We start from the raw sequence: 71,797 nt of genomic DNA, 5'->3' as shown, positions 1-71,797 counted from the left end.
GGTGTTCAAGATGGAAATGTTCTAGCATCTTGAGTATCTCTCCTTCCTAGAAAATGAAACTTTCCCCCTCCTCATTTCCCCAAATTTCCATTAAATTCTAGCTTTTTCAACTACTTGTGGGTGGAAGCTTTTTTCTGTTCCCCAAACAACTCAGACACCTCTAGAGTGCTCTTCAGGGTAGGTCACCCTGGAAATTGTATCTAAAATTAGCAAGCTGGTAGCAAAAGCTAGGCTTTAATGGGGATAGGGATTGGTCATCAGCCTATTGGTCACCCCAGAGCTAGACCTGGGGGCAGAAGGTCATTTGGCTTAGATTTCTCTCTAACTCAAGAGAGTTAATAAACTTAAAGGAGGAAAGGACCAGAGAGGTCATCCTATTCATGGCGAGTAGCCATTTGCCCATCCGGCCACCCTGGAACTGGACCTGGGGCAGAAGGTGGTTGGGTTTAAATTTCCCTCTTACTTGAATTCTAAAGAACTTCAAGAAAAGAAGGGATCGAGAGGCTATCTTATCCATCTTCTTGTTTCTGGGAAAAACAGATGCTTAATGTATTATTAGTATTTTCTCAGAAATTTTCAAAGAGACCTCAAAAATCCCTTGGGGATTCTAAAACAAAGTTTCTTCTAATATCTAACTTTAATTGCACTTGGTACAATTTTGAATCATATCCTTTCATCCTGTGGAAATGAGTCCCATCTCCGATCCATCCTTTTCAGAGTCTGAGAAGGAGTGGAAACATAATGGTCATCCATGAGCTCTTCCAGAGGAAATTAAAAAAAAAAAGAAGCAGAGAATAATCACATTGACCAATCTTTGTATGGCCATGCATGGTTTACAACATGCTTTCAGGCATGTTCTCTCTTACATGAACTCATTCTAACACTCTGAGGCAGGTGACTGTGTTAGTCCATTTGTACTGCTGTAAAGAAATACCTGAGGCTGGTAAATTTATAAAGAAAAGAGGTTTATTTGGCTCATGGTACTGCAAGCTGTATAAAAAGCATGGTGCCAGCATCTGCTTTTGGTAAGGAACTTCAGGAAGCTTCTACTCATGGTGGAAGCAGAGCGGGGAGCAGGCATGTCACATGGCTAGAGAGGGAGCAAGAGAGAGAGGACGAGATGCCAGGCATTTAAGAATAATCAGGTCTTGGCAGGGCGCGGTGGCTCACGCCTGTAATCCCAGCACTTTGGGAGGCCAAGGTGGGTGGATCACAAGGTCAGGAGATCGAGACCATCCTGGCTAACACAGTGAAACCCCATCTCTACTAAAAATACAAAAAATTAGCCAGGAGTGGTGGCGGGCGCCTGTAGTCCCAGCTACTGGGGAGGCTGAGGCAGGAGAATGGCGTGAGCCCAAGAGGCGGAACTTGCAGTGAGCCGAGATCGCACCACTGCACTCCAGCCTGGGCGACAGAGCAAGACTCAGTCTGAAAAAAAATAAATAAATAAAAATAAATAAATAAATCAGGTATTTTGTGAACTAATAGAGCAAGAACTCACTCATTACTATGAGCATGGCCCAAGCCATTCATGAGAGATCTGCCCCCGTGAGCCAAACACCTCCCACTAGGCCCCACCTCTAACACTGTGGATCACATTTCAACATGAGCTTTGTGGAGGACAAATATGCAAACCATATCAGTGACATTACCCTTATTTTATACATGAGGAACTAAAACTCTGAGATATTTACTAACTTGCCCAAGGTCACTCAGCTATGTATGACCAAACCTGGTATAGAACCCTCAGCCAAGCTAAGACAGCACTCCTAAAGATCTGATTCTGTCTTCTGCCTTTTCTACTGAGGAAAAATGTAAACAGGAAGAAAATACAACAATTGTAATGGTTGTTGCCTTTCAGGGTAGAATGTATGTCTGGCAGACGGTAGGGAGAAAGTCATTTTTCACTCTCCACCGTCTTATGCTTTAAATTTTATTTTTAAAAATGAGTGTTTTATTTCAAAAAAAATGAAGTGAGTTTTTAACAAGAAGCAACGGGAAAATGGAATAGAGCCTGGCCCCAGTCCTGGTTCCATTGTGAACTATGTGATCTTGGGCAAACCAACTAAACTGTCTTAATTGCATACTCAATTTCATCAACTATCTAATGGGAATAAAGAAACAATTGCCCTGCCTACTAAATTCACCTATCGAATTCACCAGACTTTTTGGGAATATTATAGTTCAGTAATTATTAATCTGGAATGGGTAAGGCAATATCAACATCACCTGGTTCAAATTATGCATGCCCCTTCTCCCAGATATTCTGATATCCACTCTCTCTTCCCCCTACACAGAAATCATAAAAACCATAATTCACGGTGCTACCGGCTCTCTGGAATCTCTTTATAAGGGCACTAATCACCTCCCAAAGGCCTCACCTCCTAATACCATTACATTGGGGGTTAGGTTTTAACATGTGAATGCTGGGGGTGCACAATCATTCAGTCTATAGCAATAACTGAAGCGTCCAAACTCAACATCAGTTTTCTTTCTTTCTTACTTTCTTTTTTTTTTTTTTTTTTTTGATGGAGTCTCACTCTGTAGCTCAGGCTGGAGTGCTGTGAAGTCGTCTCGGCTCACTGCAACCTCGACCTCCTGGGTTCAAGCGATTCTCCTGTCTCAGCCTCTTGAGTAGCTGGGATAACAGGCACATGCCACCACGCCAGGCTAATTTTTGTATTTTTAGTAGAGAAGGGGTTTCACCATGTTGACCACGCATGGTCTCGAACTCCTGGCCTCAAGTGATCTGCCCGCCTCAGTTTCCCAAAGTGCTGGGATTACAGTCATGAACCCCCGCGCCCAGCTCCAACCTCAGTTTTCTCATGTCTAAATTGGGCATAGGCCGGGCACGGTAGCTCACGCCTGTAATCCCAGCACTTTGGGAGACAGAGGCAGGAGGATTGCTTGAGCCCAGGAGTTCAAGACCAGCCTGGTCAACATGGCAAGACCTCACCTCTATGAAGAAAAAAATTAGCCAGGCATGGTGGCATGCACCTGTAATTCCAGCTACACAAGAGGCTGAAGCAGGAGAATCACTTGAGCCCAAGAGTTCGAAGCTGTAGTGAGCTATGGTAGCACCACTGCACTCTAGCCTGCATGACAGAGCAAGACCCTGCCTCAAATAAATGAATGAACGAGTGAATGAATGAATGAATAAATAAGTAAATAAATAAATGGGGCATGGCCATATTTATCCTCATACGTTGCTGTGAAGATTAAATGAGTTGTTGTAGATAAAGTACTCAGCATATGTAGCATATACTCAGCAAACTATGAAATTATATAACCCGTAACAAACCATATGTCCCTTTTATTTACAAATAGAAGAGATTGAGAGGATTAATAAATAAATGAATAGGTCATGAACAGTCTAAAAGAGTTAAATACAGCAATATAACATAAGAGGGATTATTCTGAGCAGCCTGTCTCCGAGGCCTGAGGGCAGATCCTGGAGAGAGGATTGGAAAGCAATAGCTCAAGTGTGACCCAAGTGACCATCAACTTCCTCAAAGATCAACTTCTCAGTGAGACCTTCTCCATCCACCACCGTATTTTATAGATGAAATTATACCCCCTAATACTCTCTAGAGTCCTTCTCCATAGCACTTGTCAACATCTAACATACCACATATATGTATTGGGTATTTTTCTGGCTTATTATCTCTCTCTGCCCCTGCCTCCACTAGAATGTAAGCTCTACAAGGCAGATATTTTTATATAATTTGTTGGTTCCAATCTCAGAACCTGGAAGAGTGTCTGTTACATAGTAGATGCTCAACAAATATTTGTTGAATGAATGAGTGGCGTTAGCAGATAAATAGGGGGATCTGGCAAAATACACCTGTGCTCTGGGGCTCTCCCTGCTCCCTCAGAGGCCAGTCAACTGAGGGGGAAGGATGCCACCAGCCCTGGAGCTGGAATCCTTGGCTGCCTCCTCTATTTCTGGGAATGCGCTCAGCAGACAGTCCTTGTCCCACTGCTGCCTGGACTCTGGTCTGCTGCTGTCTCGAGCAGTGAAACACAATGGAACTCACTGGCCATGGGGAACATTTGGGCCGCCAAGCTGCCATTACCTAGAGAAAGGAAATGCTCTGGGACACAGAGCCTGTAGTCCGGAATGAGTAGACAGAGAGATGAGACAATGAGGAGAGGGCAGGCGTGGGAGAAAGGGTGGAGGCAGTGAGGTGCCACATCCCTGTTCCTCTGAGGGGACACCTCACCTTATGAGAATTCTGCCCACACTACCCTGTGGAGAGGCAAGACCCACTGAGGAGGTCACGTCGCCCTCCTGCCCCGGGGCCACTGTTGTTACCGGGGGTCCTTGCTCCCAGAGCTCCCAAGATGGTGGCGGGCGCTTCCAAAGTGGCGGCGGGCTGCTTCCAAGATGGTGGCAAGCCTCGTGTTCTCTGACCTGGGGTTCTTGGCCTCACGGATTCCAAGGAATGGAACCTTGGGCCCTGCAGTGAGTGTTATAGCTCTATTAGAAGCCGTGGGTCACAGAAGAGAACCGTGGAACCCAGTGACTAGTGTTCAGCTCCATTAGGACGAACCTGGGCACTTAGCCATGCGGGAACAAAGGCAAGCCTTTAGCCCAATCAGGAGTGGCAATGGGGGCCTCACTGGATCAGGAGCACAGCAGACAACCTGCTGGATCCAGAAGGATGGAAGTCAGCGGCAGGTCTGCAACGGCGGCAAACAGCAGTGGGGGATGGAAAGCGAAAGATCAGCTCGAGTGGTAACCAACACGGACCAGAAGAGAGTGTCGTTGCAAGATTTAATAGAGTGAAAACAGAGCTCCCATACAAAGGGAGGGGACCCAAAGAGGGTAGCTGTTGCTGGCTCGAATGCCTGGGTTTATACCCCATGGTTGTCCTTCCCGCTGTGCTCTCAGGCAATAGATGATTGGCTATTTCTTTACCTCCTGTTTGTGCCTAATTAGCATTTTAGTGAGCTCTCTTTACTACCTGATTGGTCGGGTGTGAGCTAAGTTGCAAGCCCCGTGTTTAAAGGTGGATGCGGTCACCTTCCCAGCTAGGCTTAGGGATTCTTAGTCAGCCTAGGAAATCCAGCTAGTCTTGTCTCTCACTGTCTCATTCACCTCAGCATTTGTGGGAGGGCAGCCCATTCCCAGCCGAAAGCAAGACCCTCAGCACATCCCAAAGGACACAAGCCTGCCTTGGTGTCCAGGTCCTCCAGAGATAGAGATAGCAGAGAAAACTCCCTCGGGCCTTAAAAATCATCTAGTCCAGCCTCTTCCCAGCACACAAACCTTGATGACATCCCAGCAAATGATCTTTCAGCCTTTGCAGACCTCCAGTGATGAGACCTCTCAGGATAGCCCATTTCATTTTTGGAGAACTCTTTTCTACACTGATCCCCAAAACTGTTTCCCTAAAACTTCCACCCATCCGGTCCTATCCTTTGGGACTAACTTCTTTTTGATGTGAAAGTCCTTACACCATAACACCTTCTCTTCTCTGGGCACAAACCCCTCAATTCTTTCAGCCCCAAGTGTTGGAGCTGGAAGGACTCTGGACAGGGAGGGCAGAGACTCATCTTAGTGTCTGCAGTGCTGGTCCATGTGCTTGGGGCCTCAGAGGTGCTAGTCAGAGCCTGTGGAATGGGTGGATGAGTGAATGAATCTGGTGTAAGCTGCACAATTTATAAGTGAGGAAAGTGAATCTCTGCAGTGATAGGTGACTCGAGCAAGGTCACACAACACCCAACACAGGAACTAGCTCCCAGTTCGGAGGATTTTCGTGAGTCTTGTACCAGAGTGCTTGCAGCCCTCATTTGCTTTGTCTTCTTTTTTCTTTTCAGGTTTGGCCTGGTTAGTTGCACAGAGGCCCTCATAGCTCATCTGGCCCCTGTTACCTCTTTGTCCTCTCCTGATGTGACTTTCTTTCCGCCCCCCCCCCGCCCCCCCACTAGACGAGTCGTCCAGGAGTATCGCCCAGGCTGGAGTGCAGTGGCACTCCAGTGGCACTGGAGGCAGTGACTCACCACAGCCTCCACCTCCTGGGTTCAAGCAATTCTCCCACCTCAGCCTCCCTGGTAGCTGGGATTACAGGTGCCTGCCACCATGCCTGGCTAATTTTTGTATGTGTAATAGAGACAGGGTTTCACCATGTTGGCCAGGATGGTCTCGAACTCCTGACCTCAAGTGATCCACCTGCCTTAGCCTTCCAAAGTGCTGGAATTACAGGCATGAGCCACCACACCCGGCCTGCTGTGACTTTCTCCATCAGTCTGCCCACTCCAACCTCATGGCCTTCCTTCTGTTGCTTGCACAGACCGGGTGTGCTCTGCCTTACAGCCTCTGCCCCAGCTCTCCCCTCTGCCTGGAGCTCCCCCGCTCTGCATGTCCACTTGGCAAATACCCTCTCCTTCAAGTCTACATAAATCTCCCCTGCTCAGTGAGGCCTCCCGTGGCTACTCCATGTAATACCCTCATCTGCCCCATCCCACCCTCTCATGCCTGATCCCTCTTCCCCTGCCCTACTTTTTCTATTTTTCCATAGCCCCATTAGTACCTAACATTCTACACAATTAACTTCTTTTGACTTCAATTGATTCTTTACTGTCTGTCTCTGATGATGGAACTTTAGCACCATGAAGGCAGGGATCTCTGTGTGCTTTGTTCACTGATGTATCTATCCCAAGTGCCTGGAATAGTGCCCGACACATAGTAGGACCTCAATAAATATTTGTTGACTGAATCTCCTCCTCAGAGAATCTGCAGGGCCCCAGGTCTGAATTGCCAGCCACAGGACACGGATGCCGAAATCATGATTGCTAATAGATTGGTTGATTCCATGACATGTCTCTTGGAGTCAACTCATGTAATCATTGGTTGATTACATGACAGTAATCATGACATGATTACTGCTCTGTATCACTGTCTATTGGGCACTGGTGACATGGCTGAAGGGAGACATGTAGACAGGCTGGCTGGGGGTCATCACAGAGGTTCCATACACAGCTAGGCCTGCAGGGTGCTTCCTACCCCAGGGCCAAGTGGAAGATCTATGGATGCAGTTGGGTTCACGGTTGATATAGTATGGATGTTTGTCCCCTCCAAATCTCATGTTTTGAAATGTGATCCCCAAGGTTGGAGGTAAGGCCTAGTGGGAGGAGTTTGTGTCATGGGGGTGGATCCCTCTTGAATGGCTTGGTGCCCTCCCCATGGTGATGAGTGAGTTCTTGCTCGAATTGTTCATACAAGAGCAGGTTGTTGCAGAGCCTAGCTGCCTTGCCCTCTTTCTCTTTCCTCTTCTCTCACCATGTGAAGCCTGCTCCCCTTCACCCTCCACCATCAGTGGAAGTTTCCTGAAGCCCTTACCAGAAGCAGATGCTGGCACTATGCTTCTGGTATAGTCTGCAGAACCGTGAGGCAAACAAACTTTTATTTATAAATTATCCAGCCTTGAGTATTCCTTTAGAGCAATGCAAGATGGCCTAAGACAATTGTTGCCCTTTTGCTATTCAAACCATCTCAAAAGCTTCGTGTGGTATCCTGAATAATGGCCCCAAAGACACCCAGGTCCTAATCTCTGGGACCTATAGCTCTTACCTTAGATGACAAAAGGGAAAATTACAGATGTGATTAAATTAGGGATCTTAAGATGAGAAGTTGTACTGGGTTGCCAGAGTCCGTCCTAAATGTAATGATTTAGTGTCCTTATTAGAGGAAGGCAGAAGGAGATTTGATGATGGAAGAGAAGGCTGTGCATGACAGAAGCAGAAACTGGATTTGAGCCTTGAAGACGGAGGAAGGGGACATGAACTGAAGAATGCCAGTGACCCCTAGAAACTGAAAAAGGCAAGGGCACAGATTCTCCCCTGAGAACCTCCAGAAGGAACCAACTTGGCTGGCAGAATAGGTTTAACCCAGTGAAACTGACTTCGGACTGTTGACCTCCCGATCTGTAAGAGAATAAACTTGTGTTGTTTCAAGCAGCTAAATTTATGGTAATTCTTCACTGTGGCAAAGGAAAACGAACCCATGCCATTCCACAGGCAGTTCTCATTTTGCAATCACCAGCACAAACCCTAGTTTTGTTTTCTTACATCACACAAAACCTCAGACCCTCGGAGGCCAAGGTTGGGGTGGGAGGACCCCGCAATATCCTGAGTGATTTTCAGCCCTTCTGGCCTCCTGTTCCTCCTCTGGAGTGCTCTCAGTTGAGCTACCCTCTTCTTCCTCCTCCTCTGGAGCGTTCCACCTCTGTAAATAGACCCTGAAGTGTCTTGCTGGCCTGGAATAGCTTCCTGGAGAGGACCCTCTCAATCTTCCTGGTTCCAAGCATTTAATTAGTCTTAAATGAAGAGTCCTGGAGAAGCGCTCAGCAGTCTGCATGTATGCTGACATAATCACATTTGCACATTGGCTGTTGCCACTGATTGTCCTCCTGGAAATTTTCCTTTCTCTCTGGGTTCCCTGAAGGTGGTTTCATGCACTCAGAGAACAGCAGCATTTCCCAAACTTGTCCTCTTGTTTCAGAGGACTCTTCTAAATCTCGTATCTTGATTTGTCATTGCACTGAAAAAGGGTCGAACTGAACAGCCCCAGAGTATTCCTGAACTTCACACATGAACATACTAATGGCTATGACTCAGTGTTCCTAGGCTTGAGATTTTTGTATATTGTCTCATTTATTCACCACAACGACCCTACAAGGTAGAGTTACTATTCCCACCTTTCCGATGAGGAAATGGCAGCTCAGTGCACTGAGGGACTCAGTTGAGCTTGGTAATTGGAAACTATGTGGTAACTGTGAGCACTGTGCCTCGAATATTCCAGTTCTCCCCTTTTCTGGGCACTTGTAAGGATTATACTTCCTGGCCTTGTGGTGGTTCGGTGGGTTGCATGACAAGGACAGTAGGACACTGAGTTGTGAGCAGAAAGGACGTGTGTATCTTCTTCTTCTTTTTTTTTTTCTGAGATGGAGGCTCCCTTTGTCTCCCAGGCTAGAGTGCAGTGGTGCAATCTGGGCTCACTGCAACCTCCACCTCCCGGGTTCAAGCGATACTTCTGCCTCAGCCTCCCTAGTAGTTGGGATTACGGGTGCACACCACCATGCCCTGCTAATTTCTGTATTTTTAGTAGAGACGGGTTTCACCATATTGGCCAGGCTGGTCTCAAACTCCTGACCTCATGATCTGCTCACCTCAGCCTCCCAAAGTGCTGGGATTACAGGCATGAGTCACTGTGCATGGCATTCTTTTTTTTTTTTTTTTTTTTTTTTGAGGCAGAGTCACTTGCTCTGTCACCCAAGCTAGAGTGCAGTGGTGTGATCTAGGCTCACTGCAACCCCCACCTCCTGGGTTCAAGTGATTCTCCTACCTCAGCCTCCCAAGTAGCTAGAACTACAGGCACCTGCCACCACACCTGGCTAATTCTTGTATTTTTAGTAGAGATGGGGTTCCACCATGTTGGACAGGCTGGTCTTGAACTCCTGACCTTAAATGATCCACACCTACCTCAGCTTCCCAAAGTACTGAGATTACAGGCGTGAGTCACCACACCCAGCCACATGTGTATCTTTCTGTGCTGTGGTGACTGGTGATGTTCGCAATGGAGGCTGCAGCTGCCTGGGTCTCAGGGCGAGGACATAAGATCAGAGCTGGGGCTGACCTCTGTGGGCACAGAGCTTGCTGTCGTAAGCCACAGAGATTTGGGGATCATGTGTTACCACAGCAATAACCTAGCCTGTCCTAACACCATTCAAATGCCAGCTCTGCCACTTCCTAGCTACATGCCTTGGACAGGTTAGTCAGCCTCTCTGAAGGGAGGATGGATACTGTCACCTACCACAGAGTTTTGGGGAGGACTTAATGAGGTGATCTGAATAAGATTCTTTTTTTTTTTTTGATATGAAGTCTTGCTCTGTCGCCCAGGCTGGAGTGCAGTGGCATGATCGCAGCTCACTGCAATCTCCGCCTCCCAGGTTCAAGTGATTCTCCTGCCTCAGCCTCCTGAGTAGCTGGAATTACAGGTGTTCACCACATGCCCGGCTAATTTTTGTATTTTTAGTAAAGATGGGGTTTCATCGTGTTGGCCAGGCTTGTCTCGAACTCCTGACCTCAAGTAATCCACCTGGCCTCAGTCTCCCAAAGTGCTGGGATTACAGGCATGAGCCACGATGCTGACCTAGCCCAGCCCCATTTCTGACACCTCTCCCTTCCCCACTTCCCTTCCCATTTACATTTCTTTAGCCTGGGCAGGGAGGCCCCCGTGGGGGCCTCAGGATTCTAGCCCAAGGCAATGTGTGCATCTTCTCTTCTGGAGCGGGGGCCTCTTCCCCAGCTGGGTATAACACTGCATGGGGATGATAACCCCTCACCTTTGCAGCTTTCACCCCAGGAGCCTCCATAGCTCCCTGGGGTGGGAGGGGCGTGGGCTCTTACTCTCACCACTTGGCTTTTCAGAGGAAGCTACTAAAGCTGCTTGATGTTCAAGCAAATAATCCTAATACCAAATTCTGCTCTTTCACTCACTTATTGTGTGATGGTAGGCAGGTTTCTTAAACTGGCTGAGCCTTAGTTTCTGTATTTGTAAATGTAACATACCATGGAAGATGGTCATGTGGGCTAAATTAGCTTCACCATGGAAAGTCCTCATACAATGCATGACACATACACGCTTCCCATTTCAGTAGCTATCAGTAATCATTATCATTGTCTTTAGTGTCATCTTGGGTATATTTTTATTTTCTCTCAGCCTCATCTGCAGAATGAGAGCTTTGCATGAGTTGGTCTAGATTCTCCTCCAACTTCAAGTTACTGCCTCAGACACATGTACACACACTCTCTGCTGCCCAAAGAAGCAGAGTAGGGGACCCCAGGCCTATAAAGCCACAGTGACAAGCTTGGGCTCTGCCTAGTGCCCTCTGTGTCAAGCTCAGGATGGCAGGGAGAGGGATGTGGTGGCTGAAGCGCAAGGGGGTAGGGTGTGATGGGAGGACAGGCTGCGTGGCAGAAGAGTCAACAGGCTCAGGGGGACCTAAGCGCCTGGAGTGCAGCCCCAGAGCCATCTCCTGTAGCCTTGGAAGCAATACCCTGTAAAACCTAATGGGTGTTTGAAATATCACCAGAAAGGGAAGATCAGGAAGATGGAGAGAGCTTTCATCCCTCCCAGGGACCAGGGCTGAGACACGGTGGCGGCAGGGAGAACAGGCCACTCGGCAGCCTGGGACCAGAATGAGAAGACAGAGCATCCAGTCTACAAGAGTGATGCCTCCCCCAAGCACTGGCACCTCTGGGAGGAAAGGGAAGGAGCAGTGGCAGCAGCACAGCCTCCCCTGTCACCTGGGATTCTTTCCCCATCACTCTCCACCACCAGGGCTCTGGTAGGAGATGGTGGCCAGGCACTTCCCTCGCTGCAGCCCAGCTGGCTACCTTCCGGGGAAATTGGCATGGATGTTCCTTCAGCCAGAACTCTCCAGGCCTCTGCCCTGTGCCAGCCTTTGTGCTAGAAACTGGAGAAACAGAAGGATGACAACCGCATGGTCCCTCTGGTCTCAGGCCTACCTCCACCTGATGTCTTATGTTTCACGCTCCGGGGAAAGGGAAGCATTTGGATGAACAAAAAGGCGGCATCTGTAGGAGGAGAGTCAGCTAAAGAAAGCTTCTCCCTCAGGAAGAGGGACTCACACAACTAAAGGCACCGGGCAGAGGGTCCCTTAAGGTACCATGACCATAACTCAGCAAGCAGGAGGGCCTGGAGGCTGGCCCAGGGCAGCAAGTGGGCTCTGGGAAACAGGGGGCCACCTGATCGCTGGTGCTGGCAGCCCAGTCTTGTTCTCCAGAAAAGAGGGTGTTCGCTGCAGGGGAAGGGGGCTGTGGAAGAGGCCCTCTTTGCCCTTCACTCACTCTCTCCTTGGACGGCACACGCAGAGCCATCTCTGCCATCTGCCTGCAGCCTATAATTCAGCCGCCCAGCTGTGCTGAGTGCTTGACTGCTCTGATTGTGAGGCGGGGAGATTACCGAGTGCAGCACAGTGATTGGCAGGTGCCCCATGGGCCCAGCTGTCCTGGCAGCAGGGGTGGGCTGCATGTAACGCTGGGCTGCCCCTGAACACCCAGCTCCTCAGGCCTCTCTGAGTCTGCGCTCTCACCTTTTACCTCCATCGTTCTTCCATCCCTGCTTCTCCAAAGACAATGTGCACATCACTCCCCTGAGAGAACACTTGGAAATCAGACTCAGATTCAGGAGGTCTGGGAGGACCTGAAATTCTGCATTTCTAACAAGTCTCCAGGCGATGCTAATGCTGCTGGTCCTGGACCCACACTCTGAGGAGCAAACCCGGCGAGTTTACAAAGCGCTTTCATATGTGATCTCCCTGGGCTCTCATAACAGCCCTGTGGTAAGGTGGTGATGAAGAAGAATTCCTATCCTTTCAATGCCTAAGTGCAAGGCACTGTGCTCAGCACTTAATAAATCTTATCTTTTCTTTTTTTTTAATTATACTTTAAGTTTTAGGGTACATGTGCACAATGTGCAGGTTAGTTACATATGTTTACATGTGCCATGTTGGTGTGCTGCACTCATCATTTAACATTAGGTATGTCTCCTAAAGCTATCCCTCCCCACTCCCCGAGAACTGAACAATAAATCTATCTTATTCCATTCTCTCAATACCTCAGCAAAACACCTCTTTCTAGGCCGGGTGCGGTGGCTCACTCCTGTAATCCCAGCATTTTGGGAGGCCGAGGCGGGCAGATTACTTCAGGTCAGGAGTTTGAGACCAGCCTGACCAATAAGGTGAAATCCTGTCACTACTAAAAATACAAAAATTAGCCGGGCGTGATGGTGGGCACCTGTAATCCCACCTACTCAGCAGGCTGAGGCAGGAGAATCGCTTGGACCCAGGACAAGCAGAGGTTGCAGTGAGCCGAGATCGTGCCACTGCACTCCAGCCTGGGTGACAGAGTGAGACTGTCTCAAACAAACAAACAAACAAACAAACAAAACCCACCTCTTTCTAGAATTTCCAGATGGAAAAGAATGGAGATTCTAAGATAGTGAAGTAACTTGCCCAGAGTCACAAACCTAATGAGTGGTGGGGTTGGAAATGAAATTAATTTATTATAACATGAGCCCCTCCCTCTTACATATAAAGTTGGCAAATATGAGTGGCTTTTAAGAAGTAAAGCTCGGCAAGACGCAATGGCTCACGCCTGTAATTTCAGTACTTTGGGAGGCTGAGGCAGGTGGATCCCTTGAGTCCAGGAGTTCAAGACTAACCTGGGCAACATAGTGAGACCCCCATCTCTACAAAAAATACAAAAATTAGCTGGGCATGGTGTTGCATGCCTGTAGTCCCAGTTACCTGGAAGACTGAGGTGGGAGGATCGCTTGAGCCCAGAAGGTTGAGGTTGCAGTGAGGTGAGATTGTGCCACTGCACTCTAGCCTGGGTGACAGAGTGAGACCCTGTCTCTATTTAAAAGAAAGAGGTGAAGGGAGCATGTCTAGAGTCAGAGTGCACCTGCCCAAGAGCATGGAGTCTGAACCCAGGATGCTTAGATTTGAATCCTAGTTTGGTCACTTTCTAGCTCAGTAATCTTGGGCAATTTACCTAATCTGTCTGTGCCTCAGTCTTTTTTCAACTGTGAAATGGGAATGATAATACTAAGGTTATTATGAGGATTATACATATTATGAGATGTCATTATATATATCTTCATATATATAATTTTCATAACATCCCTAGTATTATCCATAACTCTATCTATCTATCTATATATCTATCTATTTATCTACCTACCTATCTACCTACCTACCTCCCTATCTACCAACCTACCAAGAGAAATTCTAATGGTCTAGAATACTGCCACCCAAAGCATCAGCACAGTGCTTGGCACATGGCAAGCTCTGATTATCCCTCACCTGATGTCACCTGTGGCTGACAGCACTAATTCATTACAGCATGCTTTCCCACAGACCCCACTGGTGGCCCAAAAATCTATCTCCAGACAATACTCCAGGCAGCTTCTGCCAAACCATCAGGTTTGCATTCAGAGGAAATCCATGTCAGCTTTAAGTAACTGTGCTGTGATGGAACTTAAATGCATGTTTCTGACCCCCAAACCTGTATTCTTTTTACTGCACCACTTCTGTTGGATTAAAAGCTCCTTCAAGGCCAGAAACTCTGAGTGTCCTATTCAAGGTGCTATTCTGGCACCTGGCAAGGCCCCTGACACAGAGCTGATGCTCAAACTACTACTACCAAATGAGTGGGTGAGTGGATTAATGCATGAATGAATATGTCTTGCCCAGGTATTGCTTTCCTCAAATAACTTTTCCTGCATGCTTGCCACAATATCCAACATTTTCACCTCTTAAGCCAGTCCTTTGAGTTCTGCTGCCCATTTCTGCTAACCTACCCAGAAAACCAGAAGAAAAGGATACGTCCTGACTGGAATCTCAGAGGGGCTGTATTAACCTTGTCTTTTATTTTTTATATTCTGATGCTTTGACATCTGGGGCCTTGCTGACCCTGGCGAGACTGCCCCTTCCAGGGATAGCCAATTCCTAGAGATAGCAAACAACTCGCCTACAAGCAAACTTTTCAAATACAAACCAATCCAGTGCCCACATCCCCAGTAACCTTTTTTATCAGGTTCTCATACTCCAGGTCACTATCCACATGCCCTAATCATCTCAGAGCTGGATATCAGACAACTAGGGAGAGCCGCCATGCCCCAGAGTCCCCTGAAATGATTCACGCTAGCCCGTCCTAAGCCTGCTTACCCTGCCTTACCTGCTCCTTCCCGCAGAAACAATTAAGGCTCTTCCTCACCGCGCCTCCCCACCCCCTAACCCTGTAATCAACCTGGGTGTTTTCTGCTATGCATGCTCCACTTCCCACAGTGAAGTGTGGCTCATGCTCCCCTGTTGGGAACTGGGAATAATAAACTATCTTTTCCAGCAATTGTCTCCTGATCTGTTGGCCTTGCCAATACTTCAAATTTTGTATTAGTATGATATATTTTAAAGCAAGGGCAGAGCCAAAAAGGATCCCCTTCCATGAAGCCTGAAGTTTTATCTTTAATATGGAATCAACCTAAGTGTCCATCAATAGATGAATGCATAAAGAAAATGTGGTACATACACACAATGAAATATTATTCAGCTATAAAAAAGAATTAAATTGTCATTTGCAGCATGAATGGAACTGGAGGTCATTATGTTAAGTGAAATAAGCCAGGCACAGAAAGACAAGCATTGCATGTTCCCATTTATATGTGGGAGCTAAAAACAAAACAAAACAGTTGAACTCATGGAAATAGCAGAACGATGGTTACCAGAGGCTGGGAAAGGTAGTGGGGAGGGAGGGGGGGTAAAGAGGAAATAGTTAATGGGTACAAAAGTCCAGTTAGATAGAAGGAATGAGATCTAGTGACCGGTAGCACAATAGGACAACTATAGTCAACAATAATTTATTGTACATTTCAAAATAACCAAAGAGTGAGGGCGGGCGCAGTGGCTCATGCCTGTAATCCCAGCGGTTTGGGAGGCTGAGGTGGGTGGATCACTGGATGTCAGGAGCTCGGGACCAGCTTGGCCAACGTGGCGAAACCCTGTCTCTACTAAAAAATACAAAAATTAGCTAGACCTGCTGGTGTGTACCCGTAATCCCAGCTACTCAGGAGGCTGAGGCAGGATAATCGCTGGAACCCAGGAGGCGGAGGTTGCAGTGAGCTGAGATCGTGCCACTGCACTCCAGCCTGGGTGACAGAGCGAGACTCTGTCTCAAAACAAACAAATAAATAAAACCCAAAATAACTAGACAGTGGAGTTGGAATGTTCCTAACACAAAAAAATGATAAATTCTTGAGATGGTGGATATTTCAGTTACCCTGATTTGAGCATTACACATTGTATACTTGTATCAAAATATCACATGTACCCTATAAATATGTACCCCTAATAATTAAAAATAAAATATTTTTAAAAATAAAGTTGTATCTTTAAGGTTTTATTCTAAATTTTTGTTTCTTCACCAAAATATATCAGTATGTATTTTCACAGGAAAGTAAATAATTCTCGTAACAATATACTGTTGAGTAAAACCAATGCTTTAGAAGGGAAATCATGTTCATTCTGGGGTTTTGAGTATAGCTAGCACACTGCTGAGCCATGCTAGGGATAATATACCCCAGGTTGAAAATGTGGCATGAACTCATTTCACCAGTTTGTATTTCAGAACAGATTAATTTTAAATGACTGCATTTAAAAGGCATTGGCACAGTGGAAGGATTTTGGTCTCATTTGTGCACAGTGTCCGGGAAGGTAGATTTGGGAAGAACATAACAGTGAGATGTCCTTTGGGCAGTGTGCCAACATAGGTCCCTGGGTAGATACGCGTGGGAAAGAGGAAGGAATGAGAAGAAACTTCAGCTCTTGCACAACTTGGCCAAAGCCAGCCCCGCGTGCAAAAGGGCAGGTGGTGGGAAGAGACCGCAGGAGAATGGGGCTGGGGTAGAGAAGGAGGCTTGTGTAAGGAAGAGCTGCAAGCCGAGACTGGGCAGGGATATGGGGAGAAAAAGAACTGCCAACAGCACCTGATTCCCTTGCTCTCAGCCTGGCGCTCTTCAAAGAGGATGAGCAGGGTGACCAGGAGCTGGCTGTCCACATGCAGCTCGGGTTACCAGTGACACTGAGGAGGGATGACCATCCCGCTAGACTTACACACACCCCAGGCCTTCAAAGGCCAACACAGGCTGTGGGAGAGGTACAGAGGGTAAGGTAAAGGGGGAGCAAGGGGCTCCCTCTCACTCAGATCTGTAGTCTTGCCTGACACAGAGGCCGCCCACAGCCCAGCAGTTCCTTCCACCCCTGCAGAAAACCTTGATGCAATTCCTGCTTTATAGCCTCTGCCAAATGAAGCACAAACTTAACTACATCACCTCCCCGACAGGACGGGGAGAAGCGTGCTGGGCTTCTTCAGCCCCCTAATCTAATCACTGGCGTGGGTCATTTCAATTACGGACACCAGAGTGTGGGGGGGAGCGTGGCTGCTCATAAAAGCCTCCATGCTGTTGCTCAGCTAATTATGAAGCTCTTACTGTCTCCGCAGGTAAATAACTCAGGACTGAGCAGTTCCAGCTGCTGAGATGGAGTCTGATCCAGGGAACAGGACAAGGTAGGCTAAGCTCGACAGGGTGATGGCTGAGGTGGAGCCCAGGGTCACAGAGGGGGTTGCAAGGAAGGAAGCCCGGCCTTCCCGAAGGGCTCTCTGCCCTGAGGAGACAATCCACCATGCAAGAATTGATTGGTGGATTTTACCTTAAAACCCAAGCTCTGAAGTTTCCTAGAAGCCTCAGAGCCACAGGGCAGGATAAAATTCAGACTCCACCCACTTCTACTAACCTTGCCTTAACATGTGTCATTAGATCTCTGAGAAGGGAGAGCATCTGGGGAAGGCTTGAGGCTGAGCTGAGAGGAGGATGCATTCTAGCAATGGCACTTTCACTCTGGCTCCCCTCATGGCCACTCTCATTTGCTTCCCGGTTCTGGCTCATCCAGGCTGGGACGTCAGACCCCAGGAGACGTGCTGTGTCACAGTGGTTTAAAAGGTGAAAAACTCAGCTTCCTTTATCATGGCAGCTCCTGCTCCTCTAGGACAACTGCAAAAGGTGTGGTGGGTATCTTGGGAGGAAAAGGAGACCCTCTGCCACCTGATTATTGGCAATACTCAAGGCTGCAGAGGCTCGGGGAGGTCATCAGAGCAGCACTCAGAAGTCGTCTTGTAATATAATTGAGGCCAGGTGTGCTGGCTCACGCCTGTAATCCCAGCACTTTGGGAGGCTGAGGTGGGAGGATCACCTGAGGTCAGAAGTTCGAGACCAGCCTGGCCAACATGGTGAAACCCCCGTCTCTACTAAAAATACAAAAATTAGCCAAGTGTGGTGGCGCATGCCTGTAGTCCCAACTACTCAGGAGGCTGAGACACAAGAATCGCTTGAACCCAGGAGGCGGAGACTGCAGTGAGCCAAGATCGCACCACCGCACTCCAGCCTGGGCGACAGAGTGAGACTCTGTCTCAAAAAAAAAAAAAAAAAAAAAAAAGAAATATAATTAAGAGAGCCAAGTACAAAGGGGGAAGATCCCTGGAGAACCCCTGACCAGCCTGCATACTGGAAGAGCAGGGTAGAGCCATGGAAATTTCGTGCCCTCTGCGGGGAGGAGAAGCCTGGCCTCTCTCTCCTGTTCTGGGATGTGGTAACTAGGAATTCAATTTGTGAGGTGGGAAAACTGGCTAGCAGACTCTCGCTTTGCTGAGAGTCCCTATTTCCTTTTTTTTTTTTTTTTTTTTTTTTTTTTTTGCCCAGTAAATTCCATTTTCAAAGTGTCTGCAAGCCTAATTTTTCATGGCTGTATGACAAGGACTCTGTTTTTAGCTGTACTAAGGAGAAAGTTCTACAACATGATGAACTGGGGCTGCCTGGCTGGCCTGGGAGTTAACTAAGTCTTTGTTCTAGACATCAGTGAAGTCCCCAGAACTGGAGCTGTGATTTCTTGGTGAGTGCTGAAACCACCTTGGATTCTGTGAAAGAGCAGATGGTAGGAGCGCTCACAGCTGGGAGAATCCCATTTTTGCTCTGTTCCTCAGTTTCCTTTCTCTATGAAACAGGAATCATGAAATGTATGAACATTTGGAGGGGCTGAGCTAAAGCTGCTCTGCAAATAAGGGCTGCTGGCACCCCATATTCCTCCCACCACAGAGGGACACTATTCCAGGAGGAGATCTGTAGTGCCATTTGTTCATGATGTTGTCGAAGAAAAGAGTCAAACTCTGTAAAATATTGGAAGAGATTTATTCTGAGCCAAATATGTGTGACCATGGCCAGTGACACAGCCCCCAGGAGACCCTGAGAACATGTGCCCAAGGTGGTCAGGGCACAGCTTGGTTTTGTACGTTTTAGGGAGACATGAGACATCAATCAAATACATTTAAGATACATATTGATTCCGTCCAGAAAGGGGGGACAACTTAAAGCCAGTGGGGCAAGGGGTTTCAGATCCTAAGTAGATTTAAAATTTTTCTGATTGGCTATTGTTTAAAAGAGTTATTGTCAATAGAAAGGAATGTCTGGATTATGGTAAGTGGTTGTGGAGACCAAAGTTTTATCATGCAGATGAAGCTTCCAGGCAGCAGGCTTCAGAGACAGTAGATTGTGAATGTTTCTTTTTTTTTTTTTTTTTTTTTTTTGAGACAGAGTCTCACTCTGTTGCCCAGGCTGGAGTGCAGTGGTGCGATCTCAGGTCACCGCAACCTCCACCTCCCAGGTTCAAGCAATTCTTCTGCCTCAGCCTTCCAAGTAGCTGGGATTACAGGCACGTGCCGCCATGCCCAGCTAATTTTTGTATTTTTAGTAGAGATGGGGTTTCACTATGTTGGCCAGGCTGGTCTTGAATTCCTGACCTCAAGTGATCCACCCGCCTCGGCCTCCCAAAGTGCTGGGATTACAGACATGAGCCACTGCGCCCAGCCAGATTGTAAATGTTTCTTATCAGACTTAAGATCTGTATTGATGTTAATGCTGGTGCTAGTCAACTTTTCCTGAATTCCGAAAGAGAGGAGGGCATCATGAGGCATTTCCAACCCCTGCTGCCCATCATGGCCTGAACCCCAGTCTTTGGGATGTCCTCACTGAAAGGATGGGGTCCATTCAGATGGTTGGGGGGCCCTTAGAATTTTATTTTTGGTTTACAATGTCATTGCTTCAGGATGCAGGCCTGACTCTGGGGCTTTGAATGAGTTCTGGGCTGCAGTTGAGATTAAGGCCACTTGCCACTAGACAAAGGAAGTGTACCAGGGACCAGTTTGGTGGCCAGGCTTCACTCTTAAAGGGCTGCTTGTTAGAGGCTGATGTAAAGAACCTGGGCAATGTCATCTGCAAATGGAACAAAGGTGAGCTTCATGTGAGATGGACTGGGAAGTCCCTTTGGCAACCCCTGCCACACAAGTTTCTCTGTAAGGAGGCATGTGATGACTTCAGCCCTTGGCCTTTGGATCCTATAATAGTGGAACAATTGGAGGAGTACCAGAGCCCATGACTGGATTCTGATAGAGGGAGCTGGAAATCAGATCCCACACCAAAAACTCAAGACTGGAGTCCATCTGTTGATAGCAAGCAGGTCTTATCTTTATTTTGTGATGCATTATTTACTTTTTTTTAAATTATAGTTTAAGTTTTAGGGTACATGTGCACAACGTGCAGGTTTGTTACATATGTATACATGTGCCATGTTGCTGTGCTGCACCCATTAACATTAGGTATATCTTCTAATGCTATCCCTCCCCCTTCCCAAAGCACTTCAAACTTTTTTTTTTTTTTTGAGATAGAGTTTAGCTCTTGTTGCCCAGGCTGGAGTGCAATGGCACGATCTCGGCTCACCGCAACCTCTGCCTCCTGGGTACAGGCGATTCTCCTGCCTCAGCCCCCCGAGTAGCTGGGATTACAGGCATGTGCCACCATGCCCGGCTAATTTTGTATTTTTAGTAGAGACAGGGTTTCTCCATGTTGGTCAGGCTGGTCTCAAACTCCTGACCTCAGGTAATCCACCCACCTCAGCCTCCCAAAGTGCTGGGATTATAGGCGTGAGCCACCGCGCCCCATTATTTGCTTTTCAAAGCATTGTTCAATACATTTTTTCATTTTGATCCTTATAACTCTTTGATAGGGGTAGAGCAAATATAAACAGCCCCAATTTCAAATAAGGTAAGTTGAAGTCTGAGAAGTTAAGCTCACGGAGGTCCCCTGGCTAGGTAATGGCAGAGCCAGGACCGTAATCATCAGGACTCCTGACTCTGACACTGGTGCTTTCTCTAAGACATAGTTGGGAAGGAGAGAGACCCCACAGTGAGGAGTTCACCTCAGGCCTTTTCCTCCTTTCCTCCTCTGTTAACTGGAGGAGGAAGTGGAGAAAGCCAGAATCGACATGGATGGGAAGCTAAGGTGACATCAGGACCGTGATGCCTAACTGAGCACGTCAAAGCAGAGGAGGCCAGCAGTAGAAAGTAGGAAGTGAGGAAGGAAACAGGTGGAGGTTTGCATGGACACTTCCTGTTCACAAACTTCTTATGTTCCTCATTTCATTAACAGCAGCAGTGGAATTTCATGGACAATTGGCGCTGAGCACTAACTGGGAGGTAATGAGAGAGGGAGGATGCAGGTAAAGGCTGTTTGAATTTAAATTCTTTTTCTTTGGGGGGATGGAGGGGGGCAGATTTTTCTAAAGGCAATTTTAGTGCTGGAAAAAGTTTCTAGCAAACAGCTTTTGGACTTTTGTGTCTTCTACTGACAGCGTTAAGACTGTCAGCAGGTCTCCAGCCTGCCAGCCTACTCTGCAGAATCTGGACTTGCTAAACCTCCAGAATCACTAGTGTTATGGGCTGAAATATGTCCCCTCTGTCTGCTGCCCACTCCCCAAAATTCATATGTTGACATCCTAACCCCTAGTACTCAGAATATGACTGTTTGAACATAGGGCCTTGAAAAAAGTGATTAAGGTTAAAAGATTTAGGATGGACCCTAAACCAACAACACTGGTGCCCTTGTTAGAGGAGAAAATCTGGACACAGACATGAGCATGCACAGAGGAAAGGTCATGTGAAAACAAAGCAAGAAGTCAGCAACCTGCAAGCCAAGGACAGGGCTCAGAAGAAAGCCACCCACCCTGTTTGCACCTTGATCTTAGGCTTCTAGCTTCTAGACTGGTGAGAAAATAAATCTCTCTTAAAGCTACTTAGTGTGTAGTATTTCCTAGCTGACTAGCTCAGGGACAGTGGATTATAACTTCCTTGAAGCAAAGGACCGTGAACTATGCCTGTCCTCCCACTCCATGCGTTGCCCCTTGTGTGTGGACTAAATGATGTGCTAGACTGGGCTTAGAAGCCTTGGCACCTGCTACTAAAATACAGAAAATTAGCTGGGTGTGGTGGCATGCACCTGTAGTCCCAGCTACTCGGGAGGCTGAGGCAGGGGAATAGCTTGAACCCGGGAGGTGGAGGTTGCAGTAAGCCAAGATTGCACCACTGCACTCCAATCTGGTGACAGAGCAAGACTCTGCCTCAAAAAAAAAAAAAAGAAGCCTTGGCACCTGGGTTCTCTCCAGTGGTGATGCACTGCTGAAGGGGCACAGGAAGAGGGTGGAGGCAGTGGACTTAGCTAGGAAGTGGTAACAAGAGCCTCAGAAGGTGAGGGATATGGCAGGAATTTTATGCTCTGGTTGGTTGGTACCAGGTTGACCATGGGAATCACATCAAGTGAATAATAACCTGTGCTGAATTATTTTGTATTCTCTGGTGTGCCTAACATAATGCCTAGGACTTAATACTCAATAAAGGTTTTGTTGAATGGGTGACTGAATAAATGGCCAAGGCAGGGCTGGAAGATGGAGCTATCTTACACTTTTTAAAAAACTGCTTAAGCATACATATATGCATGTGTGTGCCTAGAAATCTTCTGGAAGAAATTATTAACAGTGGTTGCTTTGGGTGAGTGGACTGGGATAAGAAGGAAAGTTTACTTTTTTACTGTATACTCATACTGTTTATACATTTTCATGAACATATGATTCTTGGGTCACACAGCAGACTATTAGGTGTATGAAGCTGGACTCAATGGAGAGGCAATGAAGGCAGAAAGCCTTTTATTTTATTTTTTTGAGACAGGGTCTTGCTCTGTCACCCAGGCTGTGGTGCAGTGGTGCAATCATGGCTCACTGCAGCCTTGAAATCCTGGGCTCAAGCAATCCTCCCACCTCAACCTCCCAAGTAGCTGAGAGTACAGGCATGAGCCACTATGCCCAGCTATTTATTTATTTATTTATTTATTTACTGGTAGAGATGTGGTCTCACTATGTTGCTCTGGCTGGTCTTGATCTCCTGGGCTCAAGCAATCCTCCTGCTATGGCCTCCCAAAGCACTGGGACTATAGGCAAGAACCACCACACCCGACCCAGAAAGCTTTTTAACCCACTATTATTCCCCCTCCTCTCTCTCCTAAGTGCCAGCACAATTACTGAAGAACACTTCAGTCTTCACACGCCGCCCCACAGTGCCCAGAGGGAGCACAGAGTGATGGTGTAGATCCCCAGCATGAAAAGGTAGCTTTGGAAGAGCAGTCGGTCAAAGCGGGACAGGAGGACCAGCCACTCTGCCTCCTGTTGGTCTGTCTGGTCCTGAGTTTGGAGGTAGTTGCTGATAGATTGAAGCTGCGACCAGACTTCCTTCAGGGTTCCTGGCTGGGCCAGGTGCTCTCCATACAGCGAGGACTCTGTGTGATGGAGGAAAACACCCTGGGTGAGCCAGGGACTACCAAGACCCACCTGGACTTTCTCTTGAAGCTGATGGCCTCATCCTTCAAGGAAAGTTGCAGGTGAAACTGAGCAGTGGGTTGTGTTTGGGTTGGGTACTCTCCCCACCCGATTAGGCGAGGCAAAGTTGTACTGCAGGAAGCCTCAGAGAACACGTCAGAGCTGTTATTATGTAAGCAGGGTGTATGCGTGCTAGATCCGTCCAGGAGAGTTTCTGAGTTAGAGGTCAGCCCAAATGGACTCAGTAGGAGCTTTAGGGGCTGGGATGATTCTTATACTTGTTCACATTAAGCAACTAGAACCTAAATGTACACAAGCTCCTTGTATGCATGTGTGCACGTGCATGCCAGCACTGTGCTATTCTGAAATCAATGGCTCAGTCACTTTGGGTAACTGGTTAAAATTGGGGATAAAAACAAACAAATAGGCTGGGTGCGGTGGGCTCACACCTGTAATCCCAGCACTCTGGGAGGCCGAGGTGGGTGGATCACCTGAGGTCAGGAGTTCGAGACCAGCCTGGCCAACATGGTGAAACCCTGTCTCTACTAAAAATACAAAAATTAGCAAGGCATGGTGGCACACGCCTATAGTCCTAGCTACTCGGGAGGCTGAGGCAGGAGAATAGCTTGAGCCTGGGAGGCAGAGGCTGCAGTGAGCAGAGATTGTGCCACTGCAGTCAAGCCTGGGCGACAGAGCGAGACTCTGTCAAAACAAAGAGTAACTGAGGGCCTGAAATTCAAGCCAAAATTAGACTTTCAGCTGAGCGCAGTGGCTCACACCTGCAATCTCAGCACTTTGGGAGGCAAAGGAGAGAAGATCGCCTGAGCCTAGGAGTTCGAGACCAGCCTGCGCAACATGGCAAAACCCTGTCTCAAAAAACCAAACCAAAACAAACAGAAAAACAACAAAATGAGACTTTCTAGAAAGCCAGAAGCAGGCAGCCTTCAGTCTCCAGAGAGATAATATAAAATGCCACACCCAGGCTAAGAAGCAGTTGTTGTAGGTTTTTCACATAGGCCAACGCAATACCTAGTACATCATCAACGGGAATGAATTTTTAAGGTGATCAATCCAGACGGGGGAGAAACACAAGGCTTCTCACACACCTGTTACCACAGCACGTTGGGCCCTGGGTTCCACTCTAGGCCTGTCAGCATCGGTGTCCCCTCGAAGGCACAAGAAGGGCTGCTCCTGTCCACCACGCTGCTCATCATGGAGGAATTTGACCAACACGATGGACTTAGCTAAGCTGAGAACCAAGAAGGCCATGCAGATGGTGAAGAAGTGCCCTGAGAGAAGCCAGAAGAGGTGCAGTTAGCCTCCAGTCTGAAATGCAGCATCAGATTTTTTTGTTTTCTTTAGGGACAGGGTCTTGCTCTATTGCCCAAGCTGGAGTGCAGTGGTGCAATCATGGCTCACTGTAGCCTTAACGTATTGGGCTGAAGTGATTCTCCCTCCTCACCCTCCTGAATAGCTGGGACTACAGGCACACACCACCACACCAGGCTAAATTTTTTATTTTTGGTAGAGACAAGGCCTCACGGCCGGACTTGGTGGCTCACGCCTGTAATCCCAACACTTTGGGAGGCTGAGGCGGGTGGATCACAAGGTCAGGAGATCGAGACCATCCTGGCCAACATAGTGAAACCCCGTCTATACTAAAATACAAAAAATTAGCCAGGCATGGTGGCGGGCGCCTGTAGTCCCAGCTACTCCGGAGGCTGAGGCAGGGGAATTGCTTGAACCCAGGAGGCGGAGGTTGCAGGGAGCGGAGATCACACCACTGCACTCCAGCCTGGAGACACAGCAAGACTCCATCTCAAAAAAAAAAAAAAAGAGAGAGAGACAAGTCCTCACTATGTTGTCTTGGACTCTTGGGCTCAAGCAATCCTCCCACCTCAGCCTCCCAAAATGTTGTGATTATAGGTGTGAGCCACTGCATCTGGCTTGCTCTTTTGTTTTTTTCCCTTCCTTCCTTCCTTCCTTCTTTTCTCTCTTTCTCTCTTTCTTTTTCTCTCTTTCTCTCCCTTACCCTCCCCTCCCCTTCCCTTCTGTTCTTGCTCTGTCACCCAGGCTGGAGTGCAGTGGTGGGATCATAGCTCACTGCAGACTCAAACTTTTAGACTCAAGCAATCCTCCTGCCTCAGCTTCCTGAATAGCTGAAATCAATGGCTCAGTCACTTTGGGTAATTGGTTGAAATTGGGGATAAAAACAAACAAAGCGGCCAGGCACAGTGGGCTCATGCCTGTAATCCCAGCACTCTGGGAAGCTGAGGTGGGCGGATCACCTGAGGTCAGGAGTTCAAGACCAGCCTGATCAACATCGTGAAACCCCGTCTCTACTAAAAATACAAAAAATTAGCCAGGTGTAGTGGTGTGTGCCTATAATCCCAGCTACTCAGGAGGCTGAGGCAGGAGAATCGCTTGAGCCCAGGAGGCAGAGGTTGTAGTGAGTATGCACTGAATGCCCTGTTGATTTTTAAAATTTTTAGTAAAGTCTCACTATGTTGCCTAGGCTGGTCTTGAACTCCTGAGCTGAAGTGGCCCTCCCACCTTGGCCTCCCAAAGTGCTGATATTACGGGCGTGAGCCACCATGCCTGGCCAGCATCAGATCTTTCACAGGGGTCATGTAAGATGAGTGTCCAGTGACCCCGAGGCTGCTTACCAATCAGAGGGGTGCTCCCTACACTCCGTGGCACCTGGTTGGACATGTTGACCCTGAAGATGGTGTAGCCCACCAGCACACTGGTCTTGAACACAATCCTGGCTCGGCAGTTGGGTGGCAGGTAGAAGCTCCCCAGGTCCACCAGCATGAGAAAGATGCTAGGAATCAGCAGACTCACGACATAGACCAGGGGGTGCCTGCGCATCACCACCTGGCCGGGAACAAGCGGTCTGATGAAAAGAGGATCTAGGCCAACAGACTCAGATTTGGCCAAATTCATAGCCAGGAATGCTCCCCGAAGTCCCAACGTTTTTGCATAATGTGAAAAATCTGTCTAATTTATCTTAGAAATATGTTTCAGGTTACTTTTTGGTTTAGAAAAGAGAAAAAAATCCTTTAAGGTTTACACAGAGCTAATATTAATATTATTAATAGTGATAATAAGAAGCAGCAGCTAGCATTTACTTACCACTTGCTGTGTGCCAGGCACCAGACTCAGTGGCTCATAAACTTAACTTACTCAGTCTTCACAACTTTAAGGGCTGGGTATCAACTTCATTTTACAAACAGGTATCATTAACTTCATTTTACAAACCAGGAAACTGAGTTTCAAAGAGGTTGAATTCCTTGTTTAAACTCACCCAGCTGGTAAGTGAGAAACTGTTTTGAAACTAAAATCTTCCTTCTGAAACCACTTATTATGCAATATATTGTATTACTTTTGTGTGTGTGTGTGACGGAGTTTCGCTCTTGTTGCCCAGGCTGGAGTGCAATGGCGCGATCTCAGCTCAACCTCCACCTCCCAGGCTCAAGCAATTCTCCTGCCTCACCCTCTCAGGTAGCTGGGACTACAGGTGAGTGCCACCATGCCCAGCTTATTTTTTGTATTTTTAGTAGAGACGGGGTTTCTTTTTTTTGAGACGGAGTCTCGCTCTGTCACCCAGGCTGGAGTGCAGTGGTGCGACCTCGGCTCACTGCAAGCTCTGCTAGAGATGGGGTTTCACCATGTTGGCCAGGCTGGTCTCGAACTCCTGACCTCAGGTGATCCCCCTGCCTCGGCCTCCCAAAGTGCTGGGATTACAGGTGTGAGCCACCGTGCCTGGCTTATTGTATTACTTTTTGGTCTAATCTATCTCCTTCCTTGGATTCTGAACTCCTTAGCACCTGTGTGTCTATCATTCTGGGCAGGAAAACTTGCACAATTAAATTTGGAAGTTTGAAGACGGCTCAAAAATGAGACTATCTGCAAGGTGTGAGCAGGCTTTAGGGAAACCACAAGATGGCGGGCAGACCCCTGGGCTTTTCGGGGACTGGTTGATCTGTTACCACCCTTAGGCCTGAAGGAGTCAAGGGCTGGAGTGGTGACCAGACCTGAAGAGAAAGCTGTGCAGAGGCTGCCAGACAGGACCTGTGGTTTTCTCTTAGCCTGCCTGGTGTTGACTCCACTGGGGCAGAAATGGAGAGCTAAGTACCCCGTCTCGGCCCTCCTCCCTCCTCCCATCTCCTGCCACTGCTTCCCCTGCCCACTCCCTCTCCCTACTGGTCAAGCATGACCAGTGGTCCCATCTTTGCAAGCCACAGCTCAGTTTCCAGGAGCACAGATGCAGGGGGTGAAGGAGTGCGTCTCAGTGGAGGCCGCCTGAAGCTGTCCTGCTGGCCTGCACTGTGCTGGCCACACAGAGCTCCTCTTGTAGCTTGGAATTTGGGTCTCATAAAATTACTACTATTGTTGCCATTTTTTTATACCTCACTTCTTTGAAATGATGATGGCAAGTGTCTTTAATAAGCACACACTCCATTCTCATCCTTCCTAAAGAGAAACAGGTGAATGGCAGGGCTGTTTCCCCACTACGGCCTGGACTGTCATCTCATCCCATCTCTGGGGTAGTTAGATAATCCCCCAAGGGGCCAAAAATAAGACCTATCTTACAGTGGGTATTCAATAAATGTTTATTAAACAAATGAGTATTCTGGACCCTTTGCTGTTGGATTTGGACAAAAATGACATTTGAAATCTCCCATTTCTCTGATTCACCAAACAATGAACGGCTCAATATGTGTCAGATAGTGTGCCGGACACTTTCACACATATGGTGTGATTTATTTAATCCTCACTGCAAACTTGGTAGGTAATAGCCTCTACTTTATAGATTTTCAAAAGGAAAGCTGAGCTCCCTTAAGTGAGTAAGTTGAGTAAGGAACAGAGCTGGGATGTGCCCCCACATCTTCCGATTCCAAGCCCAGTGCTTTTTCCCAGGACAAGATAGCTACAACTCTTGACCTGACCAGACCTCTGAGTTGAGTGCAGGGTTCTTCTCCTTCATCCCCATCTCCCACTGGAGAAGAGTGTCACAAAGAAATGAGCCAGGGCAGAGGTGAAGTGCAAAGGCCAGTGATGGAGCAGGAGGTGCCGGGAGAAGAGCTTGGCTGGGGGAGATGAAACATCACCTTGCTGATAAGAGTGGGAGCTCTCCAGCCATTGGGTCTGGGAGCACATCCCGACTCTGTGGAGCTTGGCAAGCCAGAGTTGTTTGGCAGATTGTCGTCTGCCTGTTGTCATTCACATTAAACCATAATTGGCTGCAAATACCTAAACCAGAGCGACACTCACTGCTTTGCAATAATCTGGTTAAAACACATTTCTACCAAAGTGCAGTCAACAAGGAAAGCAACAAAAAAATTAACTGTCATCAGCCTGCACCCCTCTAGCTCCTGTCATCATGCAGTGACTGAGATGGCTGTGGTTAGGTGGGGGCAGGAAAAAGGGAATCAAGTGGCCAGAGTCCATGGGGGTATTATGTTGTGGCCCATTCTGGGCTATTGGTGATCTAGCCTTGTGGGGTCGGGGTGACGGGGTGACCACCCCTGCTGACTCTGGAGGGTAGAAATGGGAACGCTCCCTAGAGACTTGGCAGATACTATACAAAGGGGAAGAAAAACATAAGCAAAGTACAAGAAGGCATATTGGTTAAGCAGAAAGAGCCCAGACTCAAAATCAAGGGGACAGGCCAGGTGTGATGGCTCAGGCCTGTAATCCTAGCACTTTGGGAGGCCAACACGGGTGGATCACTTGAGGTCAGGAGTTTGAGACCAACCTGACCAATGTAGTCAAACCCCATCTCTGCTAAAAATACAAAAATCAGCCAGGTGTGGGGGCACGTGCCTGTAGTCCCAGCTACTCGGGAGGCTGAGGCAGGAGAATCGCTTGAACTCAAGAGGCAGAGGTTGCAGTGAGCCGAGATCCCGCCATTGCACTCCAGCCTGGGCAACAGAGTGAGACTCTGTCTCAAAAAAAAAAAAAAAAACACCAAGGGGACAGAGTTCCAGAGCCCTTTGATTCCAAGTGTCTGCATGGGCTAGTTTAAGTCCTCCTGGATGATGGAGTCAACTCCTCCATGCCTTGATTTCCTCCTTTTTCAAAAAGCAGTTTACTTTTGCCTTGCCAAACATCTTGGGTACAACTGAGATGAGCAGCTGTGCTCTCTACAGCACGTCCCTATGTAAAGAAAACAAGCTGAGATGACACCTCTCCACCCAGAGGCTGACACGACAGCAAATCTATGTCTGGGACAGAGCCAGAGATGGATGGTGTGGCCCCTCAAGGTCCCTGATTTCCAAGAAAGTACAGGTTTATCAGACCACGTGTTCCCCGAGAAATCATCTGAGGGAGAGCTGTGGCAAGAGCTAAGAGGTTAGGAGGTAGGCAGGCTTTGTGGATATGAGCCTATGTAGCCACACAGAGCCTGCTCTTGAAAGGGCCCTGCACTTGGTTTAGTGCTCCACTGGTGCTATTTTGAAATTCTTAAAAATGTTTGAATAAGGGGTCCTGCATTTTCATTTTTCACTAACCCTGCATATTATTAGCTGACGCTGTCAGAAGGATAGTCCTCACTGGATGTCAACAGTAAATGAAGGCAGAGGGAAAAGACATAGGGACAAGGGTGGACAATTAGCTTCTGCTGTAACATAAAGCAAAGCCGTCTCTTGTCTTTGTTTGGCTTATAGAATCGCAAAACTAGATAGGCCTTCCAAAACCACCTCATCCATTCTCTTACCTTTAGGAAGGATGTTCGCATTTCTAAGACACACAAAATAGTACCTATAGTTTCGGGTTTTCGTTTTCTTCCAGAAGAAAGAATCCACCTTTTTCTTGTGGTTATTTAGGGGCAATGTTGCCTATGGACTAGTTTTTTTTTTTAGACACAATTTCGCTCTTATTGCCCAGACTGGAGTACAATGACGCAATCTCGACTCACTGCAACCTCCGCCTCACAGGTTCAAGCGATTCTCCTGCCTCAGCCTCCTGCGTAGCTGGGATTACAGGCACCTGCCACCATGCCCAGCTAATTTTTGCATTTTTAGGGTTTTGCCATGTTGGCCAGGTTGGTCTCGAACTCCTGACTTCAGGTGATCCACCTGCCTCAGCCTCCCAAAGTCGTTAGCCACAGTGCCAGGCCTAGACTAATTTTCCCTGCAAACCCAGTGCAGCCTAAATAAACTCTAATTTCATCATATAGTTTTCAGAAATTTTTTGTTTTTATTATCTCATTGGATAATCAGAGCCCTTTATTCCTTTGTTCAATAAACATTAATTGAGCATGAACAGGTTGTCTGGTACTATCCTAAATACTGAAGTTAGTACTATTAATACGACAGTTCCCTGCCCTTATCCCATCTTGTAGGATCAGGAAGCAGATTCTGGTGATTGAGTGTTTCATGAGTCAGTTGCAGGAGAGAAATTTTGCCCCAGAATGGACCATAATCAAGGTCATTACCTGCTTCGGATCATTTAAACAATGAGATTTGGGACTTTTCGAGTTTATATTTAGATGATATTTTGGACTTAGAGTTGACACTGGAATGATGCTGGGTTAAACTTTGGGGGATGTTGGGATGCGGCTGAATGTATTTGCACATGGAGCAGAAGTGAATTTTGGGTTGCAGACTCTACTAGGTTGAAGAGGGCCCCCAAGAATTCATGTCTTTCCTGGAACCTCAGAATGTGACCTTATTTGGAAATGAGATCATTGAAGATGTACTAGAGTAGGATGAGGTCATACTGGAGTAGAGTGGGCCCTTAATCCAATGTGACTGGAGTTCTGATAAGAAGAGAAGAGACACACAAGGAGAAGGCCGTGTGAAGATGGAGGCAGAGACGGGAGCAACGCATCTACCAGCCAAGGAACACCACAGGTTCCTGGCAGCAACCAGGGGCAGAGGAGAGGCAAGGAGCAGATTCTCCCTCAGAATGCCCAGAAGGAACCAACCCTGCCCAAGTCTTGATTTCAGATTTACAGCCTACATAACTGCAAGAAAATGAATTTCTGTTGTTTTGAGCCACCCAGTTTGGGCTACTTTGTTATGGCAGCCTTGTGACACTAATACACGCGACCTGCCAAGTAATGCCCAGTGGGCAAATGGCAAACAATGGACCAGAATATACTGCACTGCCTTTAGTTGTGTGTCAGCATGATATGGAATTAGGCACATAGTTTCTGGAGTCAAGTTGCCTGGGTTCAAGTCCAGGCTCCACCAGTCACCTTGCAGCCTCCTGTAAGTTACTTAACTTCTCTGCACCTCAATTCATTTATTTGTAAAAATGCAGATACTTGGATCACCCATCTTCTAGGGATGTGAGGATTATAGGTACAAACTTTAAAATGGTGCTTGGCATAGGCTAAGTGCTCAGCTTTGTGGTTATTGCTATTATGTCTCCCTGGGCAGATTTTGGGGATCTGTGATAGATGTCAGGAGCCTTCATTTATTCATCTTTATGTCCTAAGTGTTCACCATGGAGCCTGGCACATGGTAAGAACTCGAAAGATGTTTATTGAATTGTACTGGAGTCTGGTAGTAGCACTACTTTTAGTTCCAATATAATGGGAGTGTGGAGTTAGCCCGAATGGAGGCTATCCTCTTGAGGTCAGTCTTTCTGAGGGCGACCTCTCTGCGGATCATGCAAGAAGCAGTGACTCCTGCTTCTGCTGAGTAGAAGGCATGTCACCTGCTCAGTGAGACACTGCTCTCTGCAAAACTGCCCCTACCTACAGCTCATCATTTCTAATGGACTAAAGGAGCTGGTGCCTTTAAATTCCACAGAAAGGGAAGAAAAAGCACTTTAGTTTCAGTCCATGTTCCCCATTAGACACCCTTCAGGTGTTAGCAATATTATGCCACAATTTCATTATCCATTAAAGCCAGGTAATAATAAGTACACAAAGGTATTTGGAGCCTATTGATGTTAATGAAAGAGATCAATCTAATTCCGAATGTGTGTGTGGAGAGCTCCTTGGAGATGGAATAGGCCCCAAGGTTAGCCTGTAATTGCCTCCTTGATGGTAGACCCCACCAGTACTCAGTTTTGCATGACCATCTTTATGACACAGTTGGAATTTTGACGCCTAGACTCCGCTTCATACAGAAGAACCCATTTGCCTCCTCTCCAAAGCCCCTCCCAGGATTCCCAACTCAGAAAGAACAGGAAAGTTGCTGCCATTTAAGCACCGGAGTCAGAGTTTCTTGGATCTAGACTATGGGTCGCTCTGGATTAGCAGAAAGTCAGTCTGTGATTCCCACATCACTTGAGTGACCCAGAAAGGATATCCAGGGCTCTAAATTCTCTCTCTCTTTCTCTCTCTCTCTCTCATATGATCTGCTAGCACTTAGAGGGATCTTGATTTTCTATCAAGTTTATAAGCTGCATTCAATAAGTATCTCAACAAAGTTACTCTACCTAATCTAGAAAAAAAATTATAACAGAAAAAGAGGATAAATGAAGCACCTTTCTTTCCCAAATGCCCGCTTTGCATTTTCTAGGACACCCTGTGCGCACCCCAATTCCTGCCCGAATAAACACTTTACTTGGTGTGAGGATATCTGTGGTTGGGCTCGGTTTAGTTTCCACAGCTGTCCACCCTTTTCCATCCAACACGAGTTCCTAAATTGTATTCCTACCTCCTCCCACTTCTACCCTCATTCTTTAAAGAAAAAAAAAGAAAAAAACCACTGCCATGCAAAATCAAATGCTCTCACCCTGCTGTTTCTGGGAACCAGCACCTCCAATAATATATTGGAGGAAACCTCCCCTCCCATGGCTGCTGGGCCGGGTCCCAGGCTGTACACAGACATCTTTGTAGGGAGAAGTGCCTGTGCTCTGGGCCCCCTGTGGAACGTAGCCTGACTCCAAAGTATCCGTGGTGTCCTCTGATAAACAATTTGTGTCCCAGAGTCGGCAGCTATGATTGCACATTAGCTGAAACTCATGGGGCATCCGGAGCACTTGATTTAGTATAAATGGCAGCAGTGTACCTCAGGCCAAGGGCAAGGATGAATTTAGAATAGATTATTGCTTCTCCTGACTTCCCTACCCGTCCCCAACCTCCCGCTGGGCAGCCTGGACTGAGACACAGCCGGCGAGTAGATTAAGAGGAGATGGTCCTTTGCTGTCAGGACCCTGGCAGGCCCAGTGTTGGCATAATAGAATCAGGCTCTGAATTTCACATCACTGGCCAAGGGCTGTTGAAGGAAAGCCAGGTGCCTTGGTTGCTAAATTCAGAGTGGGATGTCTGGTATGGAGTAAGAGCATGAGCCTAGGCTCTGTGAACAGAGCAGAAATGCATGGAGACTGAGCGAGGTTGGGAGGCAGAAAACTGTGATCGTCACTGAATCCACTTTTAGTCTTTCTAAAGCTGCAGAATTGCTCCTGAGTCTGGCCTCCTGTCCCACCAAATATGATCTGTGACTCTACTCAGGATTCTTTCCCTACTCTGCTCCTGAGGACCAGGGCAGAAGCCAGCCCTGCTAGATAACCCACGTCCACCCCCGGGGCAAAAGGACCCATGGAAAAGTTCCAAGAGCATGAAATCAAATTGCACCTGCCTCCAGCACACTTCCACTTCAAAACGTACCCGGGGGGAAGCATGGCAGTGAGGAGAGCAGAGGAACTGGACCATGGCTCTGAGATCCAGGGAAGCCTCCCCTCCATTAGACAATCTTCTGTCTCTGTTCATCATAATTAAAATGGAGATGGTATATAGAAAACCTTCAGCTGCTGTTGACGAATTAACATTTAGGGTGAAGGAAAGTGACATGTAACTACAAATAATAGCTGCTCTATGGAGAGAGAGAGAGAGTGTGTGTGTGTGTGTGTGCACATGTGTGCCTGTGTATGCAAGCACACGCCCTTGTTTACCTGCCCCATCTCTTTCCTGTGTTTGTCTCCTCCGTGCAGTGTAGGTAATGGTGTGTGCAGTGTTCTCAGGAGCACTTGGTAGGTGACTATGTTCCACCTTGCATGTGCTACTCCTTCACATTTCCCTTTAATGCTCTCCATTATTCGGGCTGCATTAATAATGTTTGTAGGCTGATATCTTTAAAATTAATGAGGTGTTTACTCCTAGCCAAGAAACTCATTGAAATTAAAAAAAAAAAAAAAGCTTGCTTGCTTTCCTTCCCTTTTCCTTACAAGAAAAGTGGACAAACAGGCCACAATGCAAGCTTTGCTTAAAACCAAGCAGGATTCTAGGCAAGAGCCCAAAGCCCACCATCAGGAGGGTATGAGTTGCGATTAGCTACTAGCCAGCATTATACATTAGTCAGGTTCAAACCACAACTGTGTCTAAGAGGCCCAGATTTAACAAGAGCTTTGCTGGAAAGCTGTATACACCTTTAACCAATTAAGGGATACCTGTAACCTCAATAATAGTTTCTTTCTTTCTTTCTTTTTTCTTTCTTTCTTTCCTTCTTTCTTTCTTTCCTTCTTTCTTTCTTTCCTTCTTTCCCCTTCCATCCTTCCTTCCTTCCTTTCTTTTCTTTTGACAGAGTCTCCCTGTGTCACCCAGGCTGGAGCGCAGTGGTATGATCTTGGCTCACTGCAACCTCCACCTCCCGGCTTCAAGCGATTCTCATGCGCACACCACTACACCCAGCAAGTTTTTGTATTTTTAGTAAAGATGGGGTTTTGCCATGTTGGCCAGACTAGTCTCGAACTCCTGACCTCAAATGATCTGCCCGCCTTGGCCTCCCAGAGTTCTGGGATTACAGGCATGAGCCACCGCACTCAGCGAATGATAGTTTATTTCTTCACCTCCCCTTAGCATATCCATTGTACCAGAGCACCTTAGTCTAGTCTAAGTTTTCCTTCTTATTCCAAAGGTATATTTTTAGGATAATTCATCTTGTGTGCAGTCCTGACCTGCCTGTGGTTTCTATTTTTCAACTGAATCCATTACTTGGCATGAAGGACCACCATTCCCTCACTACCACCACCACTATCTGACTTTTTGCAGAAAAGAAGAATGCACTGCTGAATACTAATGATGTAGTTTACCAGTTGTGTGAAATTGTTGCAGACCATGTGTCAAAACAGTTTCCCAGGGGGCCAAAGATGGGACAATGGCTGCCTCTGGAGTACAAATCAGCGGGCTTCACTGTCCTGTACCCCACCATCCCCTAGTTTCATGCCGGACAAATTTCCCTATGAACAATGCAGCCAAGGGCTGCATCGGAGGAGTGTGGGTTCCCATCATAATTTTGAGGGGTTAATTGTTCCCTCTGATCCAGAAGCTACCAGTGGTCTCTGTGGGTCTTATTGGCTAATCCCTTAAGATATTCAAGTTAATAATATTATCGTATTATGCATCTGCATCTGGAATTAGTTGATAATATACTCAATAAAAAAAAAATAGGACAATAATGTTGATGAGAAAGTCTTCCCAATTTGTTGTTGTTGTGTGTGGGTTTGTCTGTGTTTTTTCTGAGTAGCAATTAGAAGCCATAATGTGAGCATGTGTGGAAAGATTGGAGGATTCCTGCTGCAGGGCATGCTTCAGGCCTCTGGTGTCTGAATACCAGGCCTCTGGTGTCTGTTATCTTCTGGAGGGGCCCAGCATCTCCCACTGAACCTCTGCTCTGTGAAATGCTGGAATGCAGGTGGATGCTCAGAGCCTGCTGAAGTCCCTGTTCTTGGGTGATAATGAATGAGAACATGCAATAGAGCAGAAATTCCTTGGCCCAAGAGAGAAGGCCAAAGGCTGTGGAGAAGCGGGCAACGGGGACAGGTAGTAAAAAACCTACATTAAACTGAATCTGTGCAAATCCTCCAGCGCTGCTCTGCAGGATGCTGTATGTGGAGGACACAGATAGAAGTTCCCACTCACTGTCATTCAAAAACGCCTTTTTGTCATGCTGAATGTCTTCTGGGCTCCTCAAAAAGGCCAGGTCTACGTCTTCCACTGCAAACAACACAAACAATTGACTTTCCCAGAGAGAAAGAGATGCCAACATCCACCCACTTTTCCAGCTCCCAATTCGAATCCTTCCTCGTTCTCCTGCCCCCATAGGCACAGTCTCCATGGCCTTATTTGAATTAGGGGGTAGGGATGTGGAATAAAATCTTTCTAGTCATAAAAAAACAACAACTGTGAATTTATGGCTTGGAATACACTCTCTGTAGAATGATGGAGCTTGCCTGCGATTTCTATAATATTATCCATGGCAGTAGAGGCCTAACACTGTGTTTCCAAAACAACTGTGGGGGTCTACAGCATCATACTTGGTCTGGATTACAGCAGGAGCCAAAAAACCGCAAGAAGAGATTCCAATTTTTAAATACCCAATTATCTGCAAGAATAAAATAGACCTGAAGGATAGTATAATATCATTTCACCTATGTGCACCAACCTAGCATTAATGGGTATCTCTCATGGTTTACCTGTATGCAGAATGCTCTTGAAGGTCAGGCTGCAATTCTGGACATCAAATGGAAAAGCATATGTCTCTAAACTACACGCAGAGACCACCTGGATGGGCTTATAGTTCTCAATGGTCCCAGATGAGTTCACATAAACATAGGGAAGGTCAGGGGATCTTTCAATTTCCACACTAGATGAAACACAAGAGAACTTGTTGTCACAGAGAGGATGTTGGTCATTTCAAAACATAGGAGATGGTAGTGACCATGAGGTCCAGGACCAGCCTAGCCCTGCAAAAACAGAATCGCATTTTCCATGAGATGATTCACCCTGGCAAAGATGAGCTTTTCAGTGACAGCCTCGTAAGTTAACTCATTTGCTGCTATAACAACACAGACATAATGAGTAACCTCAACATTAGTAACCAGATCTGTATCTTAAATAATGTCAACACATGGCACTTCTAACCTGAATACTCCCAACAATATGCTCCCCTTCAACTTGAGAAGCAAAAATGAGCAACACTGACTGAAAGTAAGCAGCAACTGGCCCGACTATGCCAAGCAGTCTAAACCCCACAGAAATACACACCGGCACACTTACAACTCATTGATGATGATATCGGGGGCCCAGATGGCACTTAGAGGTAGGGAGATCTCTCTAATCTCATCAAACATGCTGGAGTTCCAGGATAAAAATTCATCATTCCAGACCTGTTAGTAGTAGCCAAAAAGAAAACTTATCAAAATGGGGCAATGTCTACTTCGCTAAAGAACTAAAGAGGCATTTGGATTAATAATCCAATTTATCAGCCTCTTGGTTCTACCTGTTAGGAGAAAGGACTTCCCATCTGAATCCTAAAGATGGTAGTCCCAAACAGAAACCAGGGCCATACATCTTAAATGAATTATAATACATTAGGTCTGCTGCAGATCTAAGGAACTATAAATACAAAGATAATACCTATTTCTTAAATAACTATATTTTGCAGCAGATCCAGATCAGGAGTGCAATATATTTAGAAGAAAACATAATTATTTACCTCTTGGTACCATACACTTGTCTTTAATATTTGATTCTCTGCATCCTGCAAGGCAAAAAGAAAATCCACTCCAAATCTTAGAATGTCAATAAATCAAAGGCCAATTCAGCAGTAAGGAAATTCAGAAGAAGAAAATCAAATCTAACCAAATAATGCTGATATTAAAAACATTACCTAGACTCTTCAATACCTAGGCATTCTCAGTTCTTACTTATTATGCACACCTGTCGCTATGAGCTTTACTATATTATCTATGACAAAACGGCACTTTGCCTGCCCTTGACATCTTGAATGATTTGCTAATCTCTTTCCCACTCTAATTAGTTACTCTACCATTAATCAGACTAAAAAATGTTATGTTGTCTTAGTAATTTTGGGCTAAAAAGATGAGACCAAGCTTTGATTTGTAATCAAGATATTATTCATAATCTTTCAATGAGTGTTAGCTCAACTGTTATTGGCAGCCATTCCTGTTAAGTTACCGTATGTTTGGATTTCTCTGCTTATAAAACAGACTGAATGAGCTTATTATAAATGAAACATATTTTAAATGATATAATAGATGTGATTTCCCATGTCTGCAATGAGTCCATAATATTTTTAAAAGACCCCCCAAAACAGCAATTTAAAAAACCCTCCTGGCTGGGCACAGTGGTTCGTCCCTGTGATTCCACATTTTTGGAGGCCAAGACAGGAGGATCGCCTGAGCCCCGGAGTTTGAGACCAGCCTGGGCAACACAATGAGATTCTGTCTCTACAAAAAAGTTGAAGATTAGCCAGGTGTGGTGGCACACACCTAGTGGTCCCAGCTACTTGGAAGGTTGAGGTGGAAGGATTGCTTGAGTCCAGGAGGTCAAGATTGCAGTGGGCCATGTTTGTGCCACTGCACTCCAGCCTAGGTGACAGAGAGAGACTCTGTCTCAAAAAAAAAAAAAAAGAGAAAAGAAAAAAAACCCTCCTCACCAATTTTTTTCATATCTAATCTAGTAAAGAACATTCTGAAACTCAGATGTTCTTAGGAATTTTTAAAAAAGGGATATCTCACACCGTATATAAACATTAACTCAAAATGAATCATACACCCAAATGTAAGAGCTTAAACTATAAAACTCTTAAAAGAAACCAAAGGAGTAAGTAAATCTTCATGACTTGGAATTAGGCAATGGTTTCTTAGACATGACAACAAAAGAAAAATAAATGAGACTTCACCAAAATTAAAAACTTTTGTGCTTTAAAGAACACCATCAAGAAATGAAAAAGACAACCCACAGAATGGGAGAAAATATTTGCAAATCACATATCTATTAAGAGGCTTGTATCCAGGATATAAAGAACTCCCACAACTCAACGACAACAAAAGACAAGCAGCCCTGTTTTAAAATGGGCGAGGCCGGATGCGGTGGCTCGCACCTGTAATCCCAGCAGTTTGGGAGGCTGAGGCTCGTGGGTGGATCACAAGATCAGGAGATGGAGACCATCCTGGCTAACATGGCAAAACCCCGTCTCTACTAAAAAATACAAAAATTAGCCGGGCGTGGTGGTGGGCACCTGTAGTCCCAGCTACTCGGGCGGCTGAGGCAGGAGAATTGAGTGAACCCAGGAGGCAGAGCTTGCAGTGAGCCCAGATCCTGCTACTGCACTCCAGCCTGGGTGACAGAGCAAGACTCCATCTCTAAAAAATAAAAATAAAAATAAAAATGGGCGAGAGACTTGAATAGACATCTCTCTAAAGTAGATATACAAATGACCAATAAGCACATTAAAAGATGCTCGAGGTCACTGCTATGGGCCAAACGGTGTCCCCCCAAAACCCATATGTTGAAACCCTAACTTCCAAGGTGTTCATATTTGGAGATAGGGCTTATAGGGAGTAATTAAGGTTAAATGATGTCATAGGGATAGGACCCTAATCTCATAGGATTGGTGGCCTTATAAGACAAGGAAGAGAGAAAGATCTCTCTCTACCATGTGAGTATACAGTGAAAAGGTGACCATCTGAAAGTCAGAAAGTGGGCTCTCACCAAGAACCAAATCAGCCAGAACCTGATGTTGGACTCCCAGCCTCCAGAATTGTGAGAAATAAATTTCTGTTGTTTATGCCACCTAGTCTGTGGTATTTGTTACGGCAGCCCGAACTTCCTAATACAATCACTAATCATTAGGGAAATGCAAATCATCAAAACCACAATGAGATACAAACTCACACTCATTAGAATGGCGACTGTTTTTTAAAAAGCAGAAAATAACAAGTGTTGGTGAGGATGGGGAGAAATTGGAACCCTTGTGCACTGTTGGTGGAAATGTAAAATGGTGCAGCTGCTGTGGAAAACAGTATGGCACTTTCTTAAAAAGTTAAAGATGAAATTACCACATAATCCAGCAATTCCACTTCTGAGTACACACCCAAGAGAACTGAAAGCAGGGGCTTGGACAGGTATTTATACACACATGTTCATAGCAGCATTATTCACAATAGCCAAGGGGTAGAATCAACCCAAGTGTCCATCGACAGATGAATAGATAAGCAAAATGTGGACTATACATAAATTGGAATATTATTCAACCTTAGAAAGGAAGGAAATTCTACAGCCGGGCGCGGTGGCTCACGCCTGTAATCCCAGCACTTTGGGAGGCTGAGGTGGGTGGATCACTTGAGGTCAGGAGTTTGAGACCAGCTTAGCCATCATGGTGAAACCCCGTCTCTACTTAAAATACAAAAATTAGCCAGGAGTGGTAGCGCACACCTGTAATCCCAGCTACGAGGGAGGCTGAGGCAGGAGAATTGCTTGATCCCAGGGATGGAGGTTGCAGTGAGCCAAGATTGCGCCACTGCACTCCAGCCTGGGCAACAGAATGATACTCCATCTCAAAAAAATGGAAGGAAGGAAATTCTGACACATGTTACAACATGGATGAACCTTGAGAACATGATGGGAAGTGAAATAAGCCAGTCACAGAAGGACAAATACTGCCTGATTCCACTTAAATGAGGTACCTAGAGTACTGAAATTCATAGAGACTGAAAACAGAATGAGTTGCTGGGGTGAAGGAAGGGAAAGTTATCGTTGAATGGGTAAACAGTTTCAGTTTTCACTGTTCACAATAGCAAAAACATGGAATCAACCCAAATGCCCAACAATGATACACTGGATAAAGAAAATGTGGTACATATATACCGTGGAATACCATGCAGCCATAAAAAAAAGAATGAGACCATGTCCTTTGCAGGGGCATGGATGGAGCTGGAAGCCATTATCCTCAGCAAACTAACATAGGAAGAGAAAACCAAACACCACATGTTCTCACTCACAAGTGGGAGCTGAACAATGAGAACACATGGACACGGGGAGGGGAACCACACACACTGGGGCCTGTCAGGGTGGGGTTTTGGGGAGGGAGAGCATCAGGAAAAATAGCTAATGCATGCTGAGCTTAATACCTAGGTGATGGGCTGATAGGTGCAGCAAACCATGGCACATGTTTACCTATGTAACAAACCTGCACATCCTGCACATGTATCCTGGAACTTTAAATTAAATTAAATTTTACAAAAAAGAGAAAACAGGGCCGGGTGCGGTGGCTCACGCCTTGTAATCCCAGCACTTTGGGAGGCTGAGGTGGGAGGATCAACTGATGTCAGGAGTTCAAGACCAGCCTGGCCCATGAAACCCCGTCTCCACTAAAAATACAAAAATTAGCCGGGCTTAGTGGCACGTGCCTGTCATTCCAGCTACTCGGGAGGCTGAGGTAGGAGAATCGCTTGAACCCAGGAGGCAGAGGTTGTAGTGAGCTAAGATTGAGCCACTGCTCTCCAGCCTGGGCAACAAAGCGAGACTCTGTCTCAAAAAAAAAAAAAGGAAAGAAAAAACATATACTCTAAAACACATTTGTCCAGAATATCAATTCTATAAGAAAACATGTGCAGAGAAAAGTAAAAATTAGCAGCGATGGTTGTTTTTATAATTTGAATTATGTGAATTTTTTCCTCTATAGTATTATATTCTTCTGTATTTTCTACATATCTACAATAAGTACATTATAATCCGGAAAAACATTAGTATTTTTTTAAGTTACCAAGCTGTCCCACAGAGAAATATGAATGGCCAGTAATCACATGAAAATGTTTAACCTCAGTAGTAATAAAAGATGGAAAGAATGGTCAAAACAAAAAAGGAGTTTCAGTTTTGCAAGATGAAAGGAGTTCTGGAGACTGAATCACGGTGATGGTAACACAAGAATGTGAATGTACTTAATGCCACTGAACTGTATGCTTAAAAAAGGTCAAGATGATAAATTTTATGTTGTGTATTTTATGACAAGTAAAAATGATAATACAAAGTGGATAAAGGATTTGGCTATATATTTCTCCTAAGGAGATATACAAATGGCCAATAAGCACATGAAAAGATGCTCACCATCATTAGTCACCAGGGAACTGCAAATCAAAACCACGACGAGATACCACTGTATCCTCACTAAGACAGCTAAAATTAAAAAGATAGACAATAACAAATATTGGCAAGGATGTAGAGAAGTTGGAGCCCTCAAACATTGCTGGCAGGATTATTAAGTGATTCAGTCAGTTTGAAAACCAGTCTGGGCTGGGCTCGGTTGCTCACGCCTGTAATCCCAGCACTTTGGAAGGCTGAGGCAGGCAGATCACCTGAGGTCAGCAGTTTGAGACCAGGCTGGCCAACATGGTGAAACCCCTGTCTCTACTAAAAATACAAAAATTAGCTGGGTGTGGCGGCGCACACCTGCGATCCCAGCTACTCACGAGGCTGAGGCATGAGATCACTTGAACCCGGGAGCTGAAGGTTGCAATGAGCCAAGATCGTGCCACTGCATTCCAGCCTGGGTGACAGAGTGAGACTCTGTCTGAAAAAGAAAAAAAGGAAAGAAGGAAAGGAAAGGAAAGGAAAGGAAAGGAAAGGAAAGGAAAGGAAAGGAAAGGAAAGGAAAGGAAAGGAAAGGAAAGGAAAAGCAGTCTGATATTTACTTAAAAGGTTAAACATACATTTATCATATAATGCAACAATTCTACTAAGTATATAACCACGAGAACTGAAGAAATAAGTCCACACAAAAAACCTGTATAAAAATATTCATAGCAGCATTATTTGTGATAGTTAAAAAGTGAAACCAATATAAACATCTATCGACTGATGAGTGGATAAACAAAATGTGACATATCCATACAATCGATCATACAGCAATAAAAAGTAATAAAATACTGATGCATGTGACAACATATATGAACTTTGAAAGCATGCTAAGTGAAAGAAATCAGTCATAAGAGGCCATTTATGGTATGATTCCACTTATATAATATGTCTAGAACAGGCAAATCTATAGAAACAAAAAGTGGATGAGTGTTTGCCTAGGGCTGCTGGGGGTGGATTGTGAGGTGTGACTGCTAATGGATATAGGGCTTCTTTTTGAGGTGATAAAAATGTTCTGAAATTAGATAGTGGTGATGGTTGCATAACTGAATATACTAAAAAACACTGAATTGTATACTTTAAATTGGTGAATTTTGTGGTTGAATTAAATCTCAAAAAAACCTGCTATTTAAAAAAAGTATTAATAAAGAAAAGGGCAATCATTTTTTAAGACATTTCCAGTATATTTATAAGAAGTCTGATGCATACTATTAAAGAACTCTCCTTGAACTCATTTTTTTTTCATTTCTTTCCATGTATAATCCATCACTAAAAACTGCATCCTTAAAAGAGAATAAAAGGATAAAAAACACAAGATGAAGAAATAGGAAATAAAATGTGTAAGACCAGCCTGGCCAACATGGTGAAACCCCGTCTCTACTAAAAATACAAAAATTAGCTGGGCATGGTGGTGGGAGCCTGTAATCCCAGCTACTTGGGAGGCTGAGGCAGAAGAATCGTTTGAACCCAGGAGGCGGAGGTTGCAGTGAGCAGAGATGGCGCCACTGCACTCCAGTCTGGGTGATAGAACGAGCCTCTGTCTCAAAAAAAAAAAAAAACAAATTCGTAAAACATTTCCTTTGCTGATTTAGGTTCAAAGCTCAAGAGTCACTTAGGTAACATTCGTATTTCTGTAATATTTAGTACAATACCAAATTTCAGTAAATGAAAGTGTTTAGGAAGTTGATGGCATGAAATCAACTAACAGCTCTCGTTTCCTCCCCAGAACTGGGTATACGAAATTAATTGTCCAATTATCCAGCGACATAAAAATCCATATTCTTTGTGCACAGGGTCAAGACTATGTACTACTCTGGAGAATTCAGGTTGGATAGGGAGTCAGAAGGCACCACTGATATTATAGTCCATGTTGATGGTGCTCCTGGAATTGTGCAGTACAGAGACTACACAGTGGCTCTGCGCCAGGTGGCATCATTTGAAAGAGAAACAAGAAACTTTTTTAAATTTCCCCTTTTTATAATCAAGAAAGCAAATTACTAACAATAAGCATTATTTTTTCTCTTTGAGAAAGAGAAGGCATTCGGAGCACATGGAAACGTAGTCGCCCTGCTTTAGTGGTTCAACAAAGCCTGGTCTGAGTGAACTTGTTCTACAGATATTAATGGAATTTAAATAGATACTTGGGAAAGGCAAGTTTTAAAGTAGTATAAAAAGTGAAAACCTTGAATTCACAAGTATTTCCCCAAGGAACAACTTGGAGCAGATGGACCACAGGGGACTCCCAGACAAGACTGGCTCAACGGGAGTCCTGGTAGCTGAAAAAAAAAGCTCTAATGAGAGCTCGAGATTAGGTGACACCACTTCTTGGCTTTTTTTTTTTTTTTTTTTTTTTTGAGACAAGGTCTTGCTTTGTTGCCCAAGCTGGGGTGCAGTGGCACAATCATGGCTCACTGCAGCCTCAACCTCCCAGGCCCAAGTGATCCTCCCATTTCAGCCTCCCAAGTAGCTGGGACCACAGATGTGCAACACCATGCCTAGCTAATTAATTTATTATTATTAATTTTTGTAGAAACAGGGTGGTGCTATGTTGCCGAGGTTGGTTTCAAGTTCCTGGACTCAAGCAGTCCTCCCACCTTGGCCTCCCAAAGTGCTAGGATTACAGGTGTGAGCCACCGTGCCCAGCCTTCTTTGCAAATTTTACCAACTGAGAGATCATGAAATAGATTACGTCTCACCCACTAAAGCACAAAAGGTTCCATTCTAGGCTTGGTTGCAATCAATGAGGTTCCCCACAAATAGAAAGAAAAAAAGTTCAAAATGCAGTTTATATCACTGAGATATATAGTAGTTGACTATGCTTTCACAAGAAATACATTTTTACATCTATTCGATGTTCTTACCAGTTTGTTTATCACTGTCATACCCCGTGAATGTGCCTCATTGATTCAGTCATATGGCTGGGAGGTGGGTCTCTGTTTTCATGTTTCATTTCACTATCATTTTATCCAGTTGATTCTTCTTAACTGCCATATTGATGCCTTAGCTTGTTTTTCTCTTCTTGCCCATTGCTTTGCCACATTACATATAACAATGATGTTAAGAATTTTTTTCTAACACTTTATGGGGGTGGTTGAGAGGATTCGTCATTCAGCCCTGAAGAACACAATGTCAAAAAGTATTTTGAGGCTAAAACTAAAATCTTTTTTTGTCAAAGGAAACAAGTTTCTCAATGCCAGCTGGTGAACATAATTGGTTCTCTGGTGGCATTATTCACAGCTTTTCCCTCTGTGTATCTCGCCCCGTTTTTTTTTCTTTAGATACCTTCCATCTTGCTTGTTAAAAGCAAAGGATATTTCAGAGAATTGGAATTCATTAGTCTTCCTAACAGAGGGAGTCTATTTAGATCTAAATTGGTGGTTAGCAAATATACAGATAATTCCCCTACATTCTTATTTATCTTTTCCAGTTCCGGAGACTATAGAAACAGATGCCTCAACGTCTGGCTGGGAGGCTCTAGTCAATGGACTGGAATACAAAGGTATCTGGGATTCGGAATTGACAAAACTCAATAGAAACAAATTGAAACTCTTCACTGTTGAGTAGATTATCTCTATAATCAGATTTCCCTAAGGTACTCATAATACCCAGAAATTCTAAGACAAGACTGTAGTCTTTTATATAAACAAAACAGGAGGCAAAACATTATAATGGAGGCGAGGTGCTGGGCTGAAAGCTCTTCATTCTAAACAAAAGTTGCCAGCAGTTCAGATGCTGGCAGATGCATCCAACAAGTTATCTATTCACGTTGGGAGTGTCCTTGTCTGTGCAGAATCTGTGAGTGATTTTTATCAAGTCCTTCAGAGCTGTCCCTGCCTCTGGAACTAACTTTAGGCTTATCCCACCTACATGCAATAGAGACATTTACAGAGCATTTTTAGAGTAGCCATTTGTAAAGATAATCCTAGAATTGACCCTTATATTTTTTAATTCATTCATTCATTGGACAAGTATCAATCCAATATCTTGGAAATCAAATACATAGTGCTGCATGTTATGGAAAATATGAATATGAGTAAGAAAGTCCTTCCCTCAAGTAGCATACACTACATTAGGGCATAATTTAACATTTTAACAAATAACTGTGCATTAAGAAATACACAGACTTGCCGGGCGCGGTGGCTCACGCCTATAATCCCAGCACTTTGGGAGGCCGAGGCAGGCGGATCACGAGGTCAGGAGATTGAGACCATCCCGGCTAACAAGGTGAAACCCCATCTCTACTAAAAATACAAAAAATTAGCCGGGCGTGGTGGTGGGCGCCTGTAGTACCAGCTACTCAGGAGGCTGAGGCAGGAGAATGGTGTGAACCGAGGAGGCGGAATTTGTAGTGAGCCGAGATCGCGCCACTGCACTCCAGCCTGGGCGACAGAGCGAGACGGAGTCTCGCTCAGAAAAAATAAATAAATAAAATAAAAACACAGACTTGGCTCAGCCCGGCGGCTCATGCCTGTAATCCCAGCACTTTGGGAGGCTGAGGTGAGTGGATCACTTGAGGCCAGGAGTTCGAGACCAGCCTGGGCAACATGGCGAAATTAAGTCTCTACAAAAAATACAAAAATTAGCCCGATATGGTGGTGTACACCTATAGTACCAGCTACTTGGGGGGCTGAGATGGGAGGATCACCTGAGCCTGGGAGGTTGCAGTGAACTGAGGTCACGCCACTGTACTCCAGCCTGGATGATAGAGTGAGACCCTATCTCAAAAAAAAAAAAAAAAAAGAAAAAGAAAAAAGAAAGAAAAGAAAGGAAAAGAAAATCCACACAGACTTAAGTGGATTTAAAGGAAGTGCTCTCACCTTGGAGAAATGAGGAAAATTTATTTTAAGAGCTGAGATTTGAAGGACTACAATATTTTGCAGATGGAGAATGAAGAGAAAGACATTTGGTAGGGGAAATAGCAGAATGAATGACTTACAAGCAGGAAACAACCATGGGTCCAGGCTCATTGTTGTACTGAGAACCCGGAGAAGATAATGTAAGATAATGTAAGAAGATAATATAGACAGGGATAAAACTAGAGGGACAGAATATAAAATTTTTTCAGATTTCTGTAAGAAAATTTGCCAGATTCAATATGATGACATGTCTAACATAGTCTAATAACAAACAAGTATATTCTACAATTCTGGTAGGGAAATCCCACATCTTTAAAAAGATAATGGTGTTCTCCTTACCTACCATAAGGAATCTGATTTTACTTTCTTTTGTCAGGGTAGGAAGAAAGAGTTAGAAAAATATTTCCAATTCGATACACTTGTTCCAAGGGAAAATATTAATATAAATACTTTACACCTTTTCCATTTATCTCCAAATAAACCTCTAAAGGAAAGCCTGAGCAACTTTTTTTTTTTTTTTTTTTGAGATGGAGTCTCATTCTGTCGCCAAGCTGGAGTGCAGTGGAGCGATCTCAGCTCACTGCAACCTCTGCCTCCTGGGTCCAAGCGATTCTCCTGTCTCAGCCTCCCGAGTATCTGGGACTACAGGTGCCCACCACCACGCCCGGCCAGCAATTTTCTTTATCTTAATAAATACGAAGGGGCCGGGTACAGTGGCTCACACTTGTAATCCTAGCACTTTGGGAGGCTGAGGCGGGCAGATCACAAGGTCAGGAGTTCAAGACCAGCCTGGCCAACATGGTGAAACCCCGTCTCTACTAAAAGTACAAAAATTAGCCAGGCATGGTGGTGGGTGCCTATAATCCCAGCTACTTGGGAGGCTGAGGCAGGAGAATCACTTGAACCTGGGAGGCGGAGGTTGCAGTGAGCCGAGATCGTGCCACTGCACTCCACCCTGGGTGACAGAGTGAGACTCTGTCTCAAAAAAAAAATAAAAAATAAAAATAAATAGGAAGTCAGAAAGGAAAAAGATGGGCTGGACGGGATGGCTTATGCCTGTAATCCCACCACTCTGGGAGGCTGAGGTGGGTGGATCACTTGCGGTCTGGAGTTCAAGACCAGCCTGGCCAATGTGGTGAAACCCCATCTCTACTAAAAATATAAAAATTAGCCAGGTGTGGTGGTGGGCACCTGTAATCCCAGCTACTTGGGAGGCTGAGGCAGGAAAATCGCTTGAACCCAGGAGGCAGAGGTTGCAGTGAGCCGAGATTGCACCAGTGCACTCCAGACTGGGCGACAGAGTGAGACTCTGTCTCAAAAAAAATAAAAATAAAAAACTTGAAGGAATTTTCTATTCAAGCTGTTTAAGACTAGGCTTTTTAGTAAGAGGTATTTCCTGGTATTTAAACAAACAATATTTTCTAAGATCTTAGGGCTAGGACTCTTACTTAATAGGATAATTGGGGAAATATGGCCATGCACAGTAGCTCATGCCTGTAATCCCAGCACTTTGGGAGGCCAAGGTGGGTGGATCACTCGATGTCAGGAGTTCGAGACCAGTCTGGCCAACATAGTGTAACCCCATGTCTACTAAAAATACAAGTTAGCTGGACATGGTGGTAGGTGCCTGTAATCCTAGTTACTTAGGAGGCTGAGGCAGGAGAATCATTTGAACCCGGGAGGCAGAGGTTACTGTGAGCTGAGATGGTGCCACTGCACTACATCCTGGGTGACAGAGTGAGTCTCCATCTCAACAAACAAACAAACAAACAAAAAGCTGGGAAAAGTACAATTTGTTGTTTAAAAGAGGGAATTCTGGGCCAGGCGCGGTGGCTCACATCTGTAATGCCAGCACTTTGGGAGGCTGAGGCGGGCAGATCACCTGAGGTCCGGAGTTTGAGACCAGCATGGCCAACATGATGAAACCCAGTCTCTACTAAAAATACAAAATTAGCCTGGCGTGGTGGCACATGCTTGTAATCCCAGCTACTCGAGAGGCTGAGGCAGGAGAATCACTTGAACCCGGGAGGCAGAGGTTGTGGTGAGCCAAGATCACGCCATTGCACTCCAGCCTGGGCAACAAGAGTGAAACTCCATCTCAAAAAAAGTAAAAATAAAAACAAAACTAAAATAATAAAAAAAGGAATTTTAGGGGTACTATTTAAATATTCCTCTTTACAATGAAATAATTGATTAGGGGTTTATCTAAGTTGGGGGAAAATGACACCAAAGTAACCTGAATCAGTAAAAAGGAAAAAAAATTTAAACCTTGTACTCTTTGTTGTTGTTGTTGTTGTTGTTGTTTTGAGATGGAGTTTTGCTCTTGTTGCCCAGGCTGGAGTGCAATGGTGCAATCTCAGCTCACCGCAACCTCCGCCTCCCAGGTTCAAGCAATTCTCCTGCCTCGGTCTCCCAAGTAGCTGGGATTACAAGCATGTGCCACCATGCCTGGCTAATTTTGTATTTTTTTAGTAGAGACAGGGGTTTCTCCATGTTGAGGCTGGTCTCGAACTCCTGACCTCAGGTGATCCACCTGCCTCGGCCTCCCAAAGTGCTGGGATTACAGGCGTGAGCCACTGCGCCCTGCCTAAACCTTGTACTCTTAAGTTTCAAATTTATTTTTTCATTGATTTAAATGCCTAATTCTCAGTCCAAAAAAATCAAAGACTCTGATTCACTGCTAGCACTAAAATAGTAACATAGAAAAACATCCCTATTAAAATAAATTGAAACTGAATCATTAAATTATTTTAACAGATTACCTTAAAATAATAACATCATTTTGTGGGTATATTTTGTATGTAAATGTAAAATTGAAGATAAAAGTAGCACAAAAGAGGCGGGAGCAGGTAAATGGAATTTTACTGTTGTAAGTTTCGTACATTTTATGTGAAGTGTCAAAATATTAATTCTAAGTACACTGTAATAAGTTAATGATGAATATGGAAATTCCTAAGGCAAAGTCTAAAAAAATACAAAGATGGATCGCTAAAAAGCTAATAGAGGAACTATAATCCAATATTTAAAATATTTTTAATATTTATAAAAATTTAAAAATTACGGAAAATAAATCAGGATATGAGGAATAGAACAAAAAACAGATGAGAAAACTAGAAGACAAATAGCAAGATGGTACTGGCAAATGAGCTAAACATTTCCACTAAAATGCATAGATTGGCTCGTCACTGTGGCTCATACCTGTAATTCCAACACTTTCGGAGGCCAAGACAGGCAGATCACTTGAGGTCAAGAGTTTAAGACCAGCCTGGTCAACATGGTGAAACCCCGTCTCTACTAAAAATACAAAAATTAGCCAGGTGTGGTGGCGCATGCCTGTAATCCCAGCTATTCAGGAGGCTGAGGCAGGAGAATTGCTTGAACCCAGAACGTGGAGGTTGCAGTGAGCCAAGACTGGGCCACTGTGCTCCAGCCTGGAGGACAGAGTGAGACTCCATATTGAAAAAAAAAAAAGCATAGATTGTCATACTGGTTTAAAAAAAAAAAAAAGCCCTAACCTGGAATAGTATTCAGCAACAAAAAGAAATGAACTATTGGTGTTCACAACAACACAGATGGACCATAAGGAAATTATGCTAAAGGAAAAAAGCCAATCTCAAAGGTAATATATTGTATGATTCCATTTATATAATATTCTTGAAATAGCCTAAAGATGGAGAAAAGATTAGTGGTTGCCAGGGGTTAGGAGTCAGCAGAGAGAAAGGAATGTGGCTATAAAGGGGTAGCACCTGGGGGCCCTGTGGTGTTGATACAATTATGTACTTTGATTGTGGTGCTGATTACAAAAAGCTACACATGTAATAAAATTACATAGAACTACACACACACACACACACACACACACACGAGTACACATAAGCTGGAGAAATCTGAATAAGCTCTACAGATTGTACCAGTGTTAATTTTCTAGTTTTGACACTGTAATATATATATATTTGCAAGATGTTAACAGTATGAGAGACTGAGTGAAGTGTACACAGGGTCTGCCTATATATTTCTTTTCAGCATGTACCTAACTATATATTGTTATAAGAAATGACTTCAAATACAAAGGACATCAAATGATACAAATAGATTGGGAATAAAAGGATGGCCAAGAATATGCCATGTGGGAAGCAAGCATAAGAAAAACTTCGTAAAAGGGAATATTATCAGAGATGAAGTGGAGCGTTTCATAACAGTAAAAGGATCTGTTCATTACGAAGACATATAGGCTGGGCACAGTGGCTCACCTGTAATACCAGCACTTTGGGTGGCCAAGGTGGGCAGATTGCTTAAGCTCAGGAGTTAGTGACCATGGTAGGCAATATGGCAAAACCCCGTCTCTTCCAAAAATACAAAAACTAGCTGGGTGTGGTGGCATGTGCCTGTAGTCCCAGCTACTCAGGAGGGTGAGGCAGGAGAATTGTCTGAGCCCAGGAGGTTGAGGCTGCAGTGAGACACAGTCATGCCATTGCACTCCAGCCTGGGCGACAGAGTAAAATACTGTCTCAAAAAAAAAAACCCCAAAGAAAAGAAAAATATAAGTCTAAATGTGTATGCACCTAATAACATAGCTTCAAAATACACGAAGCGAAAGTTGGCAGAACCAAAGAGAGAAATCATAACAACAACAATCATAACTGGAGATTTTAACATTCCACTCCATCAAGTTAATAAAACAACTGGAAGAAAAAAAATAGAAGATTTCGGCTGGGTGCAGTGGCTCACGCCTGTAATCCCACCACTTTGGGAGGCCAAGGTGGGTGGATCACCTGAGGTCAGGAGTTCAAGACCAGCCTGGCCAACATGGTGAAACCCTGTCTCTAATAAAAGTAGAAAAATTAGCTGGGTGTGGTGGCAGGCACCTGTAATCCCAGCTACTCAGGAGGCTGAGGCAGGAGAATCACTTGAACCCGGGAGGCGGAGTTTACAGCGAGCTGGGATTGCACCACTGCACTCCAGCCTGGGGGACAAGAGTGAGACTTCATCTCAAAAAAAAAAAAATAGAAGATTTCAACACCACTATCAACCACATTTATTGAATTAATATTTATAGAGCAGTATACCATTCTGTTCAACATTGTACTGGAGGCCCTAGTCAGGGTAACAAGACACTAGAAGGAAACAAATGTATAAAGATCAGAAAGAAAGAAGCAAAACTGATTTTCCTCACAGACAACATGATTTTCTACACAGAAAATCTGAAAGAATCTACCAAAAAAAGCCTCTAAAGCGAAAAAGAAATGTAAGGGTCACAGAATCCCAGACCAATATCTAGAAATCAACTGTGTTTTTGTATGCTAGCAACAGACAACTAGATTCAAATTTAAAATACCATTTATAATAACAAAAAATGTGAAATACTTAGGAATAAATTTAACCAAATGTATGCAAAATGCTAAAAATGATGAAACATTAATAAAAGAAATTAAAGAACTAAACAGAGAGATACACTGTATGTATGGACTGGATAACTCAGTATTGTTAAGATGTCAGTTCTCCTCAAATTTATCTATAGATTCAGCGCAGTACCAATCAAAATTCCAGAAGTTTTTAAAAATAGACATTGATGAGTCAATTCTAAAGTTTATATGGAAATGCAAACAACCTAGAAAAGTTAAAACAATTTTTAAAAAGAAGAACAAGATTAGAAGATTCACATTATCTTATTTCAAGACTTCCATAATGCTACAGTAATGAAAACAGTGTGGTATTGTTAGAAAGACAAACATACAGATTAGTTGAATAGAATAGAGTCAAGAAATAAGCTCAGAGTATATAAATAACTCTTGTAACCTGATAATAAAATAATAAACAGCCCAACTTTAAAAATAAAAGATTTGAGCAGACATATTACCAAAGAAGATATACAGTTGGCAATTGGCAAATAAGCACATGAAAAAATGTTCAACATGTTCAAATGTTAGGGAAATAAAAATTAAAAACTACGTTGAGATACTACTGCAAACCTACTACAATGGTTAAAATTTTTAAAATTGGGCCGGGTGCGGTGGCTCATGCCTATAATCCCACTACTTCAGAAGCCCGAGGCAGGTAGATTACCTGAGATCAGGAGTTAGAGACCAGCCTGGCCAACATGGCGAAACCATCTCTACTAAAAGTACAAAAATTAGCCGGGCACGGTGGTGGGTGCCTGTAATCCCAGCCACTCAGGAGGCTGAGGCAGGGGAACCGCTTGAACCCAGGAGGCAGAGGTTGCAGTGAGCTGAGATCATGCCACTGCACTCCAGCCCAGGCGACAAGAGCGAGACTCCGTCTAAAAAAAAACATTTAAAGATTGACAGCTTCAAGGAGTAATGATTATGTGGAGAAACTGAAGCTCTCACACATTATGAGTGACATGCAAAATGATAACAGCCACTTTGGAAAAAAGCTGGACAGTTTCTTATAAAATTAAACATAGACCCATCACACAGCTCACCAATACTATACCTAAGCATTTATCCAAGAGAAAGAAAAACATATGCAAATATTTATAGTGGCTTTATTCATAATTGCCCCCAAATGGAAACAATCCATGTGTCCCACAACTGGTAAACAGATAAATTGTAGTGCATCTGTACAATAAACTACTACTACTGAGTTATGCAACAACATGGATAAATCTCAAAGGCATTATGCTAAGTGAAAGAAGCCATGCACAAAAGGTAAAATAACATATAATTCCATTTATATAATATTCTGTATAAGCCAAAACTAGAGGGAAAAAAAATCAGATTACTGGGTCCCAGAGACTCTGTCTGTCTCTTGCCTCTATCTCAAAAACACAAACAAAGTAAGTAGAAGAAAATAAATATGTAAAGATATCTAAAGAGCATGGGAGGTTGAGGCTGCAGTGAGCCGTGATCACGCCACTGCACTCCAGCCTAAGTAACAGAGTGAGACCCTGACTCAAAGCAAAACAAAACAAAACAAAACAAAACAAAAAATTACAAAGCCCAAAGTTGGCTCTTTGAAAAAAATAAAATTGGTAAAACTGACAAGATTAGTCAAGGGAAAATATGAGAAAATACAAATTACCAATATGAGACACAAAAGCCATATCGCTAGAGATCCTATGGGCATGAAAATAATAGAAAAAAATATATGAACAACTAAGTCAATAAATTTGACAAACTGCATGAAAGAGACAAATTCCTTAAAAATACAAATTAACAAAACTGACACAAGAAAAAACTGAATATGTGTAAATAAATTTGAATTTGCATTTGATTACCTTCCCACAAAGAAAGCTCCAGACCCCTATAATTTTACTGGTAAATTCTATCAGACATTAAGGAAGAAAAAATATTCACATTATACAACGCTGTCAGAACACTGAGAAGGAAACAATTCTCAACAATTCTGTTTTATAAGGCCAACACAATCCTGATACCAAAACCAGATGAGAAGACTAGAGTCTAATGCCTGTCATCAACAAACGTGTAATATATATTAATTAGAAAATAAAATTCAATACAAAAATTAGCCAGGTGTGGTGGTACACACCTGTAATCTCAGCTACTTGGGAGGCTGAGGCACGAGAATTGCTTAAAGCTAGGAAGCGGAGGTTGCAGTGAGGTGAGATTGTGTCCCTGGACTCCAGCCTGGGCAACAGAGCAAGACTGTCTCAAGAAAACAAAATTAATTTAATTTAATTTTTTTTTTTTTGAGATGGAGTTTCACTCTTGTTGCCCAGGCTGGAGTGCAATGGCATGATCTCGGCTCACCGCAACCTCTGCCTCCCAGGTTCAAGCAATTCTCCTGCCTCAGCCTCCCGAGTAGCTGGGATTACAGGCATGTACCACCACACCTGGCTGATTTTGTATTTTTAGTAGAGACAGGGTTTCTCCACGTTGAGGCTGGTCTCAAATTCCTGACCTCAGGTGATCCACCTGCCTCAGCCTCCTGAAGTGCTGGGATTACAGGCGTGAGCCACTGCGCCCAGCCAATTTAATTTAATTTTTAAAACATTTTTTAAATCTTTTTAAAAATTTAAAAAACAGTTCATTAAAATGGACTTTGTCTTAGTCCATTTTTTGTTCCTATATCTGAAAACCTGAGACTGTGTAATTTATATAAAAAAATTTTTATTTTTCACAGCTCTGGAGGCTGGGAAGTTCAAGCTCAAGGAGCTGCATCTGATCAGGGCTTTCTCACTGCATCATAACATGGAGGAGGGCATCTCACAGCAAGAGGTCAAGAGCATGTCAGGTCAGCTTTCTCTCCTTATATAGCCACCATCCTAATTACCTTCCAAGGGCCGCACCTCCAAATACCATCAACATATGAATTTACAGATGAAATTTTGGAGGCTGGGCGTGGTGGCTCACTCCTGTAATCCAGCACTTTGGCAGGCCGAGGCAGGTGGATCACCTGAGGTCAGGAGTTTGAGACAAGCCTGGCCAACATGGTGAAACCCCATCTCTGCTAAAAATAGAAAAATTAGCCGGGTGTGATAGCACTTGCCTGTAGTCCCAGCTACTCGGGAGACTGAGGCTGGAGTATTGCTTGAACCTGGGAGGCAGAGGTTACAGTGAGCCAAGATTGCGCCATTGCACTCCAGCCTGGGTGACAGAGAGAGATTTCGTCTAAAAATAAAATTTTTTTTAAAAAAGGCCAAGCATGGTGGCTCACACCTGTAATCCCAGCACTTTGGGAGGCCGAGGCAGGCGGATCACCTGAGGTCAGGAGTTCAAGACCAGCCTGGCCAACATGGTGAAACTCCGTCTCTACTAAAAATACAAAAAAAAAAAAAAAAAATTAGCCGGGCATGGTGGCAGGCACCTGTAATCCCAGTTACTCGGGAGGCTGAGGCAAGAGAATCACTTGAACCCTGGAGGTGGCGGTTGCAGTGAGCTGAGATAGTGCCATTGCACTCCAGCCTTTGAGACTTTGTCTCAAAAAAAAAAAAAGAAGAAAGAAAGAAAGAAAGAAATTTTGGGGACACATTCAAACCATAACAAACTAACAAATGTCAGCAAATTTGAAAATTTCTATTCATTGTAAGACCCATTAAGAAAATGAATAGCGAAGACACAGACTGGGAATAAACACTTATTATATAATATGTGTATGTATTATGTAATTACTATATTATATGTTATTATATTATAATAATGATATAACTACATATTATATAATATAGGAGGTAATATCTAAAAAAAGACTGTGCCCAGAATGTATAAATAGCTCCTATAAATCTATAATAACAATAAAAAAAGCCAATGACCCAATTTTAAAAATAAGAGAAGGCTTAAATGGGCATTTCATAAAGAAAAATCTGTAAGTAGCCAATAAGCACATGAAAAAGAGTTCAAAATCATTAGCCATTAGGGAAATTTTAATAAAACCTCAATGAAATACCATTATACCCTTACTAGAATGACTAAAATTAAAAAGACTGGTAACACCAAATGTTGGCAGGGATGTGTAGCAATAGGAACTCTCATAGCTTACTGGTGGGAGTGTAAAATGCACAACCACTTTGCAAATCAGTTTGGCAGTTTCTCATTAAGTGTACACCCTCCTGTGACCCAGTCACAGAACTTCTAGGTTTTACTTCAAAGAAATGGAAATGCCGGGCACGGTGGCTCACGCCTGTAATCCCAGCACTTTGGGAGGCCGAGGGGGGTGGATCACGAGGTCAGGAGATCGAGACCATCCTGGCTAACACAGTGAAACCCTGTCTCTACTAAAAATACAAAAAATTAGCCGGGCGTCGTGGCACATGCCTGTAGTCCCAGCTGTTCGGGAGGCTGAGGCAGAAGAATGGCGTGAACCCGGGAGGCGGAGCTTGCAGTGAGCCGAGATAGCGCCACTGCACTCTGGCCTGGGTGACAGAGCAAGACTCGGTCTCAAAAAAAAAAAAAAAAAAAAGAAAGAAAGAAATGGAAACATACACACAAAAAGACTCGTACAAGAAAATTCTTAGCAGCTTTATTCATACTATCCTAAAATTAGAAACAACCCAAATGCCTGTCAACAGGAGAATGGATAAACAAATCATGATATAGCCATAACTGAATACTACTTATTAAGAAAAAGGAACAAACTACTGATACACACTGCAGCAGAAGTGAATCTCAAAATGCCAAGTGAAAAAGCCAGACACAATCAAGTACACACAATAAAATTTCATCACATGGAGTTCTACAACCAGCAAAACTAATCACTGCTGAAAGAAATAATCAGAAGAGTATTTGTCTCTGTGGGTGAAGAGGATGGGGATGGACTAGGAAGGGAACAAGGGACCTTTTTGGGGATCTTTGATATCTTGATAGAGATATGGGTTATATGGCTGGGCACCGTGGCTCATGCCTGTAATCCCAGCACTTTTGGGAGGCTGAGGCGGCCAGATCACTTGAGGTCGGGAGTTCAACACCAGCCTGGCCAACATGGTGGAACCCCATCTCTACTAAAAAATATATAAATGAGCCGAGTGTGGTGGCAGACACCTGTAATCCCAGCTACTCAGGAGGCTGAGGCAGGAGAATTGCTTGTCCCCGGGAGGCGGAGGTTGCAGTGAGCCAAGATGGTGCCACTGCACTCCAGCCTGGGCAACAGAGTGAGACTCCATCTCAAAAAATAAATAAATAGCCGGGTGTGGTGGCTCACACCTATAATCCCAACACTTTGGGAGGCTGAGGTGGGCAGATCTTTTGAGGTCAGGAGTTCAAGACTAGCCTGACCAACATGGTGAAACCCCATCTCTGCTAAAAATACAAAATTAGTCGAGTGTGGTGGCGCATGCCTGTAATCCCAGCTACTCAGGAGGCTGAGGCAGGAGAATCACTTGAACCTGGGAGGCAGAGGTTGAAGTGAGCTGAGATCGTGCCACTGCACTCCAGCCTGGGTGACAGAGCCAGACTCTATCTCAAAATAAATAAATAAATAAATAAATGTTATATGGGTATATGTAATTAGCAACACTCATCAGCTTGTACACTTAATATCTGTGTATTTCCACATATGTATATTTTACCTCAATTAGAAAACAATTTTTGGCCAGGTGCGGTGGCTTATGCCTGTAATCCCAGCACTTTGGGAGGCCGAGGCAGATGGATCATGAGGTCAGGAGATCGAGACCATCCTGGCTAACACAGTGAAACCCCATCTCTACTACAAATACAAAAAATTAGCCGGGCGCGGTGGCGCATGTCTGTAATCCCAGCTACTCGGGAGGCTGAGGCAGGAGAATGACGTGAACCTGGAAGGCGGAGCTTGCAGTGAGCAGAGATCGTGCCACTGCACTTCAGCCTGGGCGACAGAGCGAGACTCCGTCTCAAAAAAAAAAAAAAGAAAAGAAAACAATTTTTGAGAAGTAAATGGAAAAACAATGATTAAATTACTTTAACAAAACGAGCTCAGTAAAGACTGTTTTTAGGAGAAATTGCCGGGTGTGGTGGCTCACGCCTGTAATCCCAGCACTTTGGGAGGCCGAGGCAGATGGATCACTTGAAGTCAGGAGTTTGAGACCAGCCTGTCCAACAGGTGAAACCCCGTCTCTACTAAAAATGCAAAAATTAGCCGGGCGTGGTGGCGCATGCCTGTAATCCCAGCTACTAGGGAGGCTAAGGCAGGAGAATCGCTTGAACCCGGTAGGCAAAGGTTGCAGTGAGCTGAGATCGTGCCATTGGACTCCAGCCTGGGTGACAGAGAGAGACTCCATCTCAAAAAAAAAAAAAAAAAGAAAAAGAAAAAAGAGAGAAATCAAAATAACTCTGGGACCAATTGAAATCAAAGACTTTGTAATTAGAAAAAAGGAGGAAGAGGAAGAGGTGCTAACCATCAGGATCATCACTTGTTGATGGCTTCCTAAGAACTCTGCCAACTACTTTACAGTGTTCGTTTCATTCCCACAGCCCATCTTCCAGACATAGGAGAAAAAGGATGCTTTAATAAACAAATTCTCTCCACCATCCTTAGCAAACGCTTTAGATATAAAAGCCCCCTTATAAACTCAAGATAATAAGGCATTTTTTTCTCTCTTTTAAATCTCAAGCAATAAGTAGTGAATCTCTTCTTAAATCTGTTATTATCATAACAAATGTGAACCATAGGATAAAATACCTATTACTGTTTTTGGTTTCAGCAATATTCATACAATATGTACTATGATCCATGACCACAATTTTTTTTTTTTTTTTTTTTTTTGGAGACAAGGTCTGGATCTGCCACCTAGGCTGGAGTGCAGTGGCATGATCATGGCTCATTGCAGCCTCAACCACCCAAGCTCAAGCTATTCTCCCTCTTCATCCTCTTGAGTAGCTGGAACTACAGGCATGCACCACCACGGCCCGGCTAGTTTTTGTATTTTTGGTACAGACAGGGTTTCGCCATGCTGCCTAGGCTGGCCTCCAACTCGTGTGCTCAAGTGATCTGCCTACCTTGGCCTCCCAATGTGCTAGGATTACAGGCATGAGCCACCACACTCAGCTTCACAATTCTTAAAACATCTTAATTCCATGATCTAGACGATTTGCCCTACACAGTGTCCACTGGGGGCTAGAAAGCATGATTTGCCTAATGAATATTTTACCTAACTGCTAAAATGAATCTAGCACAACTTCCCTGCCAGTTCAACTACAATCTCAAGAATATAACCTCTCATAGGCTCCTGCATGAACTGCAGACTGTTTTAAAAGACGTTAACAAGAATAGGAAGGGGCAAGATGGTCCTTACCACATCCAATATAGCACGGACGAACAGGTCCAGGTAGACTGTGGTGGCCTTGGTCCAGTTGTAAACTGGTCTCACTTCTTTATGATATTTCTGTAATAGCTGCTTGCTGAGATGATACAGAGCAGAATCCCGGGGATGATGTGTATCTGTGGCTAGAATTCCTGGAAAATAAACTATCATTGTGAAGATAAAAGTAAGAGGAGCTTGGTTTCTTTAGGAGGTTTCAGACTGTTCAGGACTCGGTGGCTTTTACTAGAATATAGCTTTCAGCTCACCAAAATCTGCATCAATTCACAGCCAGCTGGTGGGGCCTTTGGCAAACGCTTAAAGTAAGCTGATGGCCTAAGTGCCCAATGGAGAAATCTCATTGTAAAAACAAGTAAATCAACGCCATCTCCAAGGTTGGAAAACTGTACCTACAATTCCATTTTACAACAATCTTGCATTTTGGAGACAGAATAATTTCTTTATTCCTGTATCATCCTCTCCTAGCATCTAGAAAAAACCCACCTACACACTTAGCCAAAACTTAACTCCCGCGTTGGTTTTTCTTTTGATTTTTCATGTGTAATTCAAAAATTCAATAGAAAAATCAAGCAAAAAAACATGAAGAAACCCATTAACCCAAAAAACTTGTATAGATTTCTAGATAAAGGGATTAACGAGAGCCCAATTTGTACTTTTCTCCTCAAAAATCTCTTTTCTCATTTCATCTGTCCTTAAATAAAATGCACTTGTCAGAAAATGAGATCTTTGTTTTGAGAAAATTCTCTCTGGTTCCAGGGAACAACCATTTCTTCTGACCCAAAAATCTTGATTTGTAGAGGAGCTGTGATTGGTGTTGAGGCCAGGGAGGCCAGAGGAAGGGAAGCAAGAGAAATGAGCACCAGCAATTGGAAGTGACAAATTTGTGAGGGCTTTCTCTGAATTGCAAAAAGATATTTTGTTCACAAGCTTTGCCAGCCCTTAGGGGATTCAATGCTTCACTCAGTCATTGGACCGAAGCAAATTGCACACCTCCTGACAAAGTGCGTGAGTGAAATCTCTCTGTAGTGTCCTGCGTGTGAATTTGCCTGGGCTCTCAGTGGTTTTGATGGTTATTTTGATGAGCTGCCAAAGGTATGAGGGATCCAGCAGGAAACTGTAAATGAGATCGCTTCTCCCTGTGCGACAATCCTGTTTATACCCATTTCTTTATGAATGATGTCATGTCACTTGCCGCTACAGGCAGCAATTTCTATGATTTAACAATGTCAGTGTGACCAAAATGCTAACAACAATGCTGGAGGTACAATGCCAGACTCCTTGTGGGCAGTGCAATATACACTTTCATTACCGTCGGAACTGGGAATCTAATGAGCATTTTAACTCCCTAACAATTCACCCAAGAAGATGCCTAAAATGGCGTTAGCTATTCAGGCGTGCAGGACTAAGGTGGGTGGCTTGCATCAGGCATCATTTGTAGGGTTTTTGTGAACTGTTATTGTCAAAAAGTGTGCTGTGAATCTCTCTACCTGAGAACATTTCTCGCTGGTGTACCCCAGGGGAGGGAAGTCAGGAGCACAAAGCAAAGCTGTCCCAGTGCTTTTCCTGCCAACTTTGCTGTGGGCAGCTTCACGTTTACCTCGCTTGGAAGCTCCCAATTCAAGTCTCAGTTGGGGAAACACCGAAATGAGTATGTTTCAATACAGGAAATTATCCGAGACAGCATTAAAACATAATTCTGAGAAATGAATATGTGTTCCTCGCACTGACTGCTCACAAAGACTCAAATTCCCCTCTGCGATCTTGTCTAGGAAGCAATCCATAGATTCCCTATGGATAAACTCATGTTTTCTAGAATGGGTCAAAATCTTGGTTAAAAAGAGAAAGTTCTGGAAGCTAGGACTAGGAACAAAAGAGAATCAAGCACTGAAATGAGAAAAATAATAAGCAAATGGAAATGTGCTTAAATAAACCAAAAGGGGAAAGAGTTCTTTGTTTAAGATGGGAAGAAATAATAAATTACATTTCTACTATGAATGCAAATTTGCCTGAGGAGAAAGATCAATTACAGGAGAGAGATTAAGGATTTAAGTGACCATTAATTAACAGTAAATTATGCCCCTTGAAAGCTAATGTGACATTCACACAAGCACTAAATGACTCACAGTTCAGTGATGTTTCAACAGACACTGATGGAAGCTATCAACAGACCCAGAAAAGATTCCTCGCCAAAACTGCCTTCTTGAATGCTAATAATCAGCTTCAAATAATTCACTTGTAAGATTTCTGGAAAGTAGAATGTGTTAGGGACTGAGCTATGAAGCACTTGTTGGTGAAGAGAGATTGAAAAGGAGGAAGATAAGAACACAGTAAAATTATTGCTGTGTTTTCCTCATTTTAATGACTTACTCTCCCATGCACCTATCTTAAAGTGTTCAGGGCACTTTGATGGAAAGCACTATTCTTGCTTTAGTCACTATGTATCTGTAGGATTATAAGAAAGTTACACATATATCTGAGAGGTTAAAAGGAAATGAGATTTATGTATTGAATTCCTAACACTAATTGAATGCTGACTGAACGCCAGGCACCAGGCTAAGCCCTCACATGAATGATCTCCTTCAACGTTCCCAACAAACTTATGAGACAGGTACTCTACAGCTCTGTGAGGAGTGCACTATTGCTGCAGATGAGGGACTATTGGCATAGTGAGGTTAGCACTGCCCAAGGTCATGAAGCTTGCAAGCGAAGGGAGTGATATTTACACACAGCTGGTCTGGATTGGAAGTCCAAGCTCTTAATAATGACGCTACGTGATTAAGTGTAACCTGGCTCCCTGAGAATATCAGGAACAATAGCAAGTAACCTTTCAAAAAGAAGACTGACATGTTGTAAGGAGTATATTATTGGACAGAAATAGCCAGTGGTATTTTCTGCATGTGTTTTCAGGTTAATAATATCTTACATTTGCATTGCACCTTACAATTTAACAATGCTGTCTTATCTGATTGTCATGAATATCCAAAATAAAGTTAACTTACAGGAAAACTGAGTCTCTAAGAGATTAATTGACTTCCCAGGGTTACGTGGCTGGTGAGTGGTGAAGCAGGAATTAGCTGGCTCTCCTTGTTCAGGCCTCCTTCTATACCAGCACACTGCCCCCTGAGATTGGTTCCGTGCTCTTACATTTACAAATCATCTTGATTTGTAAATATAGTAAAATATGTAAAGTAAATATAGTAAAACCCAGTACAATTCCACAGGGCAGGTCTTTCTGCAACAAGTATCCACGGAATGATTTATGGTAAAGCACTGGTTATCAGACACTATTAAAACACTTCTTTCTGCTACATTTAGAACAAAAATCATGCATGATACAAAACATTAGAGAGATATTGTTAAGAACTTAGTCTGTTTTCTTATCTTCATTTTTCTATTTTATCTTAGTTTAATGTTCACGATTATTTTCTACTAAGAAACCCATTTGGCATTTAATGACACTTGCTCTGTTTTTATTTTTTACAATTAAGATATGCTTTTATCCTTTATGTTCAACATCCAGGATTTTTATACTTTAATGATAAGTGGCTATTTTTCTTCTCTACCCAATAAAAAAATCATTTCCAGCTTCCTGGCTACCAAATTTCTAACTCATCTCTATAATTGACTCATTCCACTTCCAGTTACATTCTAAAACTTGAGAATTCAGATATGAGCTCTAGGAGAAACCTCAAGAAAGTGGGGTGTTGAGAACACCAGCATAATCATAAATTCTTGATTTGTGCACGTGTACTAAGAATCAATTGTATCCTAACTAAAATGATTCAATTCAGTAGAGTTAATACTGGTGCCATGGAACTATAGTTCTAGAAATTTAGGAAAAAAAGTATTAACTTCTAAATTACTTTTAAGAGGAATTGTAGACTCAAAACTTACCAGTTTATAGTACCTGTCTTTAGAGATATACTCATCACCTATATAGATTTTGTAAGGCGAGATGTTAAGGCCTCTAATACCAATATGATATACATATATCTGTAGCCATGACAAATCTAACGGACTTTTTCTCTGGGTTGCTAACAGCTGATAATGAAGCCAAGACTATTTTGGATAATAAAAACATATTATCCACACATAAAAGCAAATTTGAAAAAGAATGCCCCAAACTCTCAATCAAGCTGCAGAGAGCTTGATTTCTAGAGAAGCAGAGATTTATCAAGCAATTATAACATTTCAGAGCATATTTTCAGCTATGTGTAAAAAGCCCCACAGTCTGATGCTATATGTATATGTATTTGCAATCATAGGAGCCAAGTCACAAACAAATCATTGTTTTCCATATAGCTTCACAGGACTGGCATTTTACAGACGATGAATAAAAGCAAACATGCCTGAGAAGTCCTACAGCACAGTGTATACAAATATTGTCTCTATCTTCTAAGAGTTAATCCTTAATGCCTAGTAAAATTATTAAAAGGACTCACCTGCAGCCACCAGGATGCAGGCCCACAGGGGAGCCATTACACTTGCCAACATTCCTGGGCAGATCCCAAAAAGGAGAAATGCAAACTTGCCTACCAGATGGAATGCCGCTCAATTTCTCCTAACAGGGTTCCTCTCCACTCTGTTCTCCTCCTTCTCCGTTTGCCAGTTGATGCTATCCTTGCTGGTGCTATTTTGTAAACACTCAGTGGGACCAAAGGCAATACCAGCACCATGCAAATGTTTTGGAATTGATGCCGTCATGAAATCCCTTAACTTCTCCCTTTGGTTCTGCCCCAAGATCAGACTGTGGCCAACATTTCCATTTTCCTGACAGGAGATAGCTAAGTGAATAATGTAATCTAAGAGGAGCCCCTAAGGAGAGGAAATTCCACACTAATATGATTTCCTTTACAGCCTTTACCTAAGGCAGTGCTCTTGCTGACATTCAGGACACTAATTTCATTAATAATTGAAATCCAAATAGCTGTTCTAAATCAGACTTATGCAGTAACATCTTCAGCATTTGACAGTGGTTCTTGGGTTCTTGAATTACACAAGGCTAATGGAAACCTGGTATTGTCTAATGAAGAACAACTGCAAACAATGCAATGGAAAAGTGCTTTTTGTTTTTCCTAAGCCCTTTTAATTAAAAGAAACATTGATTTTTGATAAATAGGAGGGCTTCTCAAATTTTCACTGCTCACAATTCAGAAAGTAACCTTCTAGAAAGGATGCTTCTAGGCTTATTGAAGATGAAAACTGTTAAAGTTCAACATCATTTAATAAAAGTTTTTTTTTCACTTTTTGATTGAATATGCATTCATTTTTCGTTACTAAGGAACACGATGCATAATTCTATACAATAACACTATTTTCCATTTCTAGACACCCCCAGATGCTCTAGAAAGAAAAAACAAATACCATTTCCAACATCTGCCTGCTTTTTTATTAAAAATGAGATTATAGAGGCAAATTTTGATATAAATTTTCACAGAGCCAACCGAAGGGGGGAAAGTATATATTTGATTCCTATTCTCCTAATCACTCAGTCCCTTTGTTTAGAATCCATGAAGTTCTACACCTAATTTTCATCTACCAATAAAATGTAGCCTAATTGCTTTCTTACTGTTGGTGAAGGGAGTGGTATATACAGAAAGAGAGAAAACTAAGATAACCATGTGGTGTTGACTTGGTTTTGGAGGTATCAGTGTGAACCCATGGTTTTCATTACATTTGCTAAATATATAAATAATTGCAAATAAGCTGGGCGTGGTGGCTCAAGCCTGTAATCCCAGCACTTTGGGAGGCCGAGGCCAGTGGATCACTTGAGGTTAGGAGTTTGAGACCAGCCTGACCAACATGGTGAAACCCCATCTCTACTGAAACTACAAAAATTAGTCAGGCGTGGTGGCACATGCCTGTAATCCCAGCTACTCGGGAGGCTGAGGCAGGGGAATTGTTTGAATCAGGAGGTGGAAGTTGCCATGAACCAAGATCGCGCCACTGCACTCCAGCCTGGGAGACAGAGGGAGACTCCGCCTCAAAAAAAAAAAAAAAAAAAAGAAAAGAAAAGAAATAAATACAAATGTAATGTGTGTTTGCACATGTTCATACATGCATATATTCCCTAGCTCTGTCCACTTAGCAGCCTAGGAGAATGACACCCCAATAGTAACAAGCACACCTAGCTTCCATAGCTCTTCCGGTATAGTCTTGCCAAAAATTCATAACTTGAATCTATTCAGGAGGAAACACCAGATGAGACAATGGCATACTGTGGGACAAACAAAACAGCAGGCATCTTCAAAAGTGCCAAGGTGGGCCAGGCGCAATGGCTCATACCTGTAATCCCAGTACTTTGGGAGGTTGAAGTAAGAGGACGGCTTGAGCCCAGGAATTTGAGACCAGCCTAAGCTACATAAGGATACCCTGTCTCCACACAAAAAAATAAAAGATTAGTTTAATGTGGTGGTGCACTCCTGTAGTCCCAGCTACTTGGGAGGCTGAGGCAGGAGGATCACTTGAGCTCAGGAGATAGAGTCTGCAGTGAGCTGTGATTGTGCCACTGCACTCCAGCCTGGGCAATAGAGGTAGACCCTGTCTCAAAAACAAAAACACACACACACAAAAGTGCCAAGGTTATAAAAGTTAAGGAAAGACTGAGGAACCTATCAGACTAAAGAGACACAAACACAATATCTGATTCTGAATTGGATCCTTTTGTTATAAAGAACATTTTGGGAAGAATTGAAACTCGAATGAGGTATGTGGATTAAATGGTAGTAATGTGGCAATGTAGTAATGTTGGTTTCCTGATTTTAATTGTATAGAGATTATGCAAAAGAATGTCCTTGTTTGTAAGACCAGCACACTAAGTATTCAAGAATGAGGGAAGATCCACACACAGTGACTCACGCCTGTAATCCCAGCACTTTAGGAGACCTAGGTGGGTGGATCACCTGAGATCAGGAGTTCAAGGCCAGCCTGGCCAACATGGTGAAACCCTGTCTCTACTAAAAATACAAAAATTAGCCGGGCGCGGTGGCACATGCCTGTAATTCCAGCTACTCAGGAGGCTGAGGCATGAGAATCCTGTGAACCCAGAAGGCAGAGGTTGCACTGAGCTGAGATCACACCACTGCACTTCAGCCTGGGCGACAGAATGAGACTCTGTCTCAGAAAAAAAAAAAAAAAAAACAGGGCACATCATGTTGATCATGTTGCTAACTTATTCTCAAATGATTGTGGGGGTCTAGGGGAATTCTTTGTACTATCCATCCAATTCTGCTATACATTTGAAAATATTTCAGAAGAAAGAGTAATTTAAATGTAACTTGGTGGAGGAACTTTGGTACACAGTTATGGAAAGTTTATCTGAGAAATACTCTTTAGAGAGAGTGGGCAGATAAATGGGGCTTCATCAAGAGAGAAGATCATAGAGGACTGATCTGGCCCTCAAAGTCTCAGCTCTTCCTATCAGTTCTTTGAATTGTCAGCTTCTACTTATGGGATGAATTAGGACAAGAGAAAGGCAAGCTACAGGCAATATAGCTATGTAGGTAGCACTTTTTATGGGAAAGCAATGCAGAAGCATCCCTTTATGCAAAGGTTTAATTGAGGCGATGATCGACATTGCATTCTTGCCATGCATTGTAGTAAGATATGACTCTAAGTCAAACCTTCTGGGGACGTGCTTCCCTCCCTTTTCTTTGCACTTTCTGATATGCCCATCTGTTACTGGAAGGCCATTACTAATGATGTGTAATACAGGTACATTACAACTTTCATTAGCTAACTTAACAACAGTCTAGTAATCCTGCCCATTATGGCTCTTTATTGGCTGATGAATTCTGTCAAGATGGCAATGATTTTGTGTGAGTGACTTGTCTTCAAAGTAGTTTATATACAATGCTTCCTGATCTTTCCTTGACAGCCTTGCTCTGTACTGTCAGCTGGCTTAGATCTTTCTTTTTCTAATCTTAGTGTCCTGTCTGGACTTTGTTTACTCAGTACTTTTAGCTTTTTTTTTTTTCCCTAAGAGGCAGAGTTTCACTCTGTCGCCCAGGCTGGAATGCAGTGGTGTGATCATGGCTCACTGTAGCCTCCATCTCCCAGCCTCAAGCAATCCTCCCATCCCAGCCTCCCATAGCTGGGAGTATATGTGTGTGCCACCACACCTGGCTAATTTCTTCTCTTTTTAGTAGAGATGAGGTGTTGGTATGTTGCCCAGGCTGGTCGTGATCTCCTGAGCTCAAGTGATCCTTCCGCCTTGGCCTCCCCAGTAGCTAGGAATATAGGCATGCACCACTACACCCAGCTCATACTCAGTTCTTTTAGGTTTGGTATTGCTCCTCTCCCCACCCTTCAGTTTTTCACAAAAATGGTCCCTCCTCACTATCTTACATACAGCATTTTTCATCCACTAATATGGTTTGGCTGTATGTCCCCACCCAAATCTCATCTCAAATTTCAATCTGCATGTGTCAGAGGAGGGGCCTGGTGAGAGGTTATTGGATCATGGGGGCAGATTTTCCCCTTGCTGTTCTCATGATAGTGAGTTCTCATGAGACCTGATAGTTTAAAAGTGTGGCGCTTCCCCCTTCTCTCTCTCTCTCTCCACCATGGATGATGTTGCCTTGCTTCCCCTTCCCCTTCCACCATGATTGTAAGTTTCCTGAGGTCTCCCCAGCCATGCAGAGCTATGGGTCAATTAAACCACTTTCTTTATAAATTACCCAGTCTCGTGGATCACCTGAGGTCAGGAGTTCGAGACCAGCCTGACCAACATGGTGAAACCCCATCTCTACTAAAAATACAAAATTAGCTGGGCATGGTGGCCCATGCCTGTTATCCCAGCTACTCAGGAGGCTGAGGAAGGAGAATCGCTTGAACCCAGAAGGCAGAGGTTGCAGTGAGCTGAGATTGCGTCATTGCACTCCAGCCTGGGAACAAGAGCAAAACTCCATCTCAAAAAATAAAACAAAATAAAATAAAATAAATAACCCAGTTTCAGGTATGCCTGTATAGCAGTATGAGAATAGACTAATACATCCACCCAGAGAAAGCTTTTTATCTGCATTGTTTCTGCTAATTCCCCAGACATCATCCTTGGAAGGATGAGTGTGGGGGTAAGTCTCATTCTAGCCTTTCCAGCAGATCAGTATATGTAAGTCAAAATTTGGAATCATGAGGGGCTAGGCATTTGGACTTCTTTTTTTTTTTTTGAGATGGAGTCTTGCACTGTTTTCCAGGCTGGAGTGCAGTGGTGTGATCTCGGCTCACTGCAACCTCTGCCTCCCAAGTTCAAGTGATTCTCCTGCCTCCGCCTCCCGAGTAGCTGGGACTACAGGTGCATGCCACCACACCCGGCTAATTTTTGTATTGTTAGTAGAGACAGGGTTTCACCAGGCTAGTCTCGAACTCCTGACCTCAGGTGATCCACCTGCCTCGGCCTCCCAAAGTTTTGAGATTACAGGTGTAAGCCACCTCACCCAACCGTATTTGGACTTCTTAAGTGGCATTACTTGGGTAAAAGAAACAAAGACTTAATCTGGGATTTGAATCTGCGATTCTCTTACAGAAGTTCAGGCCAAGCCCATCATTAAGAAAGTACCTGAAAATATATTTCTTTTAGAAGTCCTCACTTCACATCCCCATGAGCCTTTGCACTCTGTTTCTCCATTATTTTCAAGTAAGATATGGCACCTATTAGATCGACCGATGTCTTTTGGAAGAAGCAAGGGGAGAGGGTTTATTATGCAAACATAATAAGGAAGTGTTTATTATGCAAACAGCAACTGAGTTATGCGTCCTTTAAGACTACTAAATAGTTTTTAATTACTGCTATATCAGTAAATCCCATAAATATGCAAATGCAATTAGTTCAAAAAATAGGCCTTAAATATCTTTATTCCTCTCCAACAAAGTTCTTTGAAGTTAATCGCTAACTCTCTTTGTTCACTCCCTTGGCAGTCATGCTAAAATTGACAGGAATTTTGACAGATGTACATATTCGGGGAACCAAATTTTCTGAGCACATCTGGTCAGGCTGGAGGAAAAAAGCAGAAATGGACATTCCAGCCAAACTCAAACATTTAATGAGTAGAGTCCCATATGAAATTTCTGTTACTCCACAGTGTTTTCCTCTGAAATCAATATCAAGCTAACCACAGAGGAGGCACTTCAAGTCCAAAGACACACTCAGCATTCGATTTTCCTCTAGCTTAGAATTTCATTTTTAATAATAATGCACATTTTATGGTCCTTAAAAAGTAAACAAATAAACAAGGGAATGGAGTCCCTCATGGTTCTGGCCTTTCGTGGTTTATGTGTCATGGTTTTCTATGGGAGGTCATAGAGCATAAGATATAAGGTCCCAGGCCTTCAAGTCAGACTTACCTCATTGTGCATCCTAGCTTCATCACTTGCTAGATGCTCATGGCCTTGGTCAAACTCCTTACTGCTTCTAAGCCTTAGTTTTCACATCCTTAAAGAGGGTTTAAACAGCATTGAGTTAGTTTTCTACGGCTGCATTAAAAATTACCACAAATGTATGGGCTTAAAACAGCACTCATCTAGCTTACAGTCCTGTAGGTCAAAAGTCCAGGAACAGAATGAACAGATCTGCTCAGGGTCTCACAAGGCTGAAATCATGGTCACGTGCTGGAGCCAGCTCTCACTGATCAAAAAGGCCATTGTTTTTTCATTTGTTTCCAGTGATATCAGTTGGTAAATTGAAATCAGTCAGCCAGGAGCAGTGGTTCACACCTTGGAAGCACTTTGGAAGGCTAACTCAGGCAGATCACTTGAACCCAGGAGTTCAAGACCAGCCTGGGTAACGTAGTGAAACCCTGTGTCTACGAAAACTACAAAAAAATTGCTGGGCATCGTGGTGCGTGCCTGTAGCCCCAGCTAGTTGGGAGGCTGAGGTGGGAGGATCACCTGAGCTTGGGGAGGTCAAGGCTGCAGTGAGCTGTGATTGTGCCACTGTACTCTAGCCTTAGCAACAGAGTGAGGCTCTGCCTCAAAAGAAGAAAGAAAGAAGGAAAGAAAGAAAGAAAGAGAGAAAAAGAAAGAGAGAGAGAGAAAGAAAGAGAAAGAAAGAAAGAGGAAGGAAGGAAGGAAGGAAGAAAGAAAGAAAGAAAGAAAGAAAGAAAGAAAGAAAGAAAGAAAGAAAGAAAGAAAGAAAGAAAGAAAATCATAATGACAAAATTTGTCCCATGGAAATCAGCAAACACTCCCACCAGGACCCCTCCCACCAGGTGTTTTCAAAACATCTAACTACATGCTGTGACCACTCCCTTGATCTTACAAGGCCTCATATATTCCTACATTACAGTACTTATTCAGGTGTGTTATAAGTATTTGTTTACTTTTCTGTCGCTCTAGAATTTGGTGAATACCTTGAAGGTGGAGCAATGTTGTGTTATTCAGCTTTATATCTCCATCGTAGAGCTTGGCACCTAGTAAGGGTTCATTGAGTGTTCCAGAAAGATGGGAGGAAAACAGGGAAGAAAGAATTAACAAATGAACAGAAAAGAATTCTGGCTTATGCCAGAAAGATGATGCCAAGAGGAATCCAGCCTTTTCATAACCACATCCAAGATGAGATACACTCACCACCCGTTTCACAAAGGATGGGTGAGAATGACAACTTGGTTTTGAAGCAAGATTGCCTTTATTTGGCTTGCTCCAGAACCAGGGAGCAATTAGGGCAAAAGACAAACATGAGACACCGGTGCAGGCAGATCATGAGTCCCTTTGACTCACTCAGAGTGTACTCCAAGTTCAGAGATTTTACAGTCCTTGGGGGTAAGATGTCCCCCAAAAGCTAGAGGAAAATAGAAGGTGGAAGGAACTTGGAGGAACACAGAAGCTTGCTGCTTCTGTTTACTCTCCCAATGACATCAATTCCAAGAAACCGCTTAGTGAGACTACAATATATGACAGACAGTCTTACCCTGTACACTATGTTGTTCAGATCTTCTGCACAGATTACGGGCCTTGAAGTCTTGCTGTGCCAGCACTGGGGGATCTCCCCTGATCTATGGCTCACTGTAGGGCCCCCAACATTTCCATTTAGACCCATTTAGACATTTTCTGGGGAAAG

At 44.0% G+C, this 71,797-nt stretch overlaps 2 protein-coding genes across 5 annotated transcripts in view; both read right to left on the bottom strand.

The window, feature by feature from the left end:
• The window catches only part of HTR3A (5-hydroxytryptamine receptor 3A), a 25,680-nt gene extending 21,239 nt beyond the window's left edge, over positions 1–4,441 (bottom strand). The window contains exon 1 of one of the 2 annotated variants that reach the window (XM_054662716.2): positions 4,316–4,441. The gene's annotated coding sequence lies outside the window, so the exon portion shown is untranslated. The remainder of the gene's footprint in view (positions 1–4,315) is intronic. The other variant, XM_063784537.1, reaches the window with a different exon arrangement.
• A 15,696-nt stretch (positions 4,442–20,137) lies between these two features.
• Positions 20,138–64,377, bottom strand: HTR3B (5-hydroxytryptamine receptor 3B). Of its 3 annotated transcripts, XM_522188.7 has the most exons (9): positions 64,188–64,377; positions 59,719–59,879; positions 37,736–37,780; positions 37,297–37,406; positions 36,714–36,883; positions 36,077–36,234; positions 26,003–26,213; positions 24,443–24,625; positions 20,138–23,296 (listed from the first exon to the last, which is right to left on the bottom strand). In XM_522188.7, the coding sequence occupies exons 1-9, from the start codon at positions 64,237–64,239 to the stop codon at positions 23,061–23,063; spliced, it is 1,326 nt and encodes a 441-aa protein (XP_522188.2). In that variant the 5' UTR covers positions 64,240–64,377; the 3' UTR covers positions 20,138–23,060. The 3 variants fall into 3 exon arrangements, with proteins under 3 accessions (XP_522188.2, XP_063640606.1, XP_009422485.1); XM_063784536.1 differs by lacking the exon at positions 37,736–37,780 and having other exon boundaries at positions 64,188–64,366; XM_009424210.5 differs by lacking the exons at positions 59,719–59,879; positions 64,188–64,377 and adding an exon at positions 42,151–42,225.
• Positions 64,378–71,797: the final 7,420 nt, after the last annotated feature.

This window comes from Pan troglodytes, chromosome 9, assembly GCF_028858775.2.
Source record: "Pan troglodytes isolate AG18354 chromosome 9, NHGRI_mPanTro3-v2.0_pri, whole genome shotgun sequence".
Lineage (NCBI taxonomy): Eukaryota > Metazoa > Chordata > Mammalia > Primates > Hominidae > Pan > Pan troglodytes.
Note: the sequence above shows the minus strand (reverse complement) of the source record. Positions and strands in the feature narration are given on the sequence as shown.

What these genes read in the sequence shown, in the direction of transcription:
- HTR3B (XM_522188.7), bottom strand. Translation starts at nt 64,239, where the DNA reads ATGTTGGCAAGTGTAATGGCTCCCCTGTGGGCCTGCATCCTGGTGGCT. An exon ending in GATATCATCATCAATGAGTT is followed by an intron (nt 36,884 to 37,296) that starts GTAAGTGTGCCG and finishes TGTTTCATCTAG; the next exon opens with TGTGGAAATTGAAAGATCCC. An exon ending in CCAACGTGCTGTGGTAACAG is followed by an intron (nt 23,297 to 24,442) that starts GTGTGTGAGAAG and finishes TCCATCACACAG; the next exon opens with AGTCCTCGCTGTATGGAGAG.